The sequence below is a fragment of the Balaenoptera borealis genome (genome assembly GCF_965194805.1).
Source record: "Balaenoptera borealis genome assembly, chromosome: 1".
NCBI classification, from domain to species: Eukaryota; Metazoa; Chordata; class Mammalia; order Artiodactyla; family Balaenopteridae; genus Balaenoptera; species Balaenoptera borealis.
This window is the reverse complement of record NC_138860.1, coordinates 123478956-123551044: the sequence shown is the minus strand read 5'-3', so window position 1 is coordinate 123551044 and position 72089 is coordinate 123478956. Positions and strand designations below refer to the sequence as shown.

At 36.5% G+C, this 72089-nt stretch overlaps 1 long non-coding RNA gene across 1 annotated transcript; it reads right to left on the bottom strand.

The window, feature by feature from the left end:
* Positions 1 to 39919: 39919 nt before the first annotated feature.
* Positions 39920 to 55924, bottom strand: LOC309609492. Its single transcript, XR_014233435.1, has 2 exons — positions 48189 to 55924; positions 39920 to 48147 (listed from the first exon to the last, which is right to left on the bottom strand). It is a non-coding gene; the product is annotated as an uncharacterized lncRNA (long non-coding RNA).
* Between the last annotated feature and the right edge of the window lie 16165 nt (positions 55925 to 72089).

The following is a 72089-nucleotide window of genomic DNA, read 5'->3' as shown; positions in this document are numbered from 1 at the left end:
GATGTTAAAATGAAATAGGGCATTGCTCCAAAAAAAGGGGGAGGAGGGAGAAAGAAAAACAAACTTCTCTATAATGCTGCTAGCAAGGCTTTATCTTTATGACGCTAACGATAATCCCCTGTGTAATTAACTGTGGAGTGGCTATGCATGCAGCATGAAGCCCATGACAAGCCTCATAGAAAATACATCAGTATTAGCCACAGGTGAATTCGTTTAGAAAGATTAATGACTGCACCTGAATTTTAATGTCAGAAAAGGGATGGAACACTGAATCCTTAATTAAAAAGTTGAATGACTGGTATGGTTTGTTTAACATCACAAATTTCAACGGGAGCGTTTTGTATTCAAATGAAGTATGTAAAAGGAAACTTTCCTTAGAAAGCGGTGAAGTAAGGGTGAAAAGCAAAAATGTTTTATATGCTTTACTTTATGTAAATCGATTCATGGATCACTCGCTTTGATATGGATCAAATGTGGTGTAATTATGGCTCTTTTCTGTTTACAGGGAATATGAAGCAAAGAATTTTTACAGAAACAGGAGCCAGCAGCATTACCCTCCAACCAAGAGAAAGTTCAAGTAGGGGAGCAGTAACACTGACGAGTGATCTTATTCTTTCCTTAATAGGAAGCAGTTTCTTCTTCATTATTATTTTACAGTTTTTGATGAAGAGAAAGTAACCTTGAAAAACAAATTGGCAATGCCATTCCCAGTAGAGTTTTAACTCTGCTTTGCAAACTCTTACTGAGTATGTTAAAACTTGTCACAGGCATAAGATTTTTCAATGACAATTTTAATCTCCTTTTTTAGGACCTAGAAGGGGGCAAGAGGAAAGATGATTTGTGTATGCTTCTATCTAGAAGAGAAGGAAACGACTCATTAATCATTTGTCCTTTGGGTAAGAATAGCTAAAAGCAGATGTCTTAGGCAAGAATGACCTAAAGTATTATTTTGGCCACTGTGCTTACAACTTTTAAAATTTTCTTATTATTTTTCAATTAATCACAGAAACAATTAACATGTACTGAGCTTTAGCTAAATCTGATTTGGCAAAAAAAAGCAAAAAAACAAAAAAACTAGAAAAAAAAGAAAAATAATAGAAATAAAAAGAAAAGGAAAGGGGAAAAATAGAAGAAAAATGTATACAAGGAAAAAACTGACATACTGTCATTGATCTATCCGGAGTTGAAAATTGACATATTTAGCATAAAGCATAACCAAATTTCTTTTTCTTAAAAAAAAAAAAAGAAAAGAAACACTTAGTTTTTATTGTTATGACGTAAGATATTTTAAAAATGAAACCAAGAATGTATCTGGTAGTTTTATACTAACATAGTTTATACAATTGTCTGCATTTCCTGTTTGTTCTTTGCTTGAAATGGGAATTCCACTGAAATTTTAGTTTAGAAGATATCCAAGCGCATGTAAAATTCCTTTGCCTTTTTATTTTCTAGGTCAGAATGCTGCTCACATCCATGGCAAAGTAGATTTTGATGCCCTTTAGCTTCACACATTGCCTGCTGTACCACTTTCTCTGCCGAGTAAAAGCATGGCTTTTAGTTCTGTCCGCTTTCCAAGGGAACACATTTTTAATGAAATGTCATTTAGGAGTATTTGTTACTTCCTGTAAAAGCTTCTTTCATGGTTGTGTGTGTGTAAAGAAAAACAATCCGCCTCGCAAAATGTTGTAGTTGTAACTGTTCCGAGTACTCAGAACACTGGGCGGGGGTTGGGGGGGGGACTCCAGTTCTCACAGATGTATCAGATGTTTTTAATAATGGATTGAAAAAGCATGTGTTCCGCGTACTGCTAGCATCTCTGAGATTATTATAAAGCAAGTTTATCACTGCCGATTTCCATTACTTATAATTACCTGTGCCATAGCGTGAGACGTTATTGGCACATGGACTAAAAATACTTTGCAGAGATCACGTTTAGTTTTAAAGTAAACATTGACATCTTAGCATAAAGCCAAAACTGAAATGTAAAGAAATGCTAATGCTTTGGCAGCTCTTGTCTGCTAAATTCAGTTAATCCATTGGAAGTCAATCTGTGGGATAAGGTTTGAGGGGGCTTAAGGATTGGTATTGTTAATACCAGTTAAAATAATTTACAAAGGTGTCCATTAAACCTGTCAGCAAAGTGTTGACAGACGAAAATAGGTTGAGTCTGGATCTGCCCAGAGCTGTTCACATTAAATGTCAGTTAATAATGTCTGTTATAATTTTAGTAAGTAAGTGTCTGAAAGTTCAGTATTATAGCTTTCTCCCAGCTACGTACCTAAATCTTTGGGCAAATATTTAAATCCTCATCACTAAAAGTTAAGCACAGTCTCAGTTGGTTCATAAGCATTTCTGGGAGAGTCCTTGTAATTTTCTCAAACTCCAGGGGGTCATGATCACTCCAAAACAAATTAAATCAGAAAGAATAAGCAAATTTCAAACTTAACAAAAGTTAAAGGATTAAAACCAAAAATATTTAAAGTTTCCTCTTAAATACTTTATTACTGTTAATTTAAAGACAATCATTCAGAGTGATTGTTAAAGGGGAAATTGGTTAAAGAAAAAATAATGTTATTGTTAAAAGACTGTATTTGGATCAAAATGTGAAAAAGGACTAAAGTGTATAGTCATAAGTAAGCCCATATATATACATATATATATATATATATATATATATGTGTGTGTATATATATATATATATGTATATATATGGGGTTCCCTAATATGTGTATATATACTTTTTATCTGAAGTAATAAATAAACTATGATCTTGAAAGTGTGTGAAAATATATATAATTTTTTATATATAATTTCTTGTATTTCATATATATATAATTTCTTCTAAAGATCTTGTCCTAAATTCACTAGGTCCTGGTAACTCTGAAAGGTAGAATATAATTCTCACGATAACATGGTAAATTCTTGCATCTGTGGCATCTTACACTGTTCATAAACCTGCCACATGTAGTGCCTTAGTAGCTAGAATTTGAACCACTTTCATTGCTGAATGAAGGAATAAAGTGTTTCTATGTGAGTCTCCCTTCCTCTCTCTCTCCTCAAAGCACAACTAATTTGTGACATTCCATCCTAATATATACACTACTTCTAAACACAGTTTAGAGTTCTTGGAATATTTATAGTCTAACTGGAAGGGACCCCTATATATTTTGATAAAATAATTTAAACATATGTTTATATTTGTATATATAATCCATATAGTTACTTATTTTTTAGAAATACAGTATAATTACAACAAATTGTCACTTTAATTCTCTGTGAAAATAAGGAGAACAGCACTAGGAAGCAAATACTGATATATTGACTATTTATTATATAACAGTCAGACAGTAGATTACAGGTTTTAAATGTTATATCATTTTGACCTCAAGATATGTTTGTGATGGGTATTGTATTAACGTCATTTTATAGATTAAAAAAACAAACTGAGGTTTAATGGATATTTTAAACTTAAAGCACTGTGCTGTGTTAAAAATACGAAGACTTTTAAAAAATTTGCCATTTCTTTGCTCACTATATTTAACTATCTGTCATTGACTTTACTAGGGGCTATAAATCTTTACTCCAGAATTCTAGAATGTTTGTCCTGGAGTCCGGAGATTTGTTATGCAATTTGTAGACAAACCTGTGGCAGCAAATGTGTAAGTAAGCAATCATAGAAAACTGTAACTCCTTTCTTGGTCTGATGGTGATAGAACAGGATGTAAAGTTTGCAACACTTACAAGCCATCCTCTCAGGCTGCACCTGCAAGATAACAGTAGATGCTGTCAACATTTATGGAAACAAAACTCAGGAAAGTAATCAGCTGCCACCTATTTTAAATTTAACACACATGAAGTTTTTCTGTTTCTTTGTTTTTGGTTTGGGGTTTCTTTAAGTAGACAGGACACACGTTTCACTTTCTGTCAAGCTTTCAATCTGTTCCACTTCAAGCCTCTTTCTCACTCCTAGTCTGAAGTCCTCAGAGAACCAGGAAAAAATATAAATGACACTTCTCTTCTTGTGTTAAGATTCCTTTTCATTACATACTTTGCATGCCAGTAAAATGAAAGTCATTTAATGATTAAGAAATAAGACACATGATTTTTCTTACATGTTAAAAGCTTAAGATACAATATAGTAAAATGTAATTGTAGAAACTAACTAGTGTGTATTTGGGTGTTTACTGTAGAATACTTTCAACGTTTCTGTATGTTTGAAAATTTTCATATTAAAATGTTGGGTGGCGGAGGTTTACATACATTTGAGTAGAGTCTAGAAATTACACAGCAAACTACTGGTGTGAAGAGTAGGAATTAATAAGAGACTTTACTTCCTCCAAGTTGTTTATATTTTATGCAAAAGCTTAAATTACCTATTAGGAAAGTTATTTCCATTTTGTATGTAAAATAAAATTTGTAGAAAAGCTATCAGTGAAACAAAAAATGGATCACTGTACCGCTTTAAAATTTTCTATTTTTTGATGGAGTGTGAAGACGAAAAGGATGTCATTCATGTTGGAGAAATTTTTTCTCCCCATGGGTTGTGCCAGAAGAATTACTTTTAAAATTTCATTAAATCCAAATAATAGAAAATTCAAAGAACAATCACAAATAGAGTATGTTGACACTCTGTTACATGCAGTACACTGTTAGAATCACACATACACACTATATATATAAATTTTCCCTATCTTCAAATTGCATATGATTTAGTTGGAGAGACAAAACTAACATAATAAAGGACAATTTAAAATCAAACTCTTATTAAACAGAAATTCAGGACTGGAGCAGAGTGATCTGGCAGAATTAATATATTTGAGAAAAACTACAGGGGAGAGTCTGGGGATTGAAAAATCCCCCCAAACATGTAGATTAATTATATATATAGATTATATAGATTAATTACACATACACACATATATCAGGATCACACTGCATAAGTGATTTTAACCCCTTTTTATAAATATATTATAACATGAGATCTTGCACATATCATTACTTATTCTTCAAGCTATGACTTTTAATTGCTGCCTGGAATTCCATTCATGAGTATATCTTATTTTATTTTATCAGTGCTTATTTTGCAATGGTCATTTTGGTTAGCCTTTACTAGTATTCTAAATAATGTTGAAGAATATCCTTATATTGAATATTTTGATATTTTTGTATAACAAAATACACCAGTATTTTCCTTAAATTTTGGTTCTTTCTCTGCTTTTATCTTTGAGGTCTGGAATAATCCATGATATTTATATTATAAATGAGGTATAGCAACAGGTGCTCTGATTTAAGGAAAAGTCACATATTACAATCAGTTTCTACAAGAGAGAAAACTGTGAACAAATTCTTCGTTTTATATGAATGGTTTCCCACAAGGTCTCAAACTACAAATGTGCTTAAAGTATACTCATATTTATAACATATTAACTTATATACCTTAGTGCACAAGCTTCTGTTGATATGTGCCTTGAGTTTATTTCACTATAATTTAGATATATTTTTAAAGATAAAATTAATTGATACAAATACCATAAACTATTTTTATGTACTTTTAAAACATTTTATTAAGAATAAGCAGAATATTTTATATAAACATTATGCTGAAAATTATTTTTATATTGTCCAAAAGCTAGACTATTTGTATAAAGAGTATCAATAATTCAGATATTAAGATTTGGTGGAGTGGGAAAGAAGTGATTCTCATAAATGCAGAGCTTGAGTAAGTTTTTCCAGGATGAGTATGCTATATTGCCAGCACGATTTCTCTGGTAGTGTTAAGTCTTCAGTTTCCTTTAAGGATTTAATATTTTTCCAAATGCAGCAGTATGAAAAAGCTGAAGTACGGCACTTCCTGTGGAACCATTTGTCATTTACCTTCATTTACTGTGTTCACTGTCCTCTGTGTATTGCTAAACTTCACTTTTAATAGGAGAAAATAGGCCTTAAAGGGGAAGCAGTATTTTACTGCTGAGCAAGAAACTATTTGTATTCCTCTTTCAAAGCCTGCCCAGAAGCATGTAGAATGCCTCTTGACCAAAGGAGATGGTATGAATATTCATGTGTTTTATGAATCACAGAGTTGAGGCCGTATGGTTTTCCCATTTATCAATTACTGGTTTAGGATTATCCAGCCAAAGAGTTGAACTGATTAACAACGCTCTTTTTGTTTGCTCCGTGTTGAGGTGAAACAGCCCAGTGACAACTGTATTATTTCTTGCCTCTTCAGCTGTCCACACTTGGGCAATAAGCTTAACATCCTGTCAGGTTTCATCATGTAGCCTCTTTATTACCACGTTGTGAGAATTTGTATAGTTGTAAATCAGAATGACTTTTTAAAGTTTAATTCCTCATTGCAGTAAAGACCCCACGGTTACTATGCCTAACAAGCATGGCTAATCATGCCCATCATAAGTGAGCTCAGGTATGCTTGGCATCTGACTAGAAAATTAAAGTTTTAAAAGTTAATGCCACAGGCAGTTGAGAAAAGCAGCTGCAGTGGTACAAGCTGACTGTTGTAGAGAAGCTAGAATAATTCACGCAAACTCACCTTGACTGACTAAGTTAGCATATTTATTTTGGTTTTGTTTTACATTTGTTGTTTTCCATTCTCTTTTCCTCCAAACTTCTATCTCAGTTCCTATTTAAACTGTCACTAGGAGATTTCTTCTAGGGCTATGCTACTCTTATAAAAATTAGGAAAAAAAAAACCCAACAGTGAATTCTTCAGTGGTTTGAGAACTCTGCTTTTTTTTTTTTTTTTTTTTTTTTATTTATCTTTGGCTGCGTTGGGTCTTCGTTGCTGCCCGCGGGCTTTCTCTAGTTGCGGCCAGCGGGGGGAGAACTCTGCTTTTTAGAAACTCTAAATTCTTTTTGAAAAAGAGGCTTGATTCTTCTTTCCTTCTCTCTACCTCTCTCTGTCACTCTCTCCCAATCCACCCAACTCCCCCTTCACCTCCTCTATGTTTACTTTCGTTAGTATCCAGTGGTACGTTTTAATAGGATAGTGTGAAAATAGCCAAAGCCTAAAGGGGACTTCTTGAGTATATTCTAACTTTAAATGCTGAAGTAGCGATTTCTTTTTCAAGAGAACAATAAACCTGCTCATCCAGTGTTTAGCAGCTTAGACTTAAATCCAAACTTTTCTTTTTGCATGGTTACATATTGATTCCCGCTTTATCCCTTTTCCTGTTTCTTTGTGGTTTTGTTTGCTGTCTTTGACTAGGGTCGCCTATTTCAGTTTGTGTGTGTATCAACATCCCCATGCTTTGTTCTCTTCCCTGGTGATGGGCAGCCAGTTTCAAATCTATAGAAGTCTATTTTTTAATATATATTTTAAATTATTTCTAACATTCCACTATTATTGTGAATATTAAGGAAATCTGGCCCCTCCCACAATCTATTGAATACCCCAGTGCAGTCTGAATTAGGTGGCATTTAATTCTCTCTTCATGTACACAACTTTTATTGCTCACCTATTTGAAAAGGAGCCAGGGAGAAGAGAGAATTGCCCTACACTTTAGCTGTGTAGTGCTAATATCTTTGCCCTAGTGTGGGAGAATCTAATTTTCTCTGTGAATCCGGGCTACACAAGAGGCAAGTTAGCACCTTCTAGCACTTAGGAATCCCTCAAACAGCCTTTGCTGACAGAGTCTCTGAGTGATTGAATCACTTACCCTACAAAAACAAACCTGATGCAAAAAAAACTCTATATATTTTAAGAGGATGTAAGAGAAGTCTATATTTTGGGAAAACAAATTAAACCTTTTTTGGGGAAAAAAAAATACCCATTTGCCATGTAGGACTCTATCACATCAAAACAGACTGTGTCAGTGCTGTTGAATTTCTTCTCTCAGATCCAAGCATACCATTCTGCACAGAGTGCCAGGCTTTGGCTGTCTGGGATTCTGAAAATTCTGTTTGTGGAGCAATGAACAGTTCAAATTCTTTGTTCAACATTCTGAACACCAAGTCTCACATTGTGAATTGTTTTTCTGGTTTCTAAATCCTGAGTGTTGCATGCAAAATATATGTGGGATGGAGATTAGAAAGATTCTGTCTGTACAAGTTTTTACTCCTACCAAAGCAGGTGCTTTATTTGGTGAGTGCAACTCAAGTATACCCATGATCCATTTTTTTTTTCTGATGAGTGAGTTAGATTGTTTGATTTACGTTTTATCAAATATGCTTTCAACATTATACACACTCTAAGGCTCTAGCACTGCATCTCATTTCTGATTTAGATTTGGTGTCTTCTAGATCACTATATGGCAAAAAAAATTAGGTCTTTGAGTAGTGAATAAAACATAAGGATAGATTTATGAACATGTAAGAAACAGAAAAATAACAGTCTTCAATGTTGAGTATGTTTTTCAACAAGGTTGATCTCTCAGTTATTCTAGTGTCCTTCTTCCTCATACACTTTTCTCTTCCATTCATTTCCTTTCCATATTACAGTACGTATAGAAAAAATATCAAAAGCGAGAATCTTATATTTCTACATTGCCATCTTTATAATTCAAAATCTTGCCTATTACATTCATTCATTCAGCTGTGTAGGCTGAAAAATAATGTATAAAATCCTTACAATTTTCGGCATGGTGATTACAACTTCAGAGAAAGCTGCATTCAGCAAACAACAGTGGAAAAGTTTGGCTTAAGACTTTTAAATTCACTAATAAGTGCACCTTACACAGTAAATGATGGCAAATATAAAATCAATCTGAAGCATGAAACCAAATCTCTAAAATAATATATTAAATGTGTCACCTCTATTTATATAAATGAAGTATTACTCCCTCCCCCTTTTTAAATAGACTATTTTTAGAGCAGTTTTAGCTTCACAGTACAATTGAGCAGAAAATGCAGAGAGTTCCTCTAGACCTCCTACCCTCACACAGTCACAGCTTCCTCCAATGTCAACGTCGCACACCAGAGTGGTACATTTCTTTCCATTTACTTTTGTATTTGTCAGTGAAAAGAGACAACTCTCAGGTGTTGAATTCATTGACACTCTGGATAAAAAAAAAAAAAAAATTCCATTTTTAGCTCAGTTTCAAGTGTTGCTGAGGTGCATTATTCCAAGAGACTAATAATATTTTGAGCGCTGCTACATTCATGATATTAAATGTATCTGAGGACATATTGTGTTCAGTGCATGACACAGAAGGAAGGGATGCTAAAAGTAACAACTTGGAGAAGGTGTCGATAGAAGCACTAGTTGGTTTGTAGATGTAAATTGACAAATGTCTCACCAGAGATTAATACTGAGGATGCAGTACAGCTCTCTTTGAGACTTCGCCTCCTTTTGCTATTTGCAGTTGCTTCTACCTGTAGTGGGACAAAATTCCAGATGTAATCATTCAACACTCAAACCCTGCTTCCTCAATTGACTTCCTAGTGGGACTATTAAAATTGAAACTCTACAGAGAAATTAAAATAGTGGTTGTCATAACATCTTAGGAATAAATAAACATTTAAGCCAAACAAACCCCAGTGTATACGAGCAACAAAATAAAGAGCATAGACTTAAGAGCAGATTAAACCATCTGAAAGAGATGGTGATGAGAAATCATATATTCGTGGATAGCCTGGGTTTTTTCAGGCTATATAATATTATAAACATACTTTGTCTGTGAAGTCAAATGTTGGATCTTTCTAATAGTAATTCTAGTTATGAATAACATACCAATCCTGAGCATTAAATACAGTTTGCTGAAGGTACTTGATAAGCCCATGAATGAGTAAGATATCTATCTTATTTGGCCATCCAGGTCTTGAATATTAAGTAGGAGAGTCTTAAAAACCTTGGTTCTGTAAGGTTTCATTATATTGGAGACAGATGTATTTTTTAATGAATCAGGACAATGAATATTGATTCTATCAAAGAGTTCTGGGAATGTTAACAGAAGAGATTCTCTTGTCGTGAGATTCTCTCATGACATCATGTCTCTCAACATAATGTGTGCATATAATCCATGTGGTCCATGTATATTTTATAAAATTATTGATGAGAAAAGGGATCCCTTTAAGCTCTTACTCTTTAAATGATGTTTCTCCACCATGTTCTTATATTGTTGCTTTGAGGATTTTCTAAGTGGTTGCTGGTTCATGTACCTACTCAGCTTTCCCACCAGCATCTCTCGGCTTCAAGACTTGTCCTAAAGCTTGCAGTCAGTCCTTATCAGAATTGCCCCCAATACATTTGCCTCTATACCCCTTCCCATCTTACCCTAGTTCCACAAACCATTTACAAATAATTATTGTTTGAGTCAATTAAGCATTCACAGTTACTGCTTTGCAGGAAAATTGGTAGTGAAATTAAAAAGCTAATGCCTTGTTTATGGCTTCCTTTGCTATGCAACCCTCAGAATGGGAGAAAATATTTGCAAATGAAACAATGGACAAAGGATTAATCTCCAAAATATACAAACAGCTCACGAAGCTCAATATCAAAAAAACAAACAATTCAATTGAAAAATGGGTGGAAGACCTAAATAGACATTTCACCAAAGAAGACATACAGAGGGCCAAGAGGCACATGAAAAGATGCTCAACATCACTAATGATTAGAGAAATGCAGATCAAAACTACAATGAGGTATCACCTCACACTGGTCAGAATGGCCATAATCAAAAAATCTAGAAACGATAAATGTTGGAGAGGGTGTGGTGAAAAGGGAACCCTCCTGCACTGTTGGTGGGAATGTAAATTGATACAGCCACTATGGAGAACAGTATGGACGTTCCTTAAAAAACTAAAAATAGAACTACCATATGACCCAGCAATCCCACTACTGGGCATATACCCTGAGAAAACCATAATTTAAAAAGAGTCATGTACCAAAATGTTCATTGCAGCTCTATTTACAATAGCCAGGACATGGAAGCAACCTAAATGTCCATCGACAGATGAATGGATAAAGAAGATGTAGTACATATATACAATGGAATATTACTCAGCCATAAAAAGAAACAAAATTGAGTTATTTGTAGTGAGGTGGATGGACCTAGAGTCTGTCATACAGAATGAAGTAAGTCAGAGAAAAACAAATACCATATGCTAACACATATATATGGAGTCTAAAAAACAAAGGTACTGATGAACATAGTGGCAGGGCAGGAATAAAGGCCTAGACATAGAGAATCGTCCTGAGGACACAGGAGGGGAGGGTGAGGCTGGGGTGAAGTAAGAGTAGCAGCGACATATACACACTACCAAATGTAAAATAGTTAGCTAGTGGGAAGCAGCAGCGTAGCACAGGGAGATCAGCTCGGTGCTTTGCAACGACCTTGAGCCTCCCTCCCATCCTCCTACATAGGGAAGATAGGAGGGAGGCTCAAGAGGGAGGGAATATGGGGATATATGTATGCATATGGCTGATTCACTTTGTTGTACAACAGAAACTACCACAGTATTGTGAAGCAATTATACTCCAATAAAGATCTATTAAAAAAAAATCCTTAAAAAAAAAAGCTGATGCCATCATCAAATTAGTATAACACTTATGAATGGAGCTTTTAATTTCAAGGCCAATAACATATAGCCAAAAAAAGGTATTTTTTTTCTTTTTGAAATTATTTTCATTGCTCAATATTTATTGAGAGCCAGTGGTATTTAAGTCATTTCTTATAACAAAAACTTATTTCTATCCATTTTTATTTTAATGATTTTTTAAAAATTTTTGGGTAAACAAATCATTTGTGTATCAACCCTTACTCACAAAAAATGCTCTATAAATATTTATTGTATGAATGAATGAGAAAAAGATTTCCATTTGGCATTTGGGGTTTTCTTTTCACAAGTAAAGTATTTAATGAAATAAGTATGGAAAAGCATTACCAAATCCACATGTATACATACTACAAAATATTTGGTTGTTACTATTTCTTTAAGCATTAGATGTATTTCTTTTCTCCAGTTTTCTTGTTTATAAGACAATAGCTGGTCTTTTATATTGGCATAGTGTTGTCAAAAAATAAAAGACTGTGGATAAGAAAAGGGAGGCTTTTTTCATAGCTGTGCTCTGACAGAAAGAAAGGAATGGTGGTTTCAATCTGTGTGCTACACAGTTGAAGGTAGACAGTTACTTAGGGCTCATTACCTGTGGTTTGAATGGCTAAGAATTGTTACGTTCAAAGCACAGAAATCTGTGTCTTAAAAGCCACTCATGGGATAGACAACAGCTTTTTCTTTAAGCCACTTACCTTTTTTGTCTCGAAATTAATATTTCATTATTCCTTGGAGCACTTGATATGGTGTTTATGGTTTGAAGATGTACAGCAACCACCATACAAACTAATGTTAAACTGTGTTTTCAAAACCCATAGAGAGAAGGGGTTGTAACTAAATGCTTCAGCACATAACTGAAGTAATTAACTGTAGTAGACAGATTTAATGCTATGACTGTTTGTCTTAACCAAGGACAAAGGTAGGGAGGTGCAGGACAAGAGATGAAATGGATACAGTGGGAAAGTAAAAAATTAAATAAATGTCAGTGTTGCCCATCTCAGGAACTGTGGCTCCCTGCTGCTTTCTGAACTATCATGTTCAAAGCTGTTGATTTAGGCTCCTGCTGGTAAACATGCTTTTTATAACCTCAACACATCCATATTTCACACAAAAGACTTCATAAAAGAGACATAATTTTCTGTCACTGAATTCAAGATTACCAATTATTTCTTTACTGAAATTTTTGCATCCTTTACTAGAATAGGTATTCATAGTTTTATAGACCTTTTCTTTTTTCTCAGTCACTCAATTTAGTTTTATGAAGCCTAAGAGTTTTCTTCTGCAGCAAGTCACAAAAACATTCTACTTCAAATTCACAGTGCCTCAATCAATGTAATTATTTCCAGAAACAAGCCACAAGTTTTAGAATTTATATGTTTTAATAATTCTATATTCTTAGATTATGTAATGATTTTGCGTGAATGGGAAATAAGGATTTTCGAGGACAGAATATGTGGCAATATTTAAAGATCCCTTTGTAGCTTAACTGGACATTCATATTTAGAATTTTAACTTTTCTCTGTGTACAATCCAAGATGTAAAACTTTCCAAGCCATATCAATAGCACACTTTCAGAACTCTTAACTGTGTTGAAGTTTGCATAAATAACAGAGAATTTCAACCCGAATATTTTACAGTGAAACTGAAAAAATGGGTTTAGGAAAGTTTCTGAAATGTGGGTGATATTTTGAGCCTGAGAGCTGAAAGTCAGTGTCCACAAAAGGATGAAGGACATGTCACCTCATCTACAGGTGCTGTGCTCTGCCCCGTTGACCGAGTTTGACTCTGGTGCAGTTCTCAGATGTGTGGAATCTGTGGGGATGTTAGAAATATATGGTCAGGCAAATTTCCTGTATTATGGTCTGAGAAATGGTTAGGACCTAGAGAAAAACTCTCTAAAATATGTCTTGAAGAATCTGGCATTTCTGGGCTTCCCTCGTGGCACAGTGGTTGGGAGTCCGCCTGCCAATGCAGGGGACACAAGTTCGAGCCCTGGTCCGGGAGAATCCCACATCCCGTGGGCCACAACTACTGAGCCTGAGCCCTATAGCCCGTGAGTCACAACAACTGAGCCCGCGTGCCACAACTACTGAAGCCCGTGCTCCACAACAAGAGAAGCCACCGCAATGAGAAGCCCGCACACCACAACGAAGAGTAGCCCCCACTAGCCACAACTAGACAAAGTCTGTGCCCAGCAACGAAGACCCAACGCAGCCAAAAATAAATAAATAAATTTATTTTAAAAAAATAGGATCTGGCATTTCTCACAGGGCTAAGAATAATCCTATTTCACCTGAAGACAATAGTGATGATACCAAGGAAAGAGACACAGGGTTATCTCACACTCTGGCTTTTGAAGAATGAAAAAAGGAACCCCGAGCTCCAAGCAGATACAGCACCTCCCTCACTTGCCAGAGCATATGGCCTGAGGAACAATAGAGAGGAGGCTGAATTTCATCCCTCCCACCCCCAAGCACCTAGTATGGACCTTGCAGAGCCTCTTGTTACAGCCCCTGATTAAATCCCAGGCAGTTCAACAGCAAGGACTGGCACAGAAAGTAAGACCCAGATACCTCTACTTTCCAGACATCTCACCTGCAGCATTCCCTATGGACACCTCTACCATACACTCATCACTCAGAATGAGAATATTCAATAAAGGTTTGCAGAGTAAGTAAATAAAACAGAAGTAAGTGTCTATAAAAGATGAGGAGCCATAGGTTACTCTCTAAGAATGAAAAATTATTTGCATCTAATGCTATGTGTCTAGCTAAATACTGCTTATATAAACTATATATACGTGTTTTAGTGCATATAATCTTCATTTGATCTTCACAACAATCCTGTGAGATAGACAAGAGTCCAATATTTTTATCCAAATTTTCACATTAAGGAATAGTAATTCAGAGAGGTTAAGTGGCTTGCCTAAAGCTACGCAGCAAGTTAGGTAGCAACACAAGTAGAACTCATCTTCTGAAGGCAAAAAAGAGACAGTAAGTACTATTGAGGTTCACATGCAAGAAACAGAATATTTTGGAATTTGAGAAGATTTTATGGAATGATTATTTTCAGCTTTCGCTGAATATTGATGGAGAGGAGAGTCCATGGAAAACACGGTGAGATCTTCCACAGTTGTATTAGTAGTTCTGTTTTTAGTTTTATCTTTCAGGCAATTTTTTTTTTTTTTTTTGGCTGCACCATGCAGCTTGTGGGATCTTAGTTTCTGACCAGGGATTGAACCCACGCCCTCAGCAGTGAAAGCGCTGAGTCCTAATCACTGGACCACCAGGGAATTCCCAGGCATTTTTAAAATATACAGTAACTCACATTAACTTTGACATATTTCTCAATTTGCTTTGTTTATAAATGTGTTTGTGTGAGAGTGTCTGTATAATTTGATATTGGATGCAAGAATAACTATGACCCATTGAAGGAGGTCCAAAAGAGGATACAAGGATAAAATTTTTTGGTGAAAGATATTTTTGGTGAAAATTGCTAATATAGATTATTGTAAGAAAGTTTATAAATAATATTATAGTATCATCTCTGATCATTCTCATATATAGGTAAGTTTTCATAGGGAACTCTTCCAAAATCAAAAAACAATAAGGTTATTACATGTTAATGACTCCTAGTTAATAATTTTGTTCTCTTGTCTTTGCCCAGAACTTTTTAAATTACATGAAAATCCCAGGTTAGGCTAGGTGGCCATTAAGCCAACATATTTTCTTAAGATGTCATGAAATTCAAGTGTTAAAATTCTTGAGATTGTAGAGGTAGTACAAGAATTGTAAATATTCTGTTTTACGAGTGATATAATTATACTATATGTAATGTCAAACAAGTCACATTGCAAATGAGTTGAAATCGTGCAATTCTGAGTTTTTGTTTACCCTCAAGGGCATATTGTTTTTATATTTTAAAAACATAAATATAATAAAGTACAGTATCAGAGGCCCTTTATAGAGTTACATTTAGTGGTGCAAAGTCCAAGTTGCTATAATATCAAAAACACAGTATAACTTGAAGATAACAAAACAGAAAAAGAAGGCAAGAAAAAAAAAAAACATGTATTTTATGTAAAATATTTTGGCTTACAGTATCCTGAATAGGGCAAAAAATTGTTGGGCTGTAACATTCACATATTATTTATGAACATATTAACAGCAAGATCTGGGTTTCACAAAACCTGTCTTGGTCCATTAATTTTTCATCAGTATTTCTGTCCTTTATCCTCTAAACAATACATTGAAAAGAGATGTGTAATCAGTGAAGGTTTTCAAGATACATTTTGATAGAAATAAAATCATATTTTCTAGTGGTGAACCACACCATATTGTATTCCAGCTTCTCTTAATGCACTAATTTTATCCTTTGTTGGTGTGTGACCCTTCAAAGAAACCATTTTGCAAGTACATTTAAAGTACAAAAATTTTACATCTCAATTTTCACCTGTTTTCGTGGCTTAAGAATATGCAGCAATGTTTAAGTACTATTGAAATGAGATACATAATAACGTAAAGTGAACAATGAAAGAAAAATCTAGGTATAGTAAGAGTTTAAAATGTCAGTAGATTAAGAACTCCTTGGTTTTTACCACTACGTTTTCAGATTTCTTTTTGAGGAGAAATCTGCTTTTACTTTCTTACTTTCTTTTTTTTCATAAGGTTTAAGAAATCCTCCCAAGATTTTGCAAGCTCCTTTTGGGGGCTTTCCATAATGACGGCTGCAGGCTGTTACTTCAGGTGACTGTGAAACCTTTTTCATAGAAGTCAGTTGAAATTATGCTCGTAGTAATCATACTAAATATACTGAGAGTATAAGTACAGATAAATATGTAAAGGATCAATTTTTACATTCAATTAAATATTTGCATTTTACTCCAATAATTAACGTGAGGATGAAAATGATCTTGTGAAGCACATTATACACATTGATATAGCATGCATTACTTTACTAAGGTTAAAATATTATCATTAGGGGCTTCCCTGGTGGCGCAGTGGTTGAGAATCTGCCTGCTAATGCAGGGGACACGGGTTCGAGCCCTGGTCTGGGAAGATCCCACATGACACGGAGCAGCTGGGCCCGTGAGCCACAACTACTGAGCCTGCGCGTCTGGAGCCTGTGCCCCGCAACGGGAGGGGCCGCGACAGTGAGAGGCCCGCGCACCGCGATGAAGAGCGGTCCCCGCACCGCGATGAAGAGTGGCCCCCGCTTGCCGCAACTAGAGAAAGCCCTCGCACGAACCGAAGACCCAACACAGCCAAAAATAAATAATAAAATAAATAAAGTAGCTATAAAAAAAAAAAAAAATTAAAATATTATCATTATGCCTGATATGCACATGGGAAAGCAGATCCTAGGAATGAAGCATTTATAGTAAACATCCATATGTTTTAGTAAACACAATTGCATACTTTCCAGAGTAAGCAAATGTGTGAATTCCTTAAATGGTACTGAAGAATTAAAGTAGTCACTCTTTTTATATGGCTAAAAGAAAAAAAAAGAAAAAAAAACACTAAGTAGCATGCATTGAGATTATAAAAAAATAATAATGATAAAAATAGTAACGGGTACCTATTTGGATTTATATATATATATATATATATATATATATATATATATATATATATATATATATATATATACATATAAGACCATCATACTAAGCCTACAGTTTAGGCCCTATTTCCTCATACTTTGCAGAAGGCTGACCTTAGACAGGGAGGCATTTTAGTAATTCAGGTGATAACTGACCTAGTAGAACTTAAGATCTGGTCTTAGAAACTAGTCAATTATAATAAAGCTAACTCTTACATAGTATTTACTAATGTGAAACACTGGGCACTTTTCTAAGTACTTTCTATATATTGATTCATATAATCTACCTAATTTGGTTAATTCAATTGTGGTCTCCATTTTATAAGGAAACTGAGTGATTAAATAACTTTCCATAGGTCACATAACTAGTAAATGGCATAAGGAATTTAAATGTAGCCATTCTAGCTCTGAAGGGTGTCTTAACCACGTCTTTGGCTTAGATGAAGTTTCATTAGCTTAAATGGTTCAAAACTGATCTGATTCTGATAATCCTCAAAGTCTTAATTTATAAATATTTAAAAACATTAGATGTCACAGGTTCCTTTTTGCTATCTTTCCCTCTCTATAGTTGTTTATTGGGATTCCCATCCGCAATAAGAATGGTGGCATCCCTCCCCTCTTTCAATGAGGGACTTTATTGTCATGAGACCCTTCACGTTTTCAGGACTTCATGATCTCATGACTTTGGGAAAAATTTTTGCGCTTCATTCAGAGTTTAGTTCTGGGGTAGCTGCCTCTAGGTAAGGGAAATAATTTTAGGCTATCTGCTAGGTTGTCTCTTCAAGAGAGAAACCATAGGCAACAAGTGGTATACTGTATACAAAAACATGACTATGAAGGGTAATGAAAGTACTTTCTATAAAAAAGTCAAAGAAAATAAACTTTCATTAAAGCAAGCAAAAAGGAACTATATAAACTCAGTTGCTTCATAAGTATCCTCCCAGTGTCCTTCTAGACATTTTGCATCCCCTAGGTTAGGAATCAGGGGGATCAGAAATCAGGCAGAATTTCAGGAATGTACTGTCAGGGCTCTAGATACACCCTTTCTTACTCCACATGAACATCACAGTCAGGATAAAGGCCATTTTCTAACTCTTTACCTGCTAAGACTTGGGTTCAGGGAGCATCATGAAACCAACAAATTCGAGTACTGCTCTGACTTTCCATAAATGTGACTACATTTCTCACAGCTGTGGGGACCAAATCTCCTCAGTCTCTTGCGTGCTTTCTGATCCGAAGCAAAGGGCCAGAAGAAAGAAAATGGCTCTTACACATTAGGGACCACGTGTCTTAAAACTTACCATCAGAGCCCAATCTCTTTGTCTTTGGGCTGGGTTTCATCTGCAACTTCCAGCTTATGATTTTTGGAATGCGTTTTACAACTAGCCTCATAACTCCTAGACTTGGATCCTGATAGAATCATTTCTCAAAACCCCAAGACGTCTGTTTTTCATTGAAATTCTATAATGCCTTGAGCACATTTTAGACTCATTAAAATAGGATGTTAACTTTATATAGCTGCCCAATTTTCACCATCAAAGAGTGATGTTTCACCAGTATGTGAGCCCTTATACAAGAACAGCGCTATGTGGTACAGTGACAACTATCGACACAGGCTTATTCACTTGTGCACAAATTTGAGTTTGCACTGTGGGTCTTATTAAAAACCTTGCCCATATTTTCAGCCTTCCTAGTTAGTAAAACAACTGTTTAGTTTTAACCACTGGTCTCTCCTATCACCATTCCATTACTACTTATAAACTGACCTTAGTGACTAAGCCATTTGGGCAGGGGTGGGGATGGGGGGAGGGGAGGCAGGTGGGGTGTTTGACAATCTAAGGCACAGAAAAAGAATAAATGATGTTAGGAGAAAGCCATGGTCCAATTTCCTTCTCAAGAGGACTTAGCAGGGCTGTGAGAGTTGGGAAAAACTGTACCTGGCAATAAGAGTCAAAGTGCTGAAATGCCATTTCCTTCTTTGACCTCTTCCCTCATCTTTTCCCTCCTGGTTCCGCTTTAAAATTCATTGTTGTGTTATAAGCACCTAACAAAATGTGAAAGTCTTGTGCAAATGTTAATAATAATCAGTCTTCTACACCAAGACTTAGGGGAAAACAATCTCCATTCTCATTTCTTAGTTATGCGGGTTAGCAGACCACCACCTATGTGGCCAGGGAATGTTTTCACTTTGGCCCCGTACTTCTTCACTGACCTATTAAGGACCCTCCCGAGTCGGTCCCCAACAAGGCTCCTTCTGCCCGCTGTCACTTGTGCCAATAGAACAAGACGGAGTTTGGTTCAGAAGCAAAGGAGAGCTTTATTCTTTCATCAAAAATGGAGAGGTGCGAGCTCGTGCTCTGAAGTATACTCTCCCAGACAGGCTGTGGGCAGAGCTGCTGTGTAAGGTTCTTTTCCGCGAGGAGGAGGCGGAGTTCTCATGGGTCAGGTGCAGGCGTGCTGCTCAGGTTGCAGATGGCAGTGCCCGGCACAGTGGCACCGTCTCTGCACACAGCCTGCCGCTGCCATCTTCGATTGAGGGGTCATTCGCGATGCTTCTGCCCACAGCCCACCAATCTGAGGTGTCGACACCGTTTCACACAAGGGACTCTGGTCTGAAGGGCCAAGTGCAAGGCCTCTGCATGTCATACACTATGTGCAAGTCAAACTAGACTAAACACAAAGGGAAAAAGAAAGGTTAAACTTTATTTTATTACACAGATTCTCTATTTTTAATCCCAGGGAATTGTTAATGGGCTTTGCTGGTGACAGTCCTTCTCTTCTTGGAGCAAAATTTGGTTCTCAGGTTATCAACACAGTCCCTTTAGTGTGCCACTATGTGGCCTTTTACAGATAAGAATTCTGATAATCAAAGTTTCTTGCTATTGGGTAGTTTTTAACAAAATAAGCTGGCAGTTATCAGATAATTGCCAGATCTGTCAAAATTAACTTTAGTCTCTTTTCTTAAATATGAGGAAAAGAACCATTTGAGTCAATGTCTACTTAGGATATATTAACAGATTCATTTAATCATAACCATTTATAGCTCCAGAAGAGGATGGATTTTACTCCACTTATATTCTTTTTTTTTTAACATCTTTATTGGAGTATAATTGCTTTACAATGGTGTGTTAGTTTCTGCTTTATAACAAAGTGTATCAGCTATACATATACATATATCCCCATATCTCTTCCCTCTTGCATCTCCCTCCCTCCAACCCTCCCTATCCCACCCCTGTAGGTGGTCACAAAGCCCCAAGCTAATCTCCGTGTGCTATGCCGCTGCTTCCCACTAGCTATCTATTTCACATTTGGTAGTGTACATATGTCCATGCCACACTCTCACTTTGTCCCAGCTTACCCTTCCCCCTCCCAGTGTCCTCAAGTCCATTCTCTAGTAGGTCTGTGTCTTTATTCCCATGCTGCCCCTAGGTTCTTCATGAGCATTTTTTTTTTTTTTTGAGATTCCATATACATGTGTTAGCATATGGTATTTGTTTTTCTCTTTCTCACTTACTTCACTCTCTCTAGGCCATCCACCTCACTACAAATAACTCAATTTTGTTTCATTTTATGGCTGAGTAATATTCCATTGTACATATGTGCCACATCTTCTTTATCCATTCATCTGTCGATGGACACTTAGGTTGCTTCCATGTCCTGGCTATTGTAAATAGAGCTGCAATGAACATTGTGGTACATGACTCTTTTTGAATTATGGTTTTCTTAGGTTAAATGCCCAGTAGTGGGATTGCTGGGTCATACGGTAGTTCTATTTTTAGTTTTTTAAGGACCCTCCATACTGTTCTCCATAGTTGCTGTATCAATTTACATTCCCACCAACAGTGCAAGAGTGTTCCCTTTTCTCCACACCCTCTCCAGCATTTGTTTGTAGATTTTTTGATGATGGCCATTCTGACTAGTGTGAGGTGATATCTCACTGTAGTTTTGAATTGCATTTCTCTAATGATTAATGATGTTGAGCATTCTTTCGTGTGTTTGTCGGCAATCTGTATATCTTCTTTGGAGAAATGTCTATTTAGGTCTTCTGCCCATTTTTGGATTGGGTTGTTTGTTTTTTTCATATTGAGCTGCATGTGCTGCTTGTAAATTTTGGAGATTAATCCTTTGTCAGTTGCTTCATTTGCAAATATTTTCTCCCATTCTGAGAGCTGTCTTTTCATCTTGTTTATGTTTTCCTTTGCTGTGCAAAACCTTTTGAGTTTCATTAGGTCACATTTGTTTATTTTTGTTTTTATTTTCATTTCTCTAGGAGGTGGGGCAAAAAGGATCTTTCAGTGATTTATGTCATAGAGTGTTCTGCCTATGTTTTCCTCTAAGAGTTTTATAGTGTCTGGCCTTACATTTAGGTCTTTAATCCACTTTGAGTTTATTTTTGTGTATGGTGTTAGGGAGTGTTCTACTTTCATTCTTTTACATATAGCTGTCCAGCTTTCCCAGCACCAGTTATTGGAGAGGCTCTCTTTTCTCCATTGTATATGCTTGCCTCTTTTGTCAAAGATAAGGTGACCACATGTGCGTTGGTTTATCTCCGGGCTTTTTATCCTGTTCCATTAATCTATATTTCTGTGTGTGCCAGTACCATACTGTCTTGATTACTGTCAATTTGTAGTATAGTCTGAAGTCAGGGAGCCTGATTCATCCAGCTCCATTTTTCTTTCTCAAGATTGCTTTGGCTATTCAGGGTCTTTTGTGTTTCCATACAAATTGTGAATATTTTTGTTCTAGTTCTGTGAAAAATGCCATTCGTAGTTTGATAGGGATTCCATTCAATTTGTAGATTGCTTTGGGTAGTATAGTCATTTACACAATGCTGGTTCTTCCAATCCAAGAATATGGTATTTCTCTCCATCTGTTTTATCAACTTCAATTTCTTTAATCAGTGTCTTATAGTCTTATACATACAGGTCTTTTGTCTCTTTAGGTAGGTTTATTCCTAGGTATTTTATTCTTTTTGTTACAGTGGTAAATGGGAGTGTTTCCTTAATTTCTCTTTCAGATTTTTCATCATTAGTGTACAGGAATGCAAGAGATTTCTGTGCATTAATTTTGTGTCCTGGTACTTTACCAAAATCATTGATTAGCTCTAGTAGTTTTCTGGTAGCATCTTTAGGATTCTCTATGTTAGCATCATGTCCTCTGCAAACAGTGACAGCTTTACTTCTTCTTTTCCGGTGTAGATTCTTTTTATTTCTTTTTATTCTCTGATGGCTATGGCTAAAACTTCCAAAACAATGTTGAATAATAGTGGTAAGAGTGGACATCCTTGTCTTGTTCCTGATCGTAGTGGAAATGGTTTCAGTTTTTCACCATTGAGGATGATGTTGGCTTTGGGTTTGTCATATATGGCCTTTATTATGTCGAGGTAAGTTCCCTCTGTGCCTACTTTCTGAAGGGTTTTTATCATAAATGGGTGTTGAATTTTTTCAAACACTTTCTCTGCATCTATTGAGATGATCATATGGTTTTTCTCCTTCAATTTCTTAATATGGTTTATCACATTGACAGATTTGAGTATACTGAAGAATTCTTGAATTCCTGGGATAAACCCCACTTGATCATGGTGTATGATCCTTTTAATGCACTGTTGGATTCTGTTTGCTAGTATTTTGTTGAGGATTTTTGCATCTATGTTCATCAGTGATATTGGCCTGTAGTTTTCTTTCTTTGTGGCATCTTTGTCTGGTTTGGTATGAGGGTGATGGTGGCCTCGTAGAATGAGTTTGGGAGTGTTCCTTCCTCTGCTATGTTTTGGAAGATTTTGAGAAGGATAGGTGTTAGCTCTTCTCTAAATGTTTGATAGAATTTGCCTGTTAAGCCATCGGGTCCTTGGCTTTTGTTTGTTGGAAGATTTTTATATCACAGTTTCAATTTCAGTGCTTGTGATTGGTCTGTTTATATTTTCTATTTCTTCCTGGTTCATTCTCAGAAGGCTGTGTTTTTCTAAGAATTTGTCCATTTCTTCCAGGTTGTCCATTTTATTGGCATATATTTGCTTTTAGTAATCTCTCATGATCCTTTGTATTTCTGCAGTGTCAGTTGTTACTTCTCCTTTTTTATTTCTAATTCTATTGATTTGCGTCTTCTCCCTTTTTTTCTTGATGAGTCTGGCTGATGGTTTATCAATTTTCTTTATCTTCTCAAAGAACCAGCTTTTAGTTTTATTGATCTTTGCTATTATTTCCTTCATTTCTTTTTCATTTATTTCTGATCTGATTTTATGATTTCTTTCCTTCTGCTTACTTAGAGATTTTTTTGTTCTACTTTCACTAATTGCATTAGGTATAAGGTTAAGTTGTTCATTTGAGATGTTTCTTGTTTCTTAAGGTAGGATTGTATTGCTATAAAATTCCCTCTTAGAACTGCTTTTCCTGCATCCCGTAGTTTTTGGGTCATCGAGTTTTCATTGTCATTTGTTTCTAGGTATTTTTTAATTTCCTCTTTGATTTCTTCAGTGATCTCTTGGTTATTACGTAGTACATACTTTAGCCTCCATATGTTTGTATTTTTTACACATTTTTTTCCTGTAATTGATATCTAGTCTCATAGTGTTGTGGTCAGAAAAGATATTTGGTATGATTTCAATTTTCTTAAATTTACCAAGGATTGATATGTGACCCAAGATATGATCTATCCTGGACAATATTCCATGAGCACTTGAGAAAAAAGTGTATTCTTTTGTTTTTGGATGGAATGTCCTATAAATATCAATTAAGTCCATCCTGTTTAATGTATCATTTAAAGCTTGTGTTTCCTTATTTATTTTCATTGTGGATGATCTGTCCATTGGTGAAAGTGGTGTGTTAAAGTCCCTTACTATTATTGTGTTACTGTCGATTTCCCCTTTTATAACTGTTAGCATTATGTAGCACCTTATGTATTGAGGTGCTCCTATTTTGGGTGCATAAGTATTTACAATAGTTATATCTTCTTCTTGGATTGATCCCTTGATCATTATGTAGTGTCCTTCTTTGTCTCTTGTAACATTCTTTGGTTTAAAGTCTATTTTGTCTGATATGAGAATTGCAACTCCAGCTTTCTTTTGATTTCCATTTGCACGGAATATCTTTTTCCATCCCCTCACTTTCGGTCTGTATGTGTCCCTAGGTGTGAAGTGGGTCTCTTGTAGACAGCATATATACGAGTCTTGTTTTTGTTTCCTTTCAGCCAGTCTATTTCTTTTGGTTGGAGCATTTAATCCATTTACATTTCAGGTAGTTATTCATATGTATGTTCCTACTACCATTTTCTTAATTATTTTGGTTTTGTTATTGTAGGTTTTTTCCTTCTCTTGTGTTTCCTGCCTAGAGAAATTCCTTTAGCATTTGTCGTAAAGCTGGATTGATGGTTCTGAATTCTCTTAGGGTTTGCTTTTCTGGAATTTTTTTCATTTCTCCATCGAATCTGAATGATATCCTTGCTGGGTAGAGTAATCTTGGTTGTAGGTATTTCCCTTTCATCACTTTAAATATGTCCCTCCACTCCCTTTTGGCTTGCAGAGATTCTGCTGAAAGATCAGCTGTTAACCTTATGGGGATTCCCTTGTATGTTATTTGTTGTTTTTCCCCTGCTGCTTTTAATATTTTTTCTTTGTATTTAATTTTTGATAGTTTGATTAAAATGTGTCTTGGCGTGTTTCTCCTTGGATTTATCCTGTATGAGACTCTCTGTGCTTTCTGGACTTGATTAACTATTTCCTTTCCCATATTAGGGAAAGTTTCAACTATAATGTCTTCAAATATTTTCTCAGTCCCTTTCTTTTTCTCTTCTTCTGGGACCCCTATAATTCGAATGTTGGTGAGGTTAATGTTGTCCCAGAAGTCTCTGAGACTGTCCTCAATTCTTTTCATTCTTTTTTATTCTGCTCTGAAGTAGTTATTTCCACTATTTTATCTTCTAGGTCACTTATCTGTTCTTCTGCCTCAGTCATTCTGCTATTGATTCCTTCTAGAAAATTTTTAATTTCATTTATTGTGTTGTTCATCATTGTTTGTTTGCTCTTTTGTTCTTCTAGGTCCTTGTTAAACTTTTTTTGTATTTTCTGCATTCTATTCCCATGATTTTGGATCATTTTTACTATCATTGCTCTGAGTTCTTTTTCAGGTAGACTGCTTATTTCCTCTTCATTTGTTTGGTCTGGTGGGTTTTTACCTTGCTCCTTCATCTGCTGTGTGTTTCTCTGTCTTCTCGTTTTACTTAACTTACTGTGTTTGGGGTCTCCTTTTCGCAGGCTGCAGGTTTGTAGTTCCTGTTGTTTTTGGTGTCTGTCCCCAGTGGCTAAGGTTGGTTCAGTGGCTTGTGTAGGCTTCCTGGTGGAGGGGACTGCTGCCTGTGTTCTGGTGGTTGAGGCTGGATCCTGTCTTTCTGGTTGGCAGGTCCATATCAGGTGGTGTGTTTTGGGGTGTCTGTGACCTTATTATGATTTTAGGCAGCCCCTCTGCTATTGGGTGGGGTTGTGTTCCTGTGTTGCTAGTTGTTTGGCATAGGGTGTCCAGCACTGTAGCTTGCTGGTCATTGAGTGGAGCTGGGTCTTGACATTGAGATGGAGATTTCTGGGAGATTTTTGCCATTTGTTATTATATGGAGCTGGGAGGTCTCTGGCAGACCAATGCCCTGGACTCGGCTCTCCCACCTCAGAGTCACACGCCTGACACCTGGCTGGAGCACCAAGACTTTGTCATCCACATGGCCCAGAATCAAAGGGAGAAAAATAAAAGAAAGAAAAATAAATTAAATAAAATAAAGTTATTAAAATAAAAATTTTAAAATAATTATTAAAAATAATTTTTTTAAGTAATAAAAAAAGAAACAAAGAAAGAAAGAAGGCCGCGACCAAACCAAAGAACAAATCCACCAATGATAACAAGCACTAAAAACTATACTATAAAAATAACAAACAAACAGAGAGACAGAACCCTAGGACAAATGATAAAAGCAAAGCTATACTGACAGAATCACACACAGACGCATATACACACACACTCACAAAAAGAGAAAAAGGAAAAATATATATATATCGTTGCTCCCAAAGTCCACCTTCTCAATTTGGGATGATCCGTTGTCTATTCAGGTATTCCACAGATGCACGGTACATCGTTCATTGTGGAGATTTAATCCGCTGCTCCTGAGGCTGCTGGGAGAGATTTCCCTTTCTCTTCTTTGTTCACACAGCTCCTAGGTTTCAGTTTCGATTTGGTTCCACCTCTGCATGTAGGTTACCTGAGGGCGTCTGTTCCCACCCAGACAGGATGGGGCTAAAGGAGCAGGTGATTCGGGGGCTCTGGTTCACTCAGGACGGGGGGAGGGAGGGGTATGGAATGCGGGGCAAGCCTGTGGCGGCAGAGTCCAGCATGACTTTGCAACAGTCTGAGGCGCCGTGTGTTCTGGGGAAGTTGTCCCTGGATCACAGGACCCTGGCAGTGGTGGGCTGCACAGGCTCCCAGGAAGGGAGGTGTGGAGAGTGACCTGTGCTCGCACACAGGCTTCTTGGTGGCTGCAACAGCAGCCTTAGCATTTCATGCCCGTCTCTGGTGTCCACACTGATAGTCACGGCTCAAGCCTGTCTCTGGAGCTCGTTTAGGTGGTGCTCTGAATCTCTCTCCTCACGCACCCTGAAACAATGGTCTCTTGCCTCTTAGGCAGGTCCAGACTTTTTCCCGGACTCCCTCCCGGCTAGCTGTGGCACACTAGCCCCCTTCAGACTGTGTTCATGCAGCCAACCCCAGTCCTCTCCCTGGGATCTGAACTCCAAAGCCCGAGCCTCAGCTCCCTGCCCCCACCCATCCCAGCGGGTGAGCAGACAAGCCTCTCGGGCTGGTGAGTGCTGGTCGGCACCGATCCTCTGTGTGGGAATCTCTCTGCTTTGCCCTCTGCACCCCTATTGCTGAGCTCTCCTCCGTGGCTCCGAAGCTTCCCCCTCTGCCACCCACAGTCTCCGCCCGCGAAGGGGCTTCCCAGTGTGCGGAAACCTTTCCTCCTTCACAGCTCCCTTCCAGAGGTGCAGATCCCGTCCCTATTCTTTTGTCTCTGTTTTTTCTTTGTTCTTTTGCTTTACCCACGTACGTGGGGAGTTTCTTGCCTTTTGGGAGGTCTGGTTCTTCTGCCAGCATTCAGTAGGTGTTCTGTAAGAGTTGTTCCACATGTAGATGTATTTCTGATGTATTTGTGGGGAGGAAGGTGATCTCCAAGTCTTACTCTTCTGCCATCTTGAAGGTGTCCTCCACTTAGGTATATTCTTGATGCAAAGTTTCATCTTTAGCCATAAAAACATTCACTCATATGAAAAGAGTCTCTGTAATTAGTTTATCCTATATAATGGAAAGATATTCTACAATGTGTTTTTCTACATCAGATTAATTCTTCACTCAATCTTTACATCTAAAAGCCATACTTTTGATAACAAAGTCAAATCTGTCAAACTCACTAAAATCATTCTACTAACAGTTGACCAGAATGATTTTTAAAATCATGTATTATTCCAGTAATTGTGCTCTAAGTATTGGCTAATATTTTTATTATCATCTTCTTATTGATATTTTTGAAATCACTTTAGTGCCTGACCTGTAATAAAACTCATATATTCCATCTCAAGAAAATATTATCCCAATTTACACTGAAAAAACTGAGACTATAAAGTTAGGTAACTTGTCAGGGATCAAACAGCTAGTTATTAGTGCAGCCAGAACTTAATTGCAGACCTGTCTGACTCTAAATGAAGCATAGGGAAAATTCCCCAAATTTTGAATGTCCTTTCTATTCACTTTTCCTTGTATATCTGAAAACTTAAAAGAGAACAAAAAATATAAAACTCATCACTAAAGTGTTTCGTGATGAAGAGGAGAAATTAGAAGAAACAAAGATTTGTGGGTATACCAACAGGTAGCACTATTTGATCTAAACTGTCAACTAAAGTATTTGATCATAGCAAAGACTCCATAATTCACATACCCTACCTGATCACTTCTTCCAGTGGAAAATGAATTCAGTGATAACAATAATGTGTCATTGCCTAAACAAGTTAAGGGATGAAGGAGGGAAATTATGTAGACATCTGTTTTAACAACAGAGGGTATGGATGATTCATATTCAAATCACAATACTTTAGGATTCAATGCTTTGGGGATATTACAATCTAAAAATACTATTCGATCAAATACACATGACTACCCACTGCAAGCTTAGTGAGATATCCCATAAGAAACTAAGATGATAATGATTAAACTAAACCAACAATTAATTTATAATTAAAAAACACAGATAACAACAATTAAAATAATGGCCAAATCTAGACATTTCTGGTTCACCGATAACAAGTTGTCCTCCCCTAAAACTGAGGGAACATTGTCAAGCATTGTCAACATTTCTGAGTATAAAGCTGAATTAGTCTGTAGAAAGCTCTAGCAACTTGATATTTTTGGTATATAAATACCAAATATTAATAGCATACGTTACTAGTAAAATAAAACAAAACAAAAACCTCTTAGTTGTAAATAAAGATAAGATAGTTCTATGGAATAAAGCCTGATTTTTCATTAATGATGTAAAGGATCACCTGTACATTTGAGCTCTTTGGGAGGTCGCTTAAAGACCACCAATGGGCCACAGAATATTCTTTGAGAATCACTGTTTTAGAAAATATTTATGTTCATCTCAAAGGGAGTAAAGGTAAATAGTTCATCTCCTTTTTTATCTCAAGTTATACTCTTTTTTAAACAATAGAAATTGTTTTTTATGTCTCAGATGTGTTGTGGGCTTTATGGAGAACATAAGAAAGTGATGTATTTTCCTCACTTTGAAAAATTTTTCCTTGCACCCCAACTTCTCTCTCCCAACTCTTCGTTTGGTAAAATAGCACCATTCACACTAAATCTCTTTTCTTTTTTTCTCTCACATGAGCAAACACTGTCACCTCTACCTACAAATGCATCTCAAATTTAATTACCACTAAGTTAGTCCAAGACTTGGTCTTCCCTGGGTGCCTGCAATAGCTGCCTGATTAGACCTTCTCTTTCTATCTGTGCTTCCCTACTCTTCCTGCTCTACAGAGTGATCTTTTCAAAATGAGAATCAACGCATAATACTTTGATGGTCTCAAACACCCGTGGCTTCCCATGATGTGGAAACCCAGCATCTTTCCCAATCAGCCTCATCTCCTACCCCTCCTCTCCTCTGTCCCTCAGGGTAGGTAGTCACGTGGCCTCCTTCCTACATCAAACCAGAAATTTTCCCACCTCAGAGCCTTCACACGTGGAATTTTCTCTGCCTGGAATGCTTTCCCCAGGAATAGGTACATGGCTTGCATGTTTGCTGCATTTGTGTCTCATCCTTATGTCATTTCTTCAGAGATCTCTTCCCTAAAAAGCCTATCCAAAATGCACAGTCTGTCACTCCTTTACCCTGCTTCATGTTTTCCTGCTTAGTCCTTACCACAATGTAACATCATATTATATATGCAGTTGCTTAAATGTTTATCAGCTGTCTCCCCTACTATAATGTAAATTCTATGAGGCAGGGACTTTTTGTTTTATTTATCTCTGTAACCCTAGTTCCTAAAAGAGTTCCTCATATATAGAGAATGTCAGTAAATATTTCTTAAGTGAACGAACATCTATATTTATGTCTACACTTAGGTCATTGTTGGGCTGAATTTAGATAACTGCCTAATGCCACATTCAGGTAGCAAATTGCTGGAGAGTTTCTCTAGAATTCTTACTCATTTGTAGTATAATTGATGGTTCTGTAGGCTGCCTGAGACCCAGTGACTGTATTCCAATCTAGGGTGAAAGAAGGATAGCAGGGTTGATTTCAGTTTCTCCCATTCACAGCTGGCTGGACATTTAGCATTCCAGATTTAATCTTTTGTTTAAAAAAAAATAGCTATCTCCCTACAATCTCCCCAGTCCCACTCTCAGTGATCTGAACCTCCAACCAAAGTGCCCCTATTCATAATTTTGAATGACAACTATTGTAACCACACTCCTCCCCCTAATTTTGCTGCTCCTGGGGAAGAAAAAAAAAGTTTAAGAGCCTGAAACTTTAACAAGCCTCTGCCTTTATTTCATGTGACACTTTGACTTGCTAGCTAAAAGGATTGCAAATTGAAACTGAATTATATTTTAAATGAGCTAAATATATTCCAATAGGGGAAATATATTTAAAAGATATATCCTAGCAATATCATGAAACTCTAATCCAATAAGAACTTTTTCAACTCTTCAAAGTAAAAGAGGTTAGATGTTTTTTGATTCATAACTATAGTTACAATAATTTTACCAAAAATAGTTGAATAATTAACATCGGAATATGACATCATAGTAATTGGAAACATGATGTAGGAAATAGAGATATTTTATATTTTTAGGTTAGTGATAAAAATAATAAGAAAAATAATAATAGCTATAATACCATGGGACAGGAAATGTTACAAGCACTTTAGAACCACTCTCTTCAAACCTGATGCAACCAGCATCATCTCTGCTGAGGATTATTGCAGTAGCTTCCAACCTTGTCTATCTGCTACTTGCCCTTGACCCCTACAACCTATTTTTCAGTATATCTTGCCCAATGATGCTTTAAAGAATAAGTAGTACCATATCATTTTCCTGCTCAAAACCCTTCGATGGCTTTCCACCTCTCCTAGTGTAACAGCTAAAGCCCTTACCCTGTCCTACTAGGTCCTACATAAGGTGGCCCCCAGGACTTCCCTGATATCATCTCCTCCTTGCTCACACAGGCTTCTGTGCCACTTCTTAAACCTTCCAGGCATGCTTCTTCCCCTGGGCCTGGAACTTGATATTCCCTCTGCCTGGAACATTTCCCCCAATGTTTACAAGACTGCTTACTTTTCCTCTTTTAGGTCTTTGCTCAAATGTCATCTTCTGGGTGACACCTTCTCTGACCATACAATTTAAAATTGTAGTCCCCACCCCCTATACTTATCAGCATCCTACATATTATATACATTTACCCACTATTTTTCTTGTTTCCAGCCTCTACCCACTAGAATCAAGTTCCACAGAAGGCTTTTTTGTCTGTTTTATTCATTCCTGTAACCCCAGTCCTTAGAACAGTGCCAGGTACATAAAAGTTAACAAACATTTGTTTAAAAAATAAGTATATTAAACAACAATGAGATACATTTACCTATCTATAAGAATGGATAAAATCCAAAACATTGACATGACAACAGCAAATGCTGGCAAGGATGTGAAGCAACAGGAACTGCCACTCATTGCTAGTGGGAATGCAAAAAGGTACAGACACTTTGGAAGACAGTTTGGCACTTTCTTAAAAAGCTAAACTTAATCTTACCATATGATCCAGCAATTGCGCTTTTACCCAAACGAGTTGAAAACATATCCACACAAAAACCTGCCCACAAATGTTTATAGCAGCTTTAGTCATAGTAACTAAAAACTGGAAGCAACCAAGATGTCTTTCAATAGGTGAATGAATAAACAAACTGGAGTACAACCATGCAAGGGAATATTACTCAGTAATAAAAAGAAATGAGTTATCAAGTCATGAAAAGTCATGGAGAATTATTAAATATATGTTGCTAAGTGAAAGAAGGAAGTCTAAAAAGGCTACATAATGTATGATTCCAACTATGTGACCTTCTGGTAAAGGCAAATTATGGGAATAGTAAAAGGATCAAGGCTTTGGGGGAGGGAGGGAGGGATAAATAGGTGGAGCACAGGGAATATTTTAGAGCAGTGAAGCTATTCTGTATGATACTCTACTGGTGAATGCATGACATTATGCATTTGTCAAAACCCATAGAACTGTATGACACAAAGAGTGAATCCTAATGTAAAGTATGGACTTTAGTTAATAATAATGTATCAATATTGTTTTATCAGTCATAACATATATACCACACTAATGCAAGATGTTAATAATCGGGGAGTTTCAGGGCAAGGAGTACCTTCGAATTCTCTATACTTCCTGTGAAATTTTTCCGTAAACCTAAAAATGTCCCCCACAATGAAATCTATTAAGTTAAATAAATAAATACATGTCATTAGTAACTTGGTAATAGATAAATTGGTAATAATAATATTTATCTATTTACCAAATACTTGGTAATAGATAAATGTATAATTTTTTAAAATCCTTATAAAATCACTTTGATGTAGTTTCTATGATTACCTCCATCTTGAAGATGGGGAAACTGACCCAGGTTATGTGACTCTTGTCCAAGCTCATACTCGCTCATACATCTAGTTCTTGGGAGCTTCAGTGGTGGAACCCAGAATGTATCATCTCCAGAAGAAGCACTCTCAATTTTACCCTCACCAAAGGCATTAAATATACAAGGGGAATACAGTGATTAAAGAACAGCTATAACAAGACATGCTGGCCTAAGTATATTACCTATCAAGTGTGCAGAGGTGGCCATGCCTTGTGGTTAAAGAGTGAAGGCATCTGTTTGTAGTAGCTGTGCTGAGAAGAAAATTACCATTGAAGAAGGAAGCCTGATAGTTTGAGGCATTTGCTGGTGTCATTGTTTATTATCTTTCCTGTTGCCTTTGAAAGCAATTTGACCACTGTTGACATACATAGTCTTTTAGTAAATATGAACATTTTCTATTGTTACTGTATAGATCTCAATATGGATAGATTCAGAGACACATTTTTCCTATTTTGCTTTTCAATCCACTTGTGAGGCTAATACGTGGTGTGTGCTAAAAAGGGAAGGATGGGTTGTCTAATTTTTGTAAAGGATCTTGAAATATGCCTGAGGTGGTATTTACGTAAAATTAGAGATATGGCAGGACAAGTCATTGCGTGCAAAACAGGAGATTCCAGCTGACTGATGAGACCCCAGGCACATCATCTAGGGCTTTATGGTTTTCTTCTTTAATTTTTAGATATTCTGTTATCATGGCAATTCTTCTTAAAGTCTGGATCTTCAAAGCGCCCTTTTCCCTGTGCTGCCCAAAATAGAATTTTCACTCCATCTCTGCCTGTGGCAGTAATAAAACAACCCTAATATTCAGCCTCTTTCCAGATTATACAGTCCATAATAGGATATCATCATAACTTCTTTCCAAAGTATAATATTCATCCAATTAACCTTGAATATTTTTTTAAAAAGCTCACAATAGAAAAGATAATTGCATGGTTGTCAAAAATTATGACTAACCAGGTACAATAAATCCCCGTAAAATAATTCCTATCAAAAGATTAACATTTACTGTGTTGCACTAATGAAACATATTGTAAGAGATTTAAAAATAAATAACTGGAAAAATAGTAAATAGTTATTGCATGAAAAATATGCGACCAAAATGAACTACAAAGGCGTAGAAAAATACATTAAACACAGTAAAGAAATACATTTTCTATATTTAACATAAGAATATGTCCCACCATATAGGAATTATTCTTCCCAAATACTTGTTAAAGGAAGAACAGATGAACTAAAATACTTTTCTTGCCCCTTTGTGGTGTCATGAGGTTATTCTATGGACAAGTTTCTATTATATCCCCTTACTAAAAGTCAGAGACTTTAAGGTATAGTCCTTGGTGGGAAAGAGCAGGGAAAACCTTTCACACATATAGAAATGGAGAAAATTGCTAAAGAAAGGGGGAAAAAAGCCCCCTTGACAGATAAGCAATAGCTCTGCTTACACAGTAATTTATGGTAATATCAGAAAGCTTTTGAAAAAATTTCACACATATTGCAGGGTAGGACATTGGAGAAGATAAAAGACTCAAAGAGATAGGGGGAAATTAAACCATTTATAAGGGGGGAAGTATTTTGTTAAAAAAAAATGTGGCAATTGGTTTTGATAGTCAGGACCATTTATGTAATTTCTGTGTGCATTGGGCACTTGCTGTCTGAAAAAGTGGCAGCCTAACATTTCCTCCATTGCTACAAAAAGTCAATTTTGAGAACAAAAAATAGGGGAAGGTTTAAAATATATATATATACAAATCTATTGTAACACATTCAGTAGTGTTTGTGAGCTAAATTTCTACCATTTGACTAGTTTAGATGTTTTAAACTCTTATCTCTATTTTATTTGATAGCAAATCAATTTTCCAATAAACTAATTTGCCTTTGGGGTATTATAATGAAAAAGCAATTTAAAATATATTTCTATAAATACTGAAAACTACTTTCATACTAGATATGCAGTAAATAAATGAAGAAATATTCACACAAGTTGCTACTGCCTTTCTTGTTATCTGGAAAATAATGAGTCTTAATTTACATATTTCTTCATCAATCCCTGAAGCCTTTATTAAGGTCAAAGCTTGAATATAATATATCTGTTATTCTACAGAATTTTATATTTCAAATTTTGAAGTACTATTTGATGCTCTGATTTCACCTTCTGTATTAAAAAATATAAATGGCATTCATGAAGAGTTTTTAAATGAATTTTTTTTAATATTCTTCAATGGCCATTTTTAATAAAGCGGCTCTGCTATCCTCTGAAATTCAATGGATATTTGGGCTATCATTGTCATTCTTATCACTGATTTCTCAACTCAGTTTCTGACCACGACCACTATGGAGATCTTCACTTGAGGAAACAAAAAATTCTGTCATTCAAGAAGAGCATATTATGAGAATTCTGTTACTTGTTTTTAAAGAATGCTAACAGGAAGATTTGGAAGAAGAAATGCCAGTCTGTCTCTCTTCTCCCTAACAAATTTCTCCTGAAGCAGAGCTTTAATGTGTAGGTCTGGGAACTTCTTAAACAATATGTGTCACTGACCAGGATGGCTGACCCTTTCAAACTGGCTGATGCTATTCAGGAAAGATACTATCAGAATCTGAAGTAACTGGTTTGAGTTTCTAAAGTATTTTGAGGAAATATTTTGTGAGAGTGGGAAGCGTATTTTAATGCCATTCACATGTTTCCCAGAGAATGAAAGCTGATCTGCCGGGGCGTTGAAAGCATTACAGGCTAATTTCATTGCAATTTCAGGGGCTGGGAAGGAGGTTGAGAGAACCAGGAGTTGGGGTGGGAGGCGGTTCAAGAACATTGAGGTGAACACTGTTGACTCATGGGAAAATCACGAAGTGCTGGAACCCGCTCTAGTAGGCTCATGTTTTGAGCCTTTACAACAATTGTGCAGCTCTCTTGAAAATTTACACTGTCTTTTTATTTATAGCAGATGTCTCTTAAAGCAAACATTTTTACTTTATACTATACAAATCTTACGGAAAATTGCAAACATAATGTGGAGTTTTGGTCATGCTGTAGAAATCTATAGTATGTTCTATAATGGATTATGAGCAAGGGGAAAAGACTGATACTGATCTAAGGTTGAAGGATAAAGGGTAATCAAAACAAGGCTTCTGCAGATGCTTTTATGAAACTTGTTTTAAAAGAAAAGGCAAAAGTTGAAACTGTGGATTAAACCAACTAAATTAGATCATCTTGTATTCAAAATATATTCTGAACGTCGGAATGAAATGACCAGTAGCCAGACTGAACCTTAAGCAAAGCACTCAGTTGCTGGGACAATTCCACTGTCTGGGCTATTAAAAAAAAAAAAAAAGTTTTACTTGGATTTTCTTGAGTACAAATAGTATTTGTTTCTTATGTACATGCAGTGAAAAAGGAAATCTAAGAATGTACTTTATTTTTCTAGCTTGTTCTGAATTGTTCTCTTATAATTCAATCTTGGTTATCGTGACTGAAATATATGTCTTGTGGCTGCTCAGCAATTGCTGAATTGCCTGATAGAAAAGTCGTAGCATCTGAAATTCAGCTCTAAATTTAAAAATATAATGTTCAATTAAGGAGAAAGTAAATTCTGTCTGTAAAGTCAAGCCAGGAAATATAAATAGGAAGAAAACAAGAGATATTAAAATTTTACAAAAGTGAATGGCAGCAGCTTTAATTTTCCAAAGAATCCATCCAGCTACAAATATTTACTTCTGTATTTGTTTCCCTAATTATCTGAATTTAAAAACAGAGAATTAAATAAATTTTGGAAATTGAAATCTAGAGAAGTAAAACCTATATTTCTGAGACCTTGCTGTTCATTATGCTTGGTTCGTAACAATACACATTTCAAAAAGGAAGTCATTAAAGTAATGTGGCTGTTATGTTTTCACAGGCCTTTGTGAGAATTTAACCAATACAACAGCATAATCTCTATGGACTTTAAAAACACAAATCCATGACAAGGACATGAGATTGATGGAATTTGTAATCATATATTTTTTACTTGTGTAATAAATGTATCATTTCAAGAACACTATTCAAAATGGTCCCACTGTGTTACAAAGTGTGGATTCCTTTTTGCATTTATGTCTGCAGGAAATTTCTAGATTCTTAACAATCTGTCGTTGGTGTTTCAGTGGGTTACTTACTATTATAATTCTGGTCACAGATGAGGGTTAAAATATCTCTAACCTTTACAAATGTATTATGTGGCACCATTGACATAGATTTTATTGCAGATAAAATCTATGACAAATTTTCTGTATGACAGAAGAACATGATTTCATATTAAATTCTGATGATAGAGACATATTTCTCTGCTTGTACTTCTAAAATGTTTTGGATATAGTAACAGTGGGCAATAGTTCCTCTTCAATTACAACAGTAAAACCTCAAAATCCACTTTATTTTTATGGGTCCAGAGCTTCAGTAAATATTTCTTAAGCAGAACTGAAAAACAGTGCAAAAAATGTTCAGAATTCAGCTCACTTCTAACCTTGCTGATCAAAACAGACAAAACATTCAGCTGGTTAGACATAATGAGAAGCAGACAGAGGAAGCTGCAAAAGAGCCTAGAAATTGAATGTTGCCATGAAGGTATATGAGAGCTCCAGCAAAAGTTTCTCAAATATAAGTGTCAAGATAATGGTAGGTCCCTCTGACAGTCATTTAAAAGAAAGAATAAAGCCTATTATAGCAACTTTATGGAGATATAAAAGCATTTGAGTTTTCAGGGAACCACAGACTTGTAAAATGTTTCTGACATTCCATCAAAAAATTGGTATTATGACATTGTCATAATACATAATCATATAGTCAAGGAATGATTGGAAGTAAATCCATAATAGCAGATGTTTTTTAACAAATTTCACATTGCTTTCCCGACATTTTTATCTCCTTTCTTCCCTTACATTTGATGATGAAGAGAAAAAATAGATAGAGAAGTACATTGTTTCTTCTGACCCCTTTCCAGACAGTCTCTTGGAAAAGATGAGCATTCTGGTTGGTTATTTTTTTCAGGTTTTGGGTTGTGAAGAGCCTCAAGAAAGCCCATGTCTGATGATCTAAACTGTCAATATTGTACTGAACACCTCTAAATTTACCTACTTAGGAGAAATCATCCCTTTAAATTGCCAGGATGCCTCACAGCTATGTCAAAGGCTCTGTGCATTGTGTTTAAGATTCTTGAGGAACTGCTGAACTTGAATATCCTTCCATTGCCTTCTCTGTATGTCACTACAGACTGCCCTAGACTATTTAGGGAATAGGCCTTTACTCATAAGATTACCTGAAGCCAGACCTAAGCTTAACATATGGAGTAGCCAACAGTCACATAAATATGGCTTCCCACCCACCCCACCCCACCAAAAAAGTAACATGTGGCTTTAATTTTATTTAATTTATTTTTTCTTTCCATTTATTTTAAAAAATCCTCATCCACTGCGTAAGCCTTTGGGCACATGTACATAATAAAAAACATTGCTGAGAATAAATAATGTATATTAACAGTGTCTATTGGGATTCTCAGAAAAAAATCTATCAAAATGACTTATTTTATAGTTCAAAGTCTCAATTCAAAATCTATTGGCAAAATAATTCTATTAAATTGTATGATATTTCTAATGTCATTTAATTACATTTATATCCAGCTCTATAGTGTAATGACTTTGTAATATTAATTTTGATTTTAATTTAGAAAGAAAACTTGTAAGTTTGCCCCAAGTTTTAGTGTTTAATGGTTTTTCCATATTTAGACTGTGTTCACAGATTGAGATATTTTTCATTTTTCTAGTCGAACAATCGGTCATTTTAAACGTTATCTTTCATGATTTTTTTTTTTTTTTTCTGAGTTAACTGATTGAATTTGCTTTGGGGCAGTAAAGAAAATCGTAAAAAGGACAATTAAACTAAAAGTTACTAAAAAATAATGTTTCATTTTGGCCATGTACTGTTCACATTTGGATAAGACCAGTAACTTATTTTTACAAACATTGAAATTGAAATTTCCTATGGTTGAAAATAGAGAAACCCAATAATCTGATTTTAAAATAGAATATGTCATACCTGACACTAGTTAGCAAAACCAAGTAAGACGTCCATATTGCATCAGCACTAAGTTGATTCCTTCCCATAACCATCAAGTTTTACATCTGATCATTTCAACCAAGAAAGTAAATTGGCTCCAAAATTACTTGGGTCTGGATTTCAGCTCCTCCCTTGGCAAGTCACATACTTCTCTATGACTCTCGTTTCATCATTTATAAGAAAGATTGATGATGAATTGAGGTAGTAGATATAAAGTGCTTAGAACAGGGTCTCATGCAAGTAATCAATAAATGTTTGCTACAGTTATTATTATTATCATAACCTAATATTGTTATTCAAGCTTTTCACTTTTCGTGTGTTATACTCCTTGCCTGAAATGATCTCCTCTTTCTGTCTTATCTTTATAAATTTAATATTTTCTTCATGACTCAGTTGAGCACCAGTCCAAGGTGATCTCTTTTTTTTCAGAACTCATGTTGACCCTTTATCCCAAATCCCAGTTTAGAACATATTTTATTCTCTAAACATTTCTTATATCCACAAAACAAAAAAAGGACAAGTTGTTTTAAGGAATCACTTCCTGTATTTCTTGTGCCTAGATTTAACAAGTAATATATGCTTTACAAACATCACAATTAATGCTGCACAGACTCCAAGGAGTTGACTAGCCACTGTTTATGACATCCTTTATTTTTCCTGGTCAAGTCAGAGACCATGTTCTTTCAACAGGGAACTAGTTCATTTTTGTTTTGTTTTGTTTTGTTTAAAACCAATAACTCATGTTTCTTTAACAGTGTCTCCGTATCTGCCTTTGGATTACAAAACACATTCTTGCACACTAAAATTCTTTGGATTGAGTTCAACTAGACCCAGGATTATATAGAGTTTCCCTCTATAATGCAGGTTATGAAATAGGCAATATTACTTGATGTTGCATTACAGAATATAAATATAAATTCTTGGATATGTCTGTCAGGCTCCTTTAAGTCCCTGAAGCTAAAACAAATATGTCCACTATTATTGACACAGTTAAGGGCTGCAACTATTGGGCATACTATGTGTATACATGCAATTCTCATTGTCAACAATGGGACTTTCAAGTGTTGAAGATTTCTCTGTGAATTTCATTTGAGCCCGTTAAGTAAGTGGCTTAGATGAAGGGAAGGTAGTCATCTGAATGTTTAAATGCCTAGAAGATAATTTTTTAAATTTTGTAATTGTCTTATAATAGTTTAAAAAGATCTGCTTACCTATTACAATGGAACCACCCAAAATCTGATCATATGGCTTATTTTGTTTTGTTACTTTGCTAAAAAACATTGGTCTCACATAGTTATCATTCTTTTCTTCTCATCATAAACCAGAGTTCTTTCATTCTTCCACTGTGTCATAAAAGATTCAATAAATTCTGATTTGCATTTCAAATTCCACTCTTTTTTTTTTTTAGAAGGACATCAGATTAGATGACAATTACATCACTAATCTCTTTAGCAGTGACAGTGGGAAGCCAAGCTCAAACTCTTTCTGACTGAAGTCCTAAAGAAGGTCATGTAATCACTAATAGTGATTTTGTGTGTGTGTGTGTGAATTCTTCATTTCATTTTTATTAATTAATATGTGCTAATTTAAACCATTTGCTTTGGTTAGATGTTTCAGACTACTTGTCTCCTTCTTCTTTCATTAAGAAATGTGTGTCTTTATTTTTGCTACAAAAAAAGGAACATTTTCAGTGTTATTGGCCCCAGTAACTTTTTTTTGTTAATGATATTCTTCTAGAAATTTTGCATGAGAATAATTACCTCAGGTAAATATCCAACCATTTTGGAAAGATCTTTTTCCATTTTGTTTTTGTTGTTTTTTAAACAGTTGAAATAACAAATATCTTAAGTACTCATATGTGGCTGTATTTGTGTTTATACGTGTGTGTATAAATTTATAAACATAAATATTTATAAACATTTTGATGTCTAGTGCTAGGGAGAAAGAGAAATCTAGCGCTTGAATAGATGTTTGGTGAATCAATCTTCACTATTCTAGATTCCATGTAATGTTTTCTTCTACTTTCAAAGACTTGTCATAGTTACATCTGATTACATTGCAGAAACTATACACAGTTACAAAAGTTCCATTTCTGATAATTAATAAATATTGCTTGACTCTTTAAAGAAATAAGCAATACAAATTCACATAGAAGTCATTTTAACAATTTAGTATAGATTTTAATAAAGTGACTATCAAATATTATGATACACATATACAGGCAACAAATAGAAACTAAAGAGAAAAAAGTATGTAAAGGAAGTAATATAAATTTCTAAACTATTTAGTTATGTTATATTCAAGCAAAATAATTTTCTTTTATGTGAAGAGTGGAAATTTTATGTCTGAGGTTTTCTGAACTTTATCAAATTATTTGAAATTCTAATTATTTCATTAAATCACAATTTTACAGTGTTTGAGTTATCCATTTAAGAGCTATTAACCAATAATTATTTTTATATTACATTCAACAAATAAAAGTTTACCTTAGAAAACATAGGGATAAGGTTGAGTGAAGAAGTACAACCACATCACAAAAACAAAAAGTATAAATGCCATTTCTGTATTTTTAAATCACTGTATCTGCTTTGACTGCACTGGACCTTGTAGTTAACCCAAACAGCTATTATGTACACATATTGTTTCAAGTACAAAATGGGTACTTAATAAACACTTGCTAAAATAGATTAAGGGGAAAAAAGTCAATAAATTATTTAACTTATTGTGATCAAGAAATTCCATTATTATAACAGATTAATCTGGCTAAATTACCCCAAAGTATTGTTGAGTTGGTCATGATTTAAATTCTGTGTAATTCTGTATGTGTGTGTAGACACAAGTTTAGAAAATTTTTAAAACAGTATCAAAAAAAAATTCAAAAGAAAAACAACATTTACAATGCAACATGGAGATGTTTCCATGTAAATTTAGTACAAAATGCCTGTTTGCATTAAGGATTGTGTAAATACTTAGGAAGGAAGAAATAAAATTTAAAAATTGATTAAACCAATGAATAAATATTCACTTGACAAAAATAGCTGATACTAATGATGAAATAAATAGTAACTTTTCTTGATAAAGAGTTCTTATATTCACACCAGTATAAGACTAGGTAAATATTTCTTTTATCCCTCCCCCTTCCTGTATAAATTCTTTATTTTGCACATTTTATAAGAGTATAAAAATAAATTTTCAGTTACTATTTTGATATATTACTGCATGATAAAATAAATTTCTGTGCTAGAACTGAATTCTATGAATTGTCTGTGTTAATTTATATATATGTATATATAAATACCTATTGATTATGTGACATGTGTAATAAAGATGAACCTGTGTGATGAACTGAAACTAACATTTTTCTTAGAATAAGCCTGATTATAGAAAAAATATCAGCAGTGAGCTCACAGTACATAGATTACTCTCTAGGTGTTAAAAGAGCATCCACAAAGTTGTCTCTGCTGAAACCAGAGTAGCTTAAAAAAAAAATCTGTGCCATTATTTAATGATACCCATTCATACAGATATTGAGAAACAGTTCTTTGATATCTTCTAATTAAACAAATATCCAAATGTTTGGTGTCTTGTGGACCAAACAACTGAATGATTTGGCTGAATTTTCCAGGAGGATGTTTGGGCATTATGTAGACACAATCAATGAATTACTCTTAAAAGACCTGGATAAGTTCTGGAAAATTATTTACATGCAAAAGATAATGGAGTTCTATATGACTTTGTTACTACATGTGACATTATCTGAACAAATTCCAGTCTGGGGGAGATTAAAATTTTTCTAATTTTCAGGAAAAAAAGTGAATAAATACATTTTTGTTCAAAATTGTCTCCTCTCCTTTAATGTAGCCACTAAAAGAGACCAGAAAATGTCTCCTAGTGGAAAAATAGACCAAAGGGAGGACATAGTTGGCAAGCAAAAGAAGAGATCGTTGACAGGGCATAAACAGAAAAAAATTCCAGAGACAAAAAGAGTGTGGGAACAGCTAGTCATGGATGAAAGAGTATGTGGGGATTATACAAACTTGGAGAAGACGGAACTGTACTGAAACCAGACCACGTCCAACTCCCAGATCTAAAATCTACACGTTCACTTGTCCTGCTGTCCTGGAATTTCAGTATTCTAGACATAGCTGTTACCATGCTGCTTTGAAAAAAGTACAGAGAGGTAAAGCAGAGTATGAGTTTCATTCACTGAATTAATCAGAAAGCTTTTGCCTAAATAGTACCATTACAAGTTTAAGAAGACATCATTTCAGATGCATATTCTTAGGTAGAGGCAAAAGTAAAAAAGTAAGTTTTGGTTAAGATGCCACAAAGTCAAAAAACTATTTTAATGCAACTCCAGCTAGTCACTTTGTAATTTTTATGTGCATGTAGATTTAGATAGAAAAATAAGCAGCTAGAGAAAGAGAAGCCCATCCGTTGTGACTTTAAGAGAATTTAAGAAATTAGACTCAGAAATAGATTTATATAAACAGACTATCTTGGTAATTTCTGTTTTCCCAAAGAAGAGTGTTAGATTTACATATGTATTATCCACATCCCTTTTCACTCTGTAGAAAGAGCTGAGCACTAAAAGTCATCTTTTAAAAACCAGAGCTTCTGGTTTTAAAACTGCCACCATCAACTAACCACCAATCTTTCTCCCGAAAGTACTGCCATCAGTTTGTACTTACCAAAGTCTATTATATCAATATATCTCAAAGGCAAGACCTTTATGCAAATAATAAAGAAATGCAGTGAAAATATGAAATGAAATACTATATGAAAAAGTTCTATTTGGTTACCCATAACCCTTAGCAACTTTCTTTTTAAAAAATAAGCCTTTTTCTTATTGTCTTAAATTTATATTTTTGTACTTAAGACACCTAGGGAAATTAGTAGACAATTGAATGCCTTAACCCAGATAGCAGAAAATATGTGGAGCCCTATTCTAGAAAGCTGCCAGAAAAAAATTCTGAGAAGTATAGTTTATTACAGTACTCAACAGTATAAAAGAAATATATTAGTTATAAAAATAATAATAATACTGAACATATTGAACTGATTTTTAGTATAACAGTTTCAAATGTTTTCAACCAGGAACTACTCTGACATTCACCTAAATTTCATAGACATTAGTTTTTGTTTCATTTGCCTTTCATACCCAAAGGCCAGTGCTAAAATAACTCCAGACTCAGGTTCTCTATATCATCTTCATCTGTGTTCTCTAAAACATTTGTTCTATCACCTATTCTACCTACATCCCTTATCCATCAAAAGAACTATCCATCTCATTCTCATTTGTACTACATTCTCACTATGTTATCCTTAAAATCCATTCTATGGAACCATTTTCTATGTGAAAGTGTTATAATTAGATCCTTCTGGTTCATTTGGTAATAAACCCATCTGGATTTGATCCAACATGTACTAGTTTTATACCAAATCTGACCTATTATGGCTAGAATTACACTAAGGATCCTTTCCACATTCTTTCTTAGGATTTTAAGCAGTAAACTATGAAAACTAGTTTACATAAAGATAATTTAGTTAAAGAACATATTTTTAGGTGTGACTTTCCTAGAGGAGAACCAGGAACAAAGACAAATAATCTGGTTTGGTTTCTCCTGCTAATTAGAATGGTAACTCTCAAACTATTTTGACCAGTTCTCATTTCAACATGGCAAATGGCCCTGAAACTCATTTATATTGTCTGTTCTTAATTCCCACTGGAAATTTTACTCCATGATAGAAATGAAATGTCACTCACTGTACAATTAAATTTTGGGGAAGAGGTTAGGGTTAGGTGATACGGATGATTCATATATAATTCACAATACCTATTTTAGAGTCAAGTTATAAGATTAGAAGACAAAAGAATTAGTGATAAAATTGTGCCTTGCTACCCACTATAGAATTAAATAAGCAATACACAACAAAGTGGATAACGATGAAGTTAAACCAGAAGGAACTTATAATTAAAAGCTCAGAATAATAATTAAAAAGTCATCACCAACCCAAGACAGGCTTCACAGCATTCATGCAAGCAACCTTCCTAAGGACGGTGAAAGTGCCACTTATCTCTAGAAGCTTCTCAGAATCGTCAAGCACTGTGTGTCAGAGACTATTTAGTAAAGAAAGAAATCCAGCAAATCTAAGACTATACACATTTTGGCTTATAAACACCAAATCATGGAACCTTGAATAAATTACATATTATTTTGCCTATAACAGGGCTTTGTACATTGAGATGAAATCCTATAGAATTGCTTGTCATTGATCCAAAAGAACAAAGGAAGACCCTAACATCACTGCAGCAGTTTACAGTCCATCAGTAGACCAAGGAACTTAATTTTAAAAAGAATCTGCTTGAGTCCTGAGCTCCTAAAAAAGTAGATGTATGTTTAGTTTGATAGTTTAAAATTTTGTCAGTAATCATAGTGTGGATCATTGGATGACAACTCTTTAACCATGTACTATAACTCACTTTTGACTCCCAGATACACATTTGTGTTCAGGATATCACTGGATCAATCTGCACCCCTGTAATTGTCTAAGGCTAATGAGAGGTGTGCTTCATAGATAAATGAAGGGTACCTGCTCAATAAAGGCCAACTAATGTCATTTGAAATCCTGATAAAGATTTTTCTATAGTTTGATACAGAAACCGGTGAGAGAATTAAGTCATAATAAGTGACAAGATAGCACTGGCATTCCAAGCTCAAAGGAGTCTGATTGTCATTTAGGTTGTGAGCAGCAATTTAACTTCCACAAAGCAACTTCATCTGTCCATTAAATTAATGATCTTAATTTAAATTTTATGAGTTTTGTAGTTTTTATTGACTTCTACTTGTAAAATGGTTTTTCTTATACATGGTATATAAAGCTGATAAGCACACAGAGTTTATATGTATTTTTATGTTTAAGTGTGTTTAAGTAATACTATAATAAGAATAATTAAGTCAAAGCTTAGGGTCATTAAGACACTTTGCTCTTAAAGGGGACCTATGCATTAGTGCCCTAGTTTGTGGTATAGAGAAGCAGCTATTTGACCTGGTCACAGTTTGTCCCAGCTAATCCCCAAAAGAACAAAACCATAGGATGAATGGAGCAGGCTGAACCTAGGGAGAAAATGGGCACAGAGATTAGGAAACATTTCTGTAGTCAGCTGGGAGGATTATAGTAGGGAACTGCTGAACAAAAAGCTTCCACATGCCCTTTGAAGATTTTTAGAATATTATCTCCAGGGAAACCCAGGCAACTGGCACTTCCTGGTTCTTCTAAAGAGTTCTATAAAGGCCTCAAAATGTTTTCCTCAAACTTCCAGAAATATTGCATTTTGCCAGTTCTCACTTGTCCTCACATCAACTCAAATACCAAGTCTGCTTACCTTCACACTCTCTTGCATCAGAATTTTCCGCACTATTTCCATTGTCACTACCATTGCCAAAACAATGATTTCTCCCTTAGGACACTGAAGGTAATTCCTCAAATGGTTCTTCAGTGTGAACTCTCCCTCCACGTCAATGCTTTTTACACACTGTTCAATATTCCCACAGCAAATTCAGATCATCTTGGTTGTCTTCTCTAAAATCCATGAATATTCCACATTGCCAATTAAATTAGGCATTCAGTCAATCATCCTGACATTCAAAGTCTTTTATGATTTGGCTTTATCCCTCTTCCCATGTGTGTTCCCCAATACTTCTTAAACTTTAACAACAGTAAGTTAGTGTTCATACCTACCATTTTATCATCTCTGTGAATTTATACAAGCTGTTTCCTTAAAGGAAACATCCTCTCTTTATACTTTTTCTCCTGTCATAGGATAGGCTCCCTAAGAAACTGACTCTGGGACTGTGAAATGTATACACAGGGGTTTCACTGGGCTGTGCTCTCTGGAATGATACCTGAAAAAGAGCAAGGGAAACAGTCAGAGGTTGAAGTTGCACTTGGATCAGTGGACTCAATTGACCCTACTGAGAACTTGGAAACTGCGAAGGTCTTTTAGAGAGTTCCCCAGCCTAGGTAAAGCAGATAGTCAGGCCTTTGTATCTCTGTATATACCAGTCACTGGATGCAGGCTGCTCTGAAAATGGGACATAGACTTGGCAAGGCAGATTTCTTAAACTAGAGGTAAGAGAGAAGGATGTAACTAGCTGTAAATAGTCAGCCAAGACTCAAGCAGGTCCTAAAAGCAGACCAGCGCACCACAACACATCCACTTCAGCTGACCCCTTGTGCCACTCAGACCTACTTGCTTCATGGAGCAGGTTCACCCTATCCAGGAAAAACTCCAGAATTCTGGATGGGCCCTTTTCCTGGGACAACTTACAAGAGGAAGGTTAGTGTGACAAAGTAGAGCCCATGACTACATTTGATACTCATTGTCCTTCTTCCAAAATCTGCTGTAGGTTATCCTCCCCCAGTCCAGTACTTCTGTTAGTTTAAGTAGGTCACCATGTAAGTGAACTAGATCCTAATATTTGAGGTGTCTGGTTCCCTGGTCACCACAAATTTATCAGATGATGACTGCTCCCTTTTCCTTTTACCACCAAGTTGTATAGGAGAGTACTAAGAGATGCTTCAGTGGATCGCCTGGGTGCCTAATCTATTCTTCTTTGCTCCCACTGTGTAACAGCAGCCCTACCTCCTCCTGATTATAAGAATGAGTTAACCTGCAAAGGTCACTATTGCTTTCCTTGCCTGTTGGTCTCTTGGCAAAAATAATCAAATGTGACTGGGTGGGATCCATCACGTAAAGTTTAATGGAACTCATGATATATCCCCTGATCCCCCTGTGAGATTTAGTATTTCTAGGCATATGGAGCCTAGTTACAGGTGTGGGAAGTACACACTTCCCAAGTAGGTCACTGCAAAAAATATGAAGTGAGGCCACTTATATTTCTACACCCTGATTCCCAGACATGCATTTCATCTTTTGGGGACATAGCACCCTATAATGGTCATTTATTTTATTGACTAGTGCATCCCATGGAATGATACTTATCAACACTGGGTATTATCAGCAAATTATTACCTCAGTTGTACCTTCAAGAGACTATTCAACCAGCAACCACTGGATGGTACAGTATACGATAGGACCGGAGTACTGTATCCCATAGCAATGTGCCCACTATCACATCTCTATTGCTGTAAAGTAGATTCATTGAGCCAAGAAAACGTTAAGCAGGATTCTATGTTGGTGGATCAAACACTCTCAGGTATTGGTGCTGCCTGAGGCTCAGATGCTGGAAGTGGAAACCCGTACCAAGAGCCTATCATGATCTCAACCAATATCCATCACAGCCCCTTCCAGAGTAAAAAGAATTCTGTGAAATCAGCTTGCCACTAATTTGGTGGTTGATCCCCTCGAGGGCTGGTGCCATATCAATGGCTCATCATTGGTTTCTGTTGCCAACATACTGGACTCTAAGTAGCAACAGTAGTTAGATTGGTCTTGGTAAGTAGGTGCACCTATTCTGGAGCTCCATCTTTTCTACCATGGCTACTCTGTTCATAAGCCCATTTTGGCAGCACTTAGGTGGCTGTTGACAAAAGGCTGACTGATGTCAACCAGCTGATTGATGCTATCTACTTGGTTGATTAGTAACTTTTCCATAGTGAATGCTCTCTGGTGGAAATTAACATGCATTTCAGAGATCACCTCACTTTATGCCACTCACATAGGACTATTCATATTTCTCTTCTCTGTTCTGAATACTGATTTCTCTTTTCAAGCCACCTAACCAATGAGCTGAATACTCATTTCTCTTTTCAAGTCACCTAACCAACGAGCTGAGCCAGTTGGCACTGTCCACAAGCCCAAATATATATTCTTAGCTGGGGTTCTTTCCACATAGATTGTTTGACTAGGGACACTGACCAAAGCTGTACTAAACGAGAGAATTTCCCTTTAACACACTGTTGGGACCATCTCTGAGTGGAGTTCTCCTGCATTTGTACCCACATTCCAAGCCAACCCAACTGTGAAACACAATCAGCCATTTTTCTTTTCTATCACCTGATCTAAAGGACACCCCCTCGTGTGGCCATACGTGTAAGCCTAAGGAAAAGGTGACGCAACTATGATAAATGACATGTGGTTCTGGGCAACCTGTTCAAGCCTGTTGTACCCCATGGCTCTATTCATACCCCATCCCAAATGAGTTATTTCCATCATATGGAGTATACCTGGGCCTGCCTGAACTTATAATTCAGTGAGTCTGCCAGCACCCAGCTCACAATGGGAATCTCTGGTCACACGAACATTTGATGTTTCATGGTCCCGTTCTCCATGTCTGCCAGAAGTCAGTAGCACACAAGGAGTTGTTTATTTGAATAGTGTATAACTCTATGCTGCAGATGGCATGACTGACTCCAGATCGCTGCATGTCTATATTATGATTCTCTTTTGGAATTTTACCCACCAAGATACCTAATACCAGAGGGAAGGCCAGATTGTATAGCCTAAGTGGCAAGACTGCTTGAAATGCAGCCTGGAGCATATTCCTTGCATGTGGCAGCTTTCCATGTAACTCAGTAAATGGATTGGAGCAATAATTCTGAATGTGGAATATGCTGCCTCCAGGACCTGAAGAAGTTTACCACATACCATATTTATTTCTTAGTGGTAGGAATATGAGATGCAACCATTTGTCTTTACTTTGGGAAAGATGTGCTGGCATGCATTGGACCCCTAAAATGTCACAAATGAGTCCGTTTCCTGAATCTTTGTAGGGTTCATTTCCAATCCTTCAGAGTGCACATACTTATAAAGGCCCTCAATGTACTTGCCACTTTTTGCTCACCTGCTCTGATGAACATGATGTCATCAGTGTAGTAGTCCAATGTGATATTATTTGGCAGGTATAGGTGGTCTAGATCTCTTCTGATTATATTTTGATAGAGAGCACAAGATATGAAGCAACATAGTAAATAAATACTTTTGTTCACCTTGTGAGAATTCAATTTGTTCTGGTCCATCTTGTTGATGGAGATGAAAAAGAGTACATGCTCCAATTCACTGGTAATATACCATGTGCCTGAGGCCATGTTAATCTTTCTAGCACAGACAGCACATTTGGCATAACAGCTTCAATCGGTGTTACTACTTGGTTGATTCTGCAAAGTCTGTTGTCATCTTCTAGGCTCCATCTGTGTTTCCATAGAAACTAGACTGGAGAATTAAATGGAGGATATTATGGGGACCATCATCCTTGCATCCTTGAAGTCTTTAATAGTTGCAGTAGTATCTGCCATTATTTCCAGATTGCAGTATTATTTTGATTAACTAATTTGGGTTAGGCCATTGAGGGAGAGGCTTCAGAGACTTCTGCTTGGCCTTTCCTGTGATGGCTCTTATTCCATAGAGGGAAGGAATCAGTGCAGTAGTTAGTTTTGCCAAATATCAAGTATGTCTCCTCTTGGGCCTCATATACTCCACTCTAACAGGTACCCCGGATATCAAGATTAACTGAGACCCTTTATCCAACAGTCCTCAAAATGTCTGAGTAATTCTCTTTTACTAGTGTACAAGGGCATGAGTTCTTTACGTAAAAAATTAGGGTGTTTGTTAGCTATTATACTTACTTGCTGAAGTATTATAGGGTCTTTCTTCCTGGGACCTTTTCTTCAGTCAGTGATGAGTCTAGATCTTAAAACAGGCTTAATTATAGAAACTGAGCAAGGGATATGATTTATTTATGTCAGTTTCCCTTGTCCTTCTAGTTATCAATTCTTTTTCTAAAAAAAATGACATAGGGACTTCCCTGGTGGTGCAGTGGTTAAGAATCCACCTGCCAGTACAGGAGACACTGGTTAAATCCCTGGTCCAGGAAGATTCCACATGCCACGGAGCAACTAAGCCCGTGAGTCACAACTACTGAGCCTGTATGCCACAACTACTGAAGCCCACACGTCTAGAGCCCAGGCTCCACAACAAGAGAAGCCACCACAATGAGAAGCCCGCACACCTCAATGAAGAGTAGCCCCTGCTTGCTGCAAATAGAGAAAGCCGGCATGCAACAACAAAGACCCAACACAGCCAAAAATAAATAAATAAATAATAAATAAATTTATACAAAATAAAAATGGTATATGTAAACAATATCCTTGATATCTGCCCACTTACCTAGAAAAACACATGTTCTATTAATCATCTCCATTGCTCTCAGCAAGTCAATATCTCCCCACATCCTAGTTACCACTCCAATCTTGCATCACAACTTCTCTTGCTTCTATTGTGCCTATTATTTTTGGGATCCTGCCATTCCCATTGTTATCAGGGTAATAGTTATTTTCCCAAATTAGCAGGCTCAGCATTTATCTGCTGGATTTATTATTGTGATTTGATCTTATTTATTGGTCTGGCACCAGGAGATAAGGTAGGGTTAGATGTAGAGGTTATGTATACTGTCTTGCAAAGCAGAGAGCTCAGTATCAAGCAGTAGCCTTTAACTGGGAGCAGAGGCCCACTTCCGTAGTCCCAGACAATTCAGAGAGCCTAAAGATTCAAGAATTTTAGAGCATAAAACCTTAACCCATTTTTCTCCTTGGCATAGCAAGTTTGCTAACATGGAGAATTCAACTTCCTCTGGAGATTTGTTACTCTTATAACTAAGCCCTGGACTGAACTTCAGCTTCTTCTGCCTTCAAACCCACAGAAGTTGAGAGTCTTTTTCACACTGTATGAGGAGGCCCCCTGGCTTTCACACTTAGCCTGTAATTCGTCATTACTCTCAGCCTTCCATTGGCTTTCTCCAATGTGTAGATTCCCTCAACACAGCCATCCAAGCCATGACACTTATAATTACAATTTCCCTCAAATCTCTCAAAACTTGAGATATTGCACCTGCTAGTTCATTCCCTTCCACCGATATCCTATACTACATGCAACTCACGACTGCTAAAAAAGGAAAGCTTTAACAATTGCCCTACTCTAGCATGTCAAGAGCTATCCATACCCCAGTCACCACCAGTGATGGAATCCTCATGGCCAGCTGGTCTGCCCAGCTCCAAAATTCCACTTTATGGTCTGCATCCTAGCACCATTCTCAGTACCAACTGATGCAAATTAGGTTCCCTGGAAACAGACACTGAAAATCAGAGACTTGTGTGCAGAGGTTTATTGGGCAGTGCTATTGAGAACAATTGTGAAGGCAGAGAAAGGAAAGCTGCAGTGGGCAGAAGGGGGAAGTTGAAATGTGACATAATTGCAGGTGATGACCTGAAAGCTCTGAAACTGAGATGATCCTTCGGAGTTTAGCTCAATCAAGGCAAAGGAGCCAAATCTTTGTGATGCCACACTAACTAGTTCCTGGTTAAAGGCTTCCCCTGGAAGGAGGTGTAAGTTTGGGAGAGACATGTTCCTTTCAGTCAAAAACAATCACTGGAGAGGGACACAGCTCTTAGCACCCAATATTCACAAGATCTTGGGGAATGAGTATCTTGATTATGAAGAAAGATTTGGGTGCTACAACACAGCATTCACTATACCATCTCTGAAAGCCCACATCAAATTCTATTCTTATTCCTCCGAACTAGAAATATTTTCATTTTTCCTCTGAACCCTCACTGAACTTTGCTATATATTTCTTATGACACTTTCTATCTTCTACTATATTTATAGATTAATCTCAGTTTTATATTTGAAATTTCTTTGGTCTGATTTATCTTTAAGTCTATTTCTGTACTTTCTCATTGTGTAATCAATATTTGTTTTACCTTGAAAACTTCTATGTATCTTCAGATCTCAGTTTACAAATCGTTTTGTCAAGAAACCTCTCCTAACACCCCAGACTCAGAAAGGTTATTGGTATTAACATCTTGCTTAACATTACATTAATTACATTTATACTTAATTTGTCACAGAAGTAGTTGCTGGTAGAAAAAAAAAAAATCATGAATGTTAGATCTAGGTCTTCTTTTTCACTGTTTATCTACAAAAATTAGCACCATGCCTGGTACATACTGGTTGATAAATAAATAGTTATTGAATGAGTGAAAGGATGAGTGAAGAGAAGACCCCCTTCAGAATGAAAGTCACTTGGTAAAGAATGGAAATTAACAGTCATTCCTAGATTGGTCCATGAGCTTACTTTCTTCCTAAGACTTTGCCAGGGTCAGCAGCACCAAGGGGGATGAGGAAATAAAAAGATCAAACTATTTCAAGCATTTTGATTACAGGGCAGAGCTGAGTGAAAGATTCAAGAGATCAATCATCTGGAAAACAATCTGAGGACCTTGAGCCTCTGAGGTTAAAGATAAGATAAAGAGTCATGAATGAGAGATGTGGGGAGTAAAATAATATTGTGGAAGCCAAACTTTGTCTTGTTTGCTCTTTCACCACATCCCTCCACCAATGAGGACTGCATTTGGGCCATCCCAGAACCCTTATACATAAGCCACCACGCTCTGATTTTAGAAAACAAAACCAATCAGAGTAATGTCCTTGTAGACTTTTTTTTCTAAGTTCCTTGACCAGATATTATTGTAAGCAGTAGTTATCACAAGTACTCTCTTTTTTAACCCCATCATGATCAGGGTTGACTCACAATATGTGTGTGTGTTTGTGTATATATATGCTTGTTTGTTGATAAATAAACATATATTCCATTTGCCAAGTGCCAATATATGTTATTTCATTTTAGTATTTTTTTTTATAGAAGATAAAATTTGGCATCAGAATATCTGCGTTCAAATCCTGTGTAAACCACTTGTAAAACAAGCTGTCCTAGTTTCCTCATCTCCACAACTAAAGATAATAGGAAAAGCTGCCTCAGAGTTATTGTAAGGAACAAATTAAGAAATCAATCCAAAAGCAATTTGTAGGTGTAGGTGATAACCAGCCCTATGATTAGCTGTGACAGGCCATGCTCAGTAAAGAACTTTGTCAAGGCATTTATTGATAAGGTTATGGGCTTCTACTTGTCAATACTTTATCTGAGGCAGGTAAAAAAAAACAAAACACCATCATAATCCAAATAATTGATTTAAGTACTAAAAATGCTTTAGAAGGAAGCGCTTAGTATTAGAAGGGTACTAAGCACAGGCACTCACTCAATGACTGGTTGATGTTCATGGAGATTAGGCCAGAAATTTGGGGGACATTCTCAGTTGTTGTAAAGTCAGGTCATTACCAAATACACTTACAATGTGTCCTTTTTACATTGTGTATTGAAATTTAGGAAAATAATTGGCTTACTTCTCCAGGTCAAACTATATATTCAGACCTAGTCTTAGTTTTCTCATAGCCAAATATAATCTTTTTTTTTTTTCAATTTATTTACCTTATTTATTTATTTTTGGCTGTGTTGGGTCTTCGTTGCTGTGCGCGGGCTTTCTCTAGTTGCGGCAAGCGGGGGCTACTCTCCGTTGTGGTACACGGGCTTCTCATTGCGGTGGCTTCTCTTGTTGTGGAGCACAGGCTCTAGGCACGCGGGCTTCAGTAGTTGCAGCATGTGGGCTCAGTAGTTGTGGCTCACGGGCTCTAGAGCACAGGCTCAGTAGTTGTGGCACACGAGCTTAGTTGCTCCACGGCATGTGGGATCTTCCCGGACCAGGGATCGAACCCGTGTTCCCTGCACTGGCAGGCGGATTCTCAACCACTGCGCCACCAGGGAAGCCCTGGCAGGCAGATTCTTAACCACCACGCCACCAAGGAAGCCCTAATCTTTATTTTTTATGTCACTTATTTATGAAGAAATTCTTAAGGTCCACAGGGTCCCAAGTAGGTTTCTGCTAAAGGAATCTTCGAAGTAAGTTTATGACTACAGGGAGCCCTTTACCTTCCTGACAGCATGGCTCTGAGTGCAGAGCACAGGCCAAGCGTCAGCACTGCTCTTTTCTAGCTCAAGCTCTTCCAAGTGGCACCGTGAGCTTGGGCATGCCACTTAACCAGTGCCTGTGTCCTCATCTATAAAATTAGGAATCTATTTCAACTAGCATTTATTGATCACCCACTACAGTCAAGGAATTGTGCAAGGAACAGATGGTTGTTCCAGGATATCTTTGACAGTAGCACAGATCCTAAAACCAGTGTTGCGCTTTTGGAATCTTGAAAATGATTCCTTCTACTCTCAACCCGTTTTCTGCATGTTTCTTCTTCTTCCATTCATTCCTTTGTTGAAGACAGGATATAAACACATATATGTACACAATCTACCAAGGCCCCACTTCAGGGTGTCTACAATGGCATTTCCTGTGTGTAGAAATTTCTTTCCATAGATAGTTCTGTCACTTGGACACTTAACACATTGCAATTTCAGTTCAACTGTCACTCCTCAAAAGTTGACTTGCCTGCGCATGCTATCTGAAATAATAGCTCCCTTTATTCTTTAATCATTTATCTAGGCTATTTCTCTTCATAATATTTCTCTATACCCAACATAAAGGTAACTGTCAAAGTCATCAAAAACAAGGAATGTCTGAAAAAATGTCACAGCCAAGAGTTGCCTAAAGAGACATGTAATGTAGTATATTGGATGGGATCTTGAGACATTGGGTAAAAACTAAGCAAATCTGAATAAACTATGAACTTGGTTAATAATTTTATATTAATGTAAGATATTAATAATAGAAAAACCTGGGTATGAGGAAGTTCTCTGAACTATCCTTATAATTTTTCTATAAATCTAAAACTAATCTAAAATAAAAAGTTTATTTTAAAAATGTTTTCGGGGCTTCCCTGGTGGCGCAGTGGTTGAGAATCTGCCTGCCAATGCAGGGGACACGGGTTCGAGCCCTGGTCTGGGAAGAGCCCACATGCCGCAGAGCAGTTGGGCCCGTGAGCCACAATTACTGAGCCTGCGCGTCTGGAGCCTGTGCTCCGCAACGAAAGGCCACGATAGTGAGAGGCCCGCGCACCGCGATGAAAAGTGGCCCCCGCTTGCCGCAACTAGAGAAAGCCCTCGCACAGAAACGACGACCCAACACAGCCAAAACTAAATAAATAAATAAATAAATAAATAATAAAAATAAAAGGAATTCCTTTAAAAAAAAAAATGTTTTCGTGTTTGTGTGTGTCTACTATTTGTTTATTTTCCATCTCCCTAGAAACTCTTGTTCACTGCTTTATCACCAGTCTTAGAACAATGCCTGGCACAAAACGGACATTTGATAAATATTTGTCTAATTAATCAATCAATTATTTGTGGCATTTATACCTCACACGAACCCTATGATGAGCTCCAAGATCTTAAGTAACATGTGCTAGGTTATACAAAGAGCAAGAGTTAGAACTAGGATTAAAACTCAGTTCAATCCAATTCCAGAGTTTGTGTACTTAACCAGTATTTAGGACTGAAAAAGGAAATCATATTACTACGTTTTTAATCAGTGTAGGTGCAGTAAGGAACCATGGAAGGTACTGAGCAGAGATAATAGAAAAGTGGATCTTTAAAGTGAAGAATGGATTAAGAAGGGCAGAGCCAGTGACGGGAAGGCCAATTTGAAGATTATGACAATGATACAGATGAAAAGAAATGAGACCTAAGCTAGGCTGTTATGGGAATAAAAAAACAGATGGGCACAAGATATTTTGATGTAGGGATATATAGGACTGACAAGCGTTTCAAGGTAGTGAGCAAGAAGAAAAAATGGAGATTAAACTGAAGGCACTGATCTGAATGACTAGAAGAATGTTAATATCATCAGTTAGAATGGGGAATAGTAATTTCTCTCTGACCTTCCTATATATTCACATGTTTCATTTGGTTATCATAAGCAGTAAATGAAATATAAATATAGAAAACAGAAATCATTTGAAAAAGTTAAAAATATTAGATAAAATATAAATTATTTTCAAAGTGATTTTTTTATTTAAAAGATTTCTAAATGAAAAACTAAAACAACAGAGTGTATTATGCCATCTTAGTATATGCGTTGCTTTATCTGACAGAACATTATGAAAGGTTTTAATTTTTTCATGTCTCAGGTATAAAACTTCGGTAGTTCAAAAAAAAATCCCTGTAGAAAGTATATTGAATCCTCTGCTCTTCACATCAGTCTTGGGGTTATTAAACAATAATTATTACTGTTACTTAATATCTATCTGAGACTAACATACATACAACCTACAGAGCAAATAAAAGGTTTTACCCTGGAGCAAGGTAATTTTTTTATAATCAATCGTCTATCATTAGCGTAATGTTTATTTTATGCATCTGCAGACATTGTATCATTTGAATTGTGGTTTATAAATATTAACCTATTGACCTTTGCTGCTCTTCCATCTGCTGTAATTTCTGACAAACATCATCACTTCTTTATTTGTAGGTGAAGGACAAAACAATAAAGCGAATCTCTAGGTATCTGATGACTGCACATTGTCAGAGAAGGATTCAGAATCCAAGGGTGTCTAACCACATAAATTCCTTAAGCTTTCCTAAAGGCTTACATTCCAGCTTATCCATAAAATCCAAGCTGATAATATGCTCTTTTAAATAAAAATGTAGAATGAGTACAATAACATAACATATATACTTTACCTAGCATTATGACTTGTGACTTACATATGCTTTATAAATCATCAAATGACATGCTGAAAATGTACTTGGTTTGTTTCACAACCATCTACTGCCATTTATTTTCTTTTATATTTTCTTTTTCAAGTTTTAGCAGCAATTTATTAAGCAAGATGTCCTGAATTCTTCCCTGAAAACATGTCTTTTCATTCTTTTGGGAGTTCCTTACACTAGATAGAAATCTGATTTCATTTAGGTAGTGAAGATCATTTCTTTGAATGACCAAAATAATATACCCTTAAAAATAATTTAAAAAATACATGTAGAAGAATCTAAGAAATCCATTACCTTTCCTAAACTTTTTTTTTTTTTTTTACTCAGTTTGAGAGGATTTCCTGTTAAAACACTTTATTTGGTCCATTATTTCTCTAATTTATTTTGCTACAGTAAACCTGAAACAAGACTGAGGCCTGGGACGAGCATTTAAGTTATATTTAATGAAAATTTAGAGCATAAAAGCACTTCAATTATTCATATTTCCTGATTTATACTGAAAAATATGTGCACAGATGTGTGTTCCTTTGATAGGGTTCAAATTAGCAGGGAGCTTTTGAAAATTGGTCCTTAGAAGCTTCAACAAATGTCTTTTTACCAGCTTATCTGGAGCAAAACAGGGACTTTTAAATCAAACTTCTATTTCATCTATTTCTTTCTTTATTACTGAAATGAATAAAGTAATTTTGTATGGAAACTTAAATGCTTATCAGAATTGGGAGGCAATAAGTACAACAATAAAACCATTTGTTAAAAGTTCTACATATTATTACATTATATTATTATGACTGGAGTGATACATTTGTCTTTACATAGGGAGTTACATGGATTTCTAAAGCTGAAACCAGACATGCCAGGTTTGCACAAGGCAAAGGACCACAAATTACGTCCAGTTGAGTTCATTGAAATTTGTTTATGCAAAGGAACTTTAGAACTGGGAACTCACAACCACCATTTCACCACTTGCAACACAGAAAAGACTCTCAGTAACAGGTTTGACAAATCCACATTTAGTTCCATATGGTCACTTATCCTCCCTATGTCTTTGAAAGTAAAATACTGTGAAGGCGGCATTTGAGGTTTTGGTGACAAATTACTTTTCTCAATGGAATCAAAGGCTGTGGCCATCTGCAATGAGATAGATGAGCCACAGCTGGCTTTCATAATAATCGATCCTGATTGCAGCAGGACTGTGGCACTTCTGGATTGATTGTGAGGATCTGCTGTGACAAACAATACTGACCAATTTGGTCACACTGACAAGTTATTTCTCTGTTTAGATACATGTCATCAGAGGGAAGGGAAGGGATGGAAATCATCCAATACACTTGGTCAATAGTGGAAATATGAAAATTCTGAAAATCCTTAAACTAGATTTGGAGACCTAAACTACATGATATGGCAAAACTGAGAGTACATCTATATTATATCAGTAAAATGGGGAACCATAGTTTGCTAGGGACTTTTACCATACTGCCTCAACCTGCACATGCATCCTAAAGAAAATGGTCTTACCAACAACTCCTGCTATATGAACAGTAAACCACTAGATTCCATATTTTCTCTTTTTATCCCACAGGCATAGCTGATTCAACCATGGGTGGGCACCAATGGACAGGCAGACAGTTCATAAGCATGGTAGCGACTTTGTGGCCTAAGTCAATCAATTTCCTCCTTTGGGAATTTGTAATTGAGCATCTAAGACACTGAGTTAGTTAGATGTGGAGAATTAAGCTTAAAAGTTATATAATCTCTAAGGCTGGATAAACTGTTATAGCCAAAGTTAGCGGTGGAAAACGAAAAGTAGTAACGGCTAACAAATGTTAAATATTTATTCTACATCAGAACCTCTGCTAAATGTTCATCATCCACTATCTATTTTAAACCTCAGATCACTATTAAACCTGTTGGTAGATGGTGTTATTATCCCATATGATGATGAAAAATCTGGAATTTGGAGAGACTAATTAAATTCCCCCTATCACATATGTGTAAAATGAAGACAGAACCAAAATTTAATTCTGTTGGACTCTTCTGGGAATCTATGGGGAGTGGGGAGGTAGAGAAAGAGAGAGGGAGAAAGATAAAGCAGATAGAAACAGAAATGACCTCACTATGTAGTCCTGAGTTAGTGGTCTTCTCTCCTTATAGCCTCTGAGCTGCAGTTCCCATAGGTCTAAATGTTCATTGATCTCTGTCCTTGGGTTCTCATGAACACCCACTGTGTCTCTAGATGGGTTTACAGTACACAATACTTTGGTTAGAACTATTGAGAGAACTATAGTAAAGGTAATATTTGTCTTCATTTCTTCAGATATTAATTTCAATGGTTGATAATTCACTTTGATTTCAGAAATTTGTTTTTCTGAATATAGGATATGTAACTATCTAGTAACTGTAAGTAAATGTGAAATTTCAATATTTTTCAGCAATTTCCTACTTTTCAATTTACAAGGAACACTCAAGATCAATAGGAAAAGCTTTATTTACTTATTATTAATAATCTACATAATATGTGAATATACATGTGCTTTTTCTTCCCTCTAGAATCATTTTCATATTGTGAGATTTTAAATCTGTTCCAAATGAACAGGTCACTGATGGCTTCAGCCCATTATAATATTTCAGTCCCTTAAACAAAACCCCAATTATTGGATAGCAGAGCTTGTCCCTTTTCCCACTCTTCAGCAGCTAGATAAACTGTTACTCTAAGGATGAGAAATTGGGGAATTTATGCCCAACCTTCTCTTCTGAAAGCCTGCCTAAAGGTGCAAGAGAAGAAAGCCTGAATAAAATTCAGATAGTCTGAAATTTCTGAAGAATTCTGATTCTGTATTATCTTACAGCTTGTATTATTTGTGCATTTCAGTTTTTTAGACTTTATTATCCTATGCTTTGTTTGAGGGTGGGGATTTTAATTCCATTGCCAAGTTGGGCAAATTCAAGTTTTAACTGTTCAAAGGCAAGATTCTCCAAGGGCTCCATCGCTAGTCGTGTGGCTCAGTCTGGGCAGGGCCTTCATACTGTCTGGGAGTCCATGAGCATTTGTTTGTTCCGTGTTCCACAAGCACACATTACAATCAGGTTTTTCTTTTCCAGAGAATCAACTACTACTATGTTTGGCAGTAGTTAACTGTTTAAGCAAATCTAGGGTACCGGAACAGCAATTTAAGATGTATAAGGAGACACAGAAATAGTTCCCTAGCATTTTCCATTACTTTCATAATGCTTCACCATCATTCTCTCTAAAATTGTTTCTCTTTATATTTAAAGGGGGTGGGTGATGGAAGCAAAGGTTATTTATTGCAAAAACGTAAAGACTTCTTTTTTCTTTTTGATATTGTTCTCAAATTCTGTGTCATTATAGACAAATTGTTGAGAAGACTTGTAGTTAATCTTGTCTCAGTTGCCTTAAACTCATTCCACTGTATTATTTCCCTAAAATAATGCCCCCCACTATAATGAAATTTTGAATATATTAGCAGATACTGCCATTGATCTTTCTTCATGTTAAAAAACTATTAAATCTATATGTTGTATTTAATAATATATAAATAAAATATATAAACATCATTTAAATATATATACATTTATATTTTACATAATTCTACTCATTTAATAGCATATTTTTAAGGATTAATGATCCATTTTGCATTTCTTTGAGTTGTAGGGCTTTTGCTACACCAAAAAAAAGCCTACCTTTTTAATATGATGCAAATATAATATATAAATTATACATTGAATATATGTGTAGTGGAATGTTAAGTATAGCATTCCCTTTTTTCTTAAGAGTTTTGTCCAAGATTCCAAAGGCTAAGATCAACAGATGCTACAACATCTATGTAGGATATGTTAAAAGGTTGTGAAACTAGTTTAGCAACTATACCTTGAGGGTATATAAAAGTAAGCCAGGAGATTGATAGAAAAAGGGTTTCTTTGAAGATAGTTGTAGGTGGGATCAAATGAAGGAACTTCTTGACAGCTGTTCAAAATGCCTTACATATATCTCCTGGAGTTTGAGAGTAGGCACAGGGAGAAGTCCAAAGAAAGAGGTTGGCTAAGCACAGCAGGGAGAGGAGCAGTGCCTTCAGAGAGAGACAGCTGCTCTTCCACCAGAGAAGGTAGGGGAGGGGTGGTGAAGGGCAAGAATAAAGGAATTTTCCTTTGGGCCAAGTAGACCCACAGAGGGTAGCTGGTCTTGAGTCAGTTTGAGAGGGATCTAAGGAGAAAGTGGAGTTGTGTCACTGAAAGCAAAAGCTGATGGGTGATTTTAGGCATGCAGTCAGAGCTAAGGAATAGTCCAGCAGGAGACCTTCAGCAGGAGGGTTTCTGAAGAAACCATAAAACTTCCCCCCTAAATGAAATAGTCAATATTTGGGTCTCTACCACACCCAGAAGGCACCTGCTCCAGTTTGCAGTGGCACCTTCAAATATTACCTCTATCACTTCTTACCTCACTCTGTCTTGGGGAAGAGCAGGAGAGATATGAAATGGTAAGACAAGAAAAGACTGAGGAAGCCAGCCATGACCCTCTTCCTCATTGCAGTTCACTCAGCTGAGTCAGGCCCAAACTGGTGCTTCTGCATTTTTAAATGAGCAGAGAATGAGACTGAGCTAGCTTTTATAGTCTGGAACAAGATTTTGTGTTATTTAAAGAGAGTGACCTGGAATGTAAGGAGAAAAGCTCACGAGTTTATATTGGGTCAGGGAAAACAATTTGACAGAGTATGCTGAAAGAGAAATTGAGAAAAAGAATAAAATTGTGTGCTACTTAAAACCCTACAAAGTTCAGTTCCTTCAGTATACACATACATTGAAATGTCTAAGCAGGATTAAACTAAGATACACTGGTTAAAAAATAATAATAATAATAATAAATAAACACACAAAATCTACTGAAGTAATGCTACATATTCACTTTAAATGTTTTCAGAAATATTAAAATGTCTTCTTATGAAAAATATTATAAAGATAAGACAGAATAAGAGGGTTAGGGAGTGACGGAGGCAGAATGCTGTCATGCTATCAGAGACAGCATCTGTAACAAGGTGCCATTTGAGTAGAGACCTGCCAAACTGATGGAGTGCCTGTTCAGTTAGAGGGAAGATCATTTCAAACACAGGATGCAACACTTACAAAGGCCTGAGACTTGGACATGCTAGTTGTGTTCAAGGACCAGTGAGGGGGCCTAGGGGCTGGGATGGCTAGAAACAGAAGAGGGTGGTAAGAGGTATGGTCAGGGAGGTACCAGGTCAAGAAGGGCCTCACAGGCAGTGAAAGAGCTTTGCATTCTACTCTGGGAGAGAGGGGAGGCTATTGGAGGGCCTAAGCAAAGGAGTAACATGATCTAATGTACATCCCTAAAGGCTCATTCTCTCATGTTTTGCTTTTTTAATTACTGTGTGTGTTGTAGGGTCAGGCAGGGCATGTGCTGTCCAGCTGACTGGGGTTTACTATACTTGCTCTATTGTCTAATACCAGGTCTGCTTCACTCATTCACTTTACTTTCTTGGCCCATGACGGCACTTGAATTTGTGACCCTTATTCCAGGCTCTTAGAATTTCTGCTTTTTACTACACAATGGGAAACCACTCTTAAGACTTAAGCTCAAGCTGCTACTCTCATGTTTCATTTTTTATTTCAATGCACCAGTTTTCCCCAGATATAACCATGTTCACATTCTCAATTATAAAGCAGTTCTAAAACTTCTGAGTCTTCTGAGACTTGCTATAACAATCAGACTAGTTGAGGCCTAGGAAACTAGATCCTCCAGAAGTCTCGGTCTGGTTGCCAACTGGAGACCAGGTAGGTTCTAGAGATCATTGTAAGTTCTCTTGAAGAAGAACCAGGCAGAACTGGAACTGGAACTTGTGCCTAGACAAGGCCATCCCTAGGGAATGAGGAGGCCAATCACAGCACAAGATAAAATGCACTCCCTGACTCCAAATGTACTGTTATAGAAATAACATCAGTTGAAAATTCACTTCCAAGGCAGAATTGAAGAGGGGAAAAAATTCTTCAAGGAGCAACCCAAATATGTGTAGAAGTGGAGAGAAGATGGTACCCAGTTGTTCTGGTAATGGCATGCATACGTGTCAAGTTATGCGAGCGAAAAAGGACCTCAGGTTTCTTTTCCTTACAACATCCCCTCCCTTCAGCTTCCTCCTTGGGTATCAAGCATGGCAGGGGAGTTCAGAACAGTCATTACCAAGCAAAGAACATACTAGATACTCCAATTTAACATTGCACAGAAGATCAGATTTGTCATATTTTGGCATTTAGTTCACCCTCTTATGGAATTCTCAGCACTGGCTCAACAATACTCCAGGATTGAGCTCATAGAGTCTAAAATTCCCCAAGCAAATTTAATTCTTATTCGTTCTGTTTAATATTCATTAGCAGTTAGACTTATTAAGCATATAGCATGTGTCAAACACTCTGGGCCCTGGATATTAGGCCTTGGGTATAACAAGATGAATAAGAATTATTTTGTCCTTGATGAATGCATGTTCTACTAGAGTAAACAGAACCATAGATAGATAAATGATGATGTCATCTATTGTGTTATTATTAAGGTAAAAATAAAGTGTGAATACAAAGTGGATACCATCTTGCTGAATTGAGCCCCTAACTTTTCACTTGTCACTTTCCTTTTTTTTTTAATATTTATTTATTTATTTATTTTTGGCTGCATTGGATCTTTGTTGCTGCACGTGGGCTTCCTCTAGTTGCGGTGAGCAGGGGCTACTCTTCATTGAGGTGCGCGGGCATCTCACTGTGGTGGCTTCTCTTGTTGCGGAGCACAGGCTCTAGGCACGCGGGCTTCAGCAGTTGTGGCTCATGGGCTTTAGAGCGCAGGCTCAGTAGTTGTGGTGCACGGGCTTAGTTGCTCCACGGCATGTGGGATCCTCCCAGACCAGGGCTCAAACCCATGTCCCCTGCATTGGCAGGCAGATTCCCAACCACTGTGCCACCAGGGAAGTTCCGTCACTTTACATTTTAACTCATACGACTATCCAGGAAACAATCTTATGTATCACAAAGCCTGTAAGGTTGTAAAGGTAAGGTAGTAGATGGGCTTTAACAACATCTTAAAGACATCGAACTATAACATGCTATAGCAATGAGAATCCAATGAGGGGGTTTAAGCAGAGGAGATACCCGATTTTAACATTTCCTCATTTTTTTTTTAAACAGATTATTTTTTTTAATTTATTTATTTATTTATTTATGTCTGTGTTGGGTCTTCATTTCTGTTGTGAGGGCTTTCTCTAGTTGCGGCAAGCGGGGGCCACTCTTCATCGAAGTGCGTGGGCCTCTCACTATCGCGGCCTCTCTTGTTGCGGAGCACAGGCTCCAGACGCACAGGCTGAGTAATTGTGGCTCACGGGCCCAGTTGCTCCGCGGCATGTGGGCTCTTCCCAGACCAGGGCTCGAACCCGTGTCCCCTGCATTGGCAGGCAGGTTCTCAACCACTGTGCCACCAGGGAAGCCCCAACATTTCCTCATTTAAATCCCTAGACCAGGCCTCTTCTCTGAGCACATTGTACACATATCCAACAGCCTATGTTCTTTCCATCATCTCCACTTGGAGGTATCATGGGCTCACAAACGTAGCATGTTCAAATTCTTCATTTTCTTCCAATCTAGTTCTTCCCCTAAACTTTGCCATCTCTGACAGGGAGTGGCATGACCATCTACCTACCACTAAAGCCAGAAACTTAGAAATCTTTCTCCAGTCTTTCTTTTTTCTCATCCCCATCACCAAGTCCTTTTATTTTTCTACATCCAGGTTGTATTTTAGATCTGTCCGTTCCTATTTACTTCCATTACTACCATCCTAGTCCAAGCCACCCTTAGGCTACATCTCTACTATGGCAATGACCTCCTCCTTAGCTTCCCCACTTGTTCTTGGTCTTGCTCCAGGCCAACCTCTGCAGCAGACAGGAATGATCTCAATATGGAAACTAGATGAAGTCACTCCACCTTACCTCTTCCCCATGCTGAGACAACATGCAAACTCCTCCAAGGTCTCCATATTATACTTAGGAGAAAGTCAGAATGCTTATCATTGCTTGGAGTCCCAAAATGCTCTGGCTTTCTTACCTCTCCATTTATACCTCGTAAGTTCTAGTCCCAGCTTTCTTTATGTTCCTAAATGTGCCAAACATTTTTCCTATGCCAAAGCATCGCACATGATGCTTTCTCTCCCTGCAATGTTTTTCCCCATCCCTCATATGGTAACTTTTTCATACTCTTCTCTTTTCTTCATAAATCTGAAATTTCCCTTGACCTTTCTCTATAATATTTTCTGGTCCTCCACTCATTATATTTATCTAATTTGTATCCTTCATAAAACATATTGTGGCCCACAATTAGATAGGTGATGGTAATAAATTGAGACAGAGAGATAGATAGATAGATAGATAGTTATAGATAGATAGATATAGATAGATAGATAGATAGATAGATAGATAGATAGATATACAGAAAGTTGGCCTTTGTTTACTTATTTAACATTTGCCTCCCCCATTTGACCATTACAGTGGAACCTCCGTGGTCTGTTTTGTCTACTGTACCCTCAGCGTCAAAGTGCTCAATAAATTGTTCTTGAATAAATAAAATATACTTTTCTCTTTTTTCATCACTTTTCATTGAGCTTATGTAACTAATTTGCATATATTTCTAAATTATTTCATTTAGATATACAAAAATTCCCTCCCCTGACAGCTTTCTAGTAGGTACAAAAAAGAATAGAAGAAAAAAAAAAAAAAAATAGAAGAGATAACATCAAATCCAGCTAGTGCAAAGCACTAAGAAAGCAGTTTTTCAGGATTTTTTTAATGCTAAAATGCATTTTTAAACTCCTATTGACCACCGAATTTCTTATATTCCCATATATGACCAATTTCTAGATTTATTGGAATTTTCATTTAAATGCTTATCCATTTATTATCTTCTATCATCAAAATGAAGCAGATGGTTAAGTCTGCTTCTGTATTGTTTGTGTCTTGAGCAAAATGTTTAAAAACCCATTTAAATCTTGTTTTAATATAAGAAGCAGTGTAGGTAACTTTGCAAGTACACATAAACATTTCTCATGTTATTTCACTCCCAGCTTCTAGCCAAAACATTAAAAAAAGAAGGAAAAAAAAAAAAAGACTGTTCTTGCAATCCTTGCAGAATTTCACGGCTTAGTCAAAGAAGAAAGTTCCCAAAATCTTTTCAGAAATCCTGTTTGGGCGCCATTCCCAGCCTAATTTTGCAGACCAAGATGTTTAGGCAGTCCTGGTATGCTAGGGATAAGAAGTTGAGGATTTTTATCTGAATTAAACCCAAACTCCAACCCTAATTAACATACTGCAACATTGTTAACTCCTTGACTATGTTAGACATTGGTTTAGTTCAACTAATTCCACCTCTGGAATACTGCCTCTCATTTATGTTCTTGCTGATTGCTTATATTTTCATTTCAGCTCTCCCATTCCTTTTCAAAGGATAGAAGTATTGTCCCACTTTTTGCTGCTAGGCAAACATATCTGGAGTTACACAAAGAAAGCAAAATTACTAAAGTCAGATAACATAGATATGGTAACAGGAACTTCTGGAGCTTTCTGTTTTATCCATTTTTCCCTCTCTGATGACTAAGGATGGTGCAAAAGATGTGACACTTTATTACTTTATTTATACTGCTTGATACATTTGAACTTAAGTTCATAGTCCCCTATGTAGAAAGCACGGACTGGCAAGATTAGTGCAAATTCTGTATGTGTTAATATGACCAAGTATATATGTAATTGATGCTTAGAAGTTATCCGTCGGTAAGAATATGCCCTAGATTCTTTGAAATCCCATCAAAGAAAATCAGCAAAGGACATATATTCTCTGTCTCTCATCCCAAGACCGCTTTACATGTGTATACACCTTTTGATCCTGTTGCCTTCAAACCTTCTTTAAATCCCTAAATTTCAACTTGCATTACCTGTTGCTAGCACTGCTGCTATTCCCTCATTACTATTTCACTCAGAGTTCTAGAGCCTAGTATGAAGTCAAATGTAAAGTGACAAGTGAGAACCAAGGGGCTTCGAAGTACAAATTGTATATGATCTTCTTGCCATAACAGAATAGTGTCATTGTCCTACTAAATTAGAGCATCTATGCTCTTCTACTCCAGAGAATTAGCAGCATGAATTCTATTCGACAGCTAATGGGGATTCTGGAGAGAGTTGGAAACATTACTTAGAAGTAGCAGAAGTAGGGAGTTCCTAGACTCCCCGTATAAATACTTTCCTTAGATCATAAACATACCATTTATTAAACTGAACAATTATTTACTGGGCATCTCTCCTAAATGCTGTGTATAAAAAAACAAGGAAAAGTAAAAACTCTCTCTGTCATGAAGTTTGCATTCTGGTTGGGAAGACAGTTAACAAATAAATGAAAAAATACAACATATGTTAGGTCAGAGGATGGTAAGTGCCATAGAGAGAAGTAAGTCAGAGAAGGAGAATAGGGCTGGGCTCGGGATGGGGGATGTTGGGCAGTGGATGAAATTTAAATAGTGATCAGAGAAGTCTTCACTATACTACTTGAAAGACATTTTGAAAAAATTGTGAAAGAGTCACAGAGGTAGGATGTTTAGGGGAAGGGCACACTAGGCAGAGGGAACGGTAAATGCAAATGCCCTAAAGAGGGTGCATGCCTTTTGTGTTGGAGGAACAATGAGAAAACCAGAGAGGTTCAAGGGGAGAGAGTAAGGGAGCATGTGTAGAATATGACGTCAGAAGGGTCAGAAGTAGGGGGAAGGAAGTCCAGGTAGGGCCTTGAAGTCCGTGTGAGGGCTTTTGCTGTTAAACTTTATTCTGAATGAGATAAGAAGGCATTGGAGGTATACTACTTCCTAGGACTGTCGTAACAAATTACCACAAACTAAGTGGCTTAAAACAACAGATATTTATTCTCCCTTAGTTCTGGAGGTCAAAAATCCAAAATAAACGTGTTTGCAGTGCTATGCTGCCTCCAAAGATTCTAAGGGAGATTTTTCCTTGCCTCTTCCTGCTTTTGGTGGCTCTAGGCATTCCTTGGCTTCGGACAACATCACTCTAGTCTCCATGTTCACATGGCCTTCTCCTCTGTTGTCACTCTGTCTTCTCCTCCTCTATCTCTTATACGGACACCTGTTATTGCATTTACAGCCCATCCCCATAATCTAGAGTGGTCTCACCTTGCAATCCTTAACTTAATTACATCTACAAAGACACTTTTTTTTTCAAATAAAGTCACTTTCACAGTTTTAGGAGGTTAACATGTATACATATTTTTTTGTGGCGGCTATTATTCAGTCTATTACATAGAGTTTTGAGTAGAGTGGCAAGATCTGACTTATATTTTCACAGGTTCATACTATTTCCTGTGGTGAAAATAGTCTATAAGAAAAACAGAAAGACTGCACAGAAGAATCTAAGAGACCATAGGACACAAAGTAATAATTCAATTGAGTATGCAGTCTGTACCTAAACATTAAAAATGGAGGTGGTGAGAATTGTTAGATTCTAGAGATACTTTAAAGATGACAAAATTTACAGAAGATTTTATGTGAGGTATAAAAGAAAGAGTAGAGTCAAGGATGAATCCAAGGTTTGGGGCCTGATATCTGTGAGATATTTTTGATATATATGGTAGGAATGTCTCCTTTTCTCTATAGCTTTTATACTGCTGGGATCAAGGTCATTAGCTAGTTGCTACTCCTCTTCCATCAGGTCTCAGGTTGGATGTCCTTTCCTTCCAGAAGTCTTCCTCAACTTCAATAGATTGGATTAACATGTCTCTATGCTCTGTACCCTAAGTTTATCTCTATGATAGTTTTATTTTTTTTTGTCATTTGTCTTAGTTTGCTTTTGCAAACCACCTCAAAAGTTAGTGATATAAAACTAAAAAGATGTATTTAGCTCATGGTTTTGCAGAATGACAATTGGCTTAGCTTGACTGTTCTGGACTATGGACTGTATATCTTGGCTGGACTTGCTCATGCATCTGCAATTACCTAGTGAGTCAGTAGTGGCTGGTTGGTTCATAATGACATCAGGTGAAATGGATGAAATGACTGGGGTCTCCCCCATGGGGTCTCTCATCTCCACAGGCTGGCCTAAGCTTGTCTACATAGCAGTCAAAGGGTTCCAAGAGTGTGACAGCAGAAGCTGCAAGGCCTCGTTAAGTCTAGGTTCAGAACAGGCACAGATTCACTTCCATTAAATTCTATTGGTCAAAACAAGTCATAAAACCAGTCCAGAATCAAGGGATGAGGAACTAGACTCCACTCATCTATTGGAGAACTTACTAAGCATTGTGGCAATTTTTGCAATCTGTTGCATCATTTAATATAATTGCCTACTTGGATGTTTCTCTTCCTTGTTAGCTACTCCACAAGCAGGGAAACAACTCTCTCCTTCTTGATTATTAATCCCAAAGTAGACTTTGAATACATACCTTTAAAGAAATGAATGTATGAATGAATGAATGAGAGAATCAATTGGTAGACAAACTATAATGCAACTCTCTGTAAATGTCATGATCACTTAGTCTGCTTCCACTCTCTTGAGTCTGCATCAGAATCTTTATACACAGTTATCTATAACCTGTGTTTGCAGGTGCAGTAAATTATTGTTTCAAATTAAAGATCTGAATTAATGTGGGCATATACAGTAAATGGTCAAGATAAGCATTACTTCCAAAATTAAACATTATAAATACTTGAAATAACTTTTTAAGGGGTTTAATTGCCTATATATAGCCAATTTTTATATAATTGGCTTTATATAAAACTAGAACAATGAATTATTTCAAGGTTATTTTTTGGAATAGTTATTTTTGTATATACAAGTTAACAATACACTTACTTCTTTAGTTATACCAGGTATTATGTTGACCCATTTTTCTTTAAGGTTCAGAGTTCAGTTAAGTTTCTTCTTTGCATAGGTCACATGAGTTTTTTTAGGAATGCCTTACAGAAACCAAAGCTTTTCAAAAGGATTCTTTTCTTCCTTACTGATTTTCATTTTAGAATCTAAAATGCAAAGGATTCATTAACGGCAATATGCCTCTACTGCTAAACAATGCCATTGTCTGGGAGACTCCCAGTGTTTTATAAATGGAAACAGCAGCAAGCTCTTATGCTTTTTGCAGTGAAAACATATAAGTACCTTGGAGATAGAGATAAGAATTGAATTTAAAATCCCAGTGCCCAATCATTTTTACTAATGACTTCATTCCTAAAGCCCCATTCATTTTTCTCTGTTGCTCCATATATCACAAAGAATTTACACTACCTACCAGCAAGCTCCTTTTTGAGTCTCTTACATCCTTCAGACTCTCTTTAATGTGAACCTCCTTCGACACTGAACCTGAATGTCTTCCAGAGCCTTATTGATCTAAGTACATCAACATGTTGTTTGTGCTGCTTGTCTGTCTGTTGCAGTTAGTGTAATAAGTCTATTGGACTACTCAGTTCTGTGTTTGGTAGTGTGCCTATGTTCTCAGTACACTAGAGGTGCGGAAACAAAGCAGTAATCTGAGAAAGCAATTCAGTGAGAGCAACTCCTGGAGAAAGTTAGGTCTCTGAAGAATGTTTTACTGTTCCAAGAACAAGCACATCTGGAAAGTAGAAACATAGTGAAGAGCTATGAATATAGGAAGAGTAAGAGTTCAGTTCTTTGGAAATTGAAGGAGAAAGAGAAGTTCGTTCTGAATCAAGTATTGTTGACTGTTAGAAACTTGTGTCTGCTAAGTTTTATCTATGAGTTTTATCAGGGACCTAAGCCTGTGAAAGTCGAAGGATGGAGGAGGCTGGGTTGGGCAGGGAAAGCCTCAAAGGAGTCCTGCACTGGGCAGAAATGGAAAAGTCTAAAGAGCCCCATTATGCTTATTTATGGTCTAAGGGCTGCCCAAGAAGGTGAATGGTGAAGGTGCTAATAGCTGGAGGCTGACAGCTAACTTCACTCCTTGCTACAGAACCACAAGATTTTTCTTGAAGAGACATCTATGTGACACACCTCCTTGACTGCCACAGAAGTTTAAGTAGTTTTAAAATATTTGGGGAAGAGCTGAATGTTGAACTAAACTGCACTCTTTCCACCTCCATGGGGGTCAGGGAGGGCGCTACAATCAAAAGATAATTTAAAAGAAGCCTATTGTATTCAGTCATTCTGTTAATCAGCATAATTTCGTAATCATTTGTGGTTTGGGTGCCCTTTTTGGAGGTTTTACTTGTCATTGTGTTTATGGGAAATTGACAGTTATTAATTGGTTTTAGGCTTGAACCAGTCCTTATTAGAATTCAAATATATTTCCCACTACTGGGTCCAATATCTATGTAACCATTTACCTTACAGTGAATTTTACTGTAAGTGTAATATTTACAAGAAGCAATTTGTCTTTCCTGGGATAAATATAGAAATTTCAATGTTTTCTGGATAAATATGTCAAAATAGCCAAGATTCAAGCAATAGAAGAAAATGGGAAACTTATAATACAGCATTTTATATTAGAGTTGGGAGGTTTGCTATCTGGTTTGACTCTGTTATCGTTATTGCTTTTATAAATATGATTTTCCAATTATTAACCATCATTAGTATTAATGGCATTAATGCTGGTAATCTGTCTCACTAAGGATTTCAAAGTGCTGTATTTTTTATATGCTAAATGAGTTCCAGGGCTCCAGCAGTGATTTCTACCCTGATTTGCTTCATCACAATGTCTCCAAACACAATTAAGTTTAATTCATATATCAGGATGCCATACAGCACTTTAGGTTAGTGAATGGGGTGGCAGATTCTCACAAACAATTTGGGGATATTTCAACTCCCCAAAGACTTAAATCTCTAATCTAATTGGCAATACATCCCCCTTTTCTCACTAGGGACAGCTCTCCTTGTCATTTAAATATTTGCTTATGTGTGTGTTTCCAGGGCTGGGGAGCCCAGGTGAACACATGTACCAGGTGTACAGAGTAAGAGGAAGGACGAAGGTCCAAGACTAAGGCCCAGAGGTACAAAAGCTCTGTAGTGCTTGTGTCTGTGCCTCCTTTCTGTGACCTGCTCCTCAATTCTTCCCTCACATTTCAGTCACACCTCTCTCCATTTCCCCTCATCCTTCCACTCTGTGCTCTGAGCAG